The 72,089-nt window shown below is 30.8% G+C and overlaps 3 protein-coding genes and 1 non-coding gene across 4 annotated transcripts; 3 read left to right on the plus strand and 1 right to left on the minus strand.

Annotated features, from left to right (window-relative positions):
• Positions 1-6,485: 6,485 nt before the first annotated feature.
• Positions 6,486-8,395, plus strand: LOC124919314 (xyloglucan galactosyltransferase XLT2-like). Its single transcript, XM_047459539.1, has 2 exons — positions 6,486-6,957; positions 7,024-8,395. The coding sequence occupies exons 1-2, from the start codon at positions 6,566-6,568 to the stop codon at positions 8,063-8,065; spliced, it is 1,434 nt and encodes a 477-aa protein (XP_047315495.1). The 5' UTR covers positions 6,486-6,565; the 3' UTR covers positions 8,066-8,395.
• A 5,683-nt stretch (positions 8,396-14,078) lies between these two features.
• TRNAH-GUG lies at positions 14,079-14,150 on the plus strand. Its single transcript has one exon. It is a non-coding gene; the product is annotated as a tRNA-His (tRNA).
• Positions 14,151-42,794: 28,644 nt separating this feature from the next.
• Positions 42,795-44,571, plus strand: LOC124919315 (xyloglucan galactosyltransferase XLT2-like). Its single transcript, XM_047459540.1, has one exon. It carries the CDS (start codon positions 42,828-42,830, stop codon positions 44,265-44,267), a length of 1,440 nt encoding a protein of 479 aa, XP_047315496.1. The 5' UTR covers positions 42,795-42,827; the 3' UTR covers positions 44,268-44,571.
• Positions 44,572-47,770: 3,199 nt separating this feature from the next.
• LOC124936356 (protein FAR-RED IMPAIRED RESPONSE 1-like) lies at positions 47,771-48,870 on the minus strand. Its single transcript, XM_047476855.1, has 2 exons — positions 48,388-48,870; positions 47,771-47,842 (listed from the first exon to the last, which is right to left on the minus strand). The coding sequence occupies exons 1-2, from the start codon at positions 48,868-48,870 to the stop codon at positions 47,771-47,773; spliced, it is 555 nt and encodes a 184-aa protein (XP_047332811.1).
• Positions 48,871-72,089: the final 23,219 nt, after the last annotated feature.

The following is a 72,089-nucleotide window of genomic DNA, read 5'->3' on the forward strand; positions in this document are numbered from 1 at the left end:
GAAATCTCACTATCTTCTTCAATCATCGAGTAGTCGGACGACTCTTCAGTAACTCAAGATGAATGAGCTCTTCGATGTTTTTTTTGTTTTCTACCCTGATGACCCGTATACGATGTCAATGAGAGCATTATCTCATCTCCTTCTAATCCATTTGATCTCTTTCCTATATTCTAAAAAGAATAAGTGTCTTTCTTAACTCTTGAATTTCCATAAGATGTTGTTGATAAAATATATAATCTAAACACACGATAAAAAAATATATAAAGATAAAGTGGTAAAGAATAATAAAGAATACTAGATATAACGAGGTTTGGCCAACAATGCCTACATCCTCGTAGAGTCGTCCATTTTATTGATTTTCCATGGAATAATGGTCCAAGTAACCATATGTAACAATGTCTCTATTTATAGGAATACATCAAAAGCCAAAAGACTAAGTTACTACTTCTAAGCCCAATAAAAGCTTAAAGCCCAATTATAATATATAAACTCTAATTAAATATGAGCCAAAAACCCAACAATCTCCACCTTGGGCTAATATTGCGCTTATTGAGATGTGAAGAATAAATTACAAATTCAACAATCTCCACCCTGACGAATTTCACGTCCCTTAGAAAATACACGAGCTGTACCCATCAATCTCCACCTTGACCAATGTCAAGTCATCAAGAAATAAGTGGGTTAAACACTTCAATCTTCACATTTGCTCGAGCCATTAATGAGATAACTTTTTGTATCTCCACTTCCACTCAAGAGCTTTAGAAGAAAAACAATCTCCAACATCACGTATATCGCGCCATCAAAAAGTTATGAGCCACACATCAATCTTCACTACTCGAGCCTTTCACGAGTTGAATCATTATACCTCCACTTCCGCTCAAAAGCCCTTAGAAGATAAAATCATAGAGTTTATAACACCAAATAAATTTGGGTAACCATGTTATTTCAACGACGATAGACATTCAACAACTCTTCCCAATCTTTGTTCATACCCGTTGACATATGCGGAAACTAGAATTAACAATTCTTTATTATGTCAAAATAATTTTTACATTTGTTTGCCACAAACTGTCTTATTTTTCAAGTCCAACAATCGACTGAAACTAAATTACCAAATAGACCCAAGACGAACTTTCATCGTCTACTTTTTCAAAATCAGATATCTATCAAAAACTAAGGACACCGAAAACAAACTTACATCGTCTACTTCCTCAAAATAAGATATCGATCGAAAAAAATGAGAAGACCCAAGACAAACCATTATCGTCTACTTCATAATAAATAAATTAGGCTATCACGACATCTCTTTTCTCTAGCCAAGATCTTACGAAGTATTTGTCACCCATCTTGCCTTGAACGTTGCATATTCAACCAACTTGAACATTATACTTCTCCTTGAACAAATTAGTTTGCAATCTGTTAGTTTTTTTAATTCCAAAAATGCCTAGCAATCCAATAATATTATTTTAAGATTCACTATCTCTCTTCAATTGTCTTCACTAATGCTTTAAATGATCATTTATAGTTTCTCCAAAAGAAATTGTGAATATCCTTCCATTTGAATTGATCAGACCTCTCATCTAGCCCCATTTAATGACTATGAATCACATTCAATGTCTCAATCATCTCCTTCATAAGATGACAAATCAATCATATCATTCATCTAAACCATGATCCACAATGTATAAACAATTAAGATAGAACAAAAGAAGTAACAAAATCATCACCTTCGAATTAAACGAGTCTCCCATCTAGCTTCTTTTTCATGACTAGGAATCTCACTCAAGGATTTATTTAACTTCTCACTTTAGAAGATAATGCAATGATTTCTTCTTGGTTCGTCTAAAAGTTGCTCTCAAAATGTCTCCACCTCAACTTATAAGTGTCTTTCACCAATCTTCATCTTCCTCGTCTTTCATTCATATTGTGTGTTAAACTGGAATTGTATCAATCCTTAATCACTCGCCAACTCAACGCAATCTTGAAATTTGGCCTAAAGGATTGCCCTGTCAACCTGTCGTCAATGTTATCATCGGTAAACATCATTTTGATAACAACTTTCTATGCTCGATCATGTTTTTGTCAAGTGTAAATCACATAATCTCAACACCGTCTTCATCTTGATTAGCTCTTCCAATAAGATAAAAGGTCATAACTAAAAAAGATACAAACATTTTGGCCCCAAACAAGTCAAATAAAACTAAAATTAGGCAAACACTTTAAGCCCCGGAAAAACAAACTTTGAGACATCCATACCTTGATCCAACCGTTGAAAATGTAGAGGAATGAGTTACCAACCCTTTCGATAAAATCTCAGCGCAATCGAACTCCGTTTGAATCTTCGATCGTTAGTTTGATGAACCCCGTGGCTGTAGGCGAAAATCTGCTGCTAGATTTTCTCTCTACCTCTCTTTTAATTTGACTTCTTCCATAACCATTTTCCAAAGAAAAATCTCTCCAAACTTATTTTAGTTGAGAATTTATTCAAGTCAATGCCCCCAACATAGTGAAATAATGTCACTCATGTATGTCAAGAAAACAATCAGTTATAATAAAACCTTCAACTAATTTTCAACAAATCTCCATATTGATGAATATCAAACCTCTTAGTAGATAAATCACAAATCTCCATCTTTGAGAAGTTCAAGTCAAACAAGTCTCAATACAAATCAAGATCAAAGAATACAAAGTTTTGAGAATTTGATTAAAATCAAACAAGGCTTTACTAGTGAAAATTGGAATTAGATAGGTCTTAAACCTATTTTATGAAATCAAACGAGACTTAAATAAAAAGTCTTAGTTGTTGACCGCTTCAAAGATTCTTGGCTCCTCTCTATATATATTATATTATATCATAATATAATATCTATTTATATGGAATATATATATATATAGAGAGAGAGAGATATATATTTTTTTCTTTTTATATTTTAATAGACCATATGTCCCAAATTAAAATAAGTCAAAATAATATACATCATTTTCTTCATTGGTGTCGCTACCTACACGACCAATTTTCGTCACCTGCACCCATTGGCGCCTTCGAGAATAACAAAAGACTCATTGTCTTCTTCTCACTTCTTATCAAGAGAGCGTCACCTAAAACTAAGAAATATTTTAACGACCGTTGACATCTCCTTAGCAATTGAAAATTTCGACTCAAATCTTCACAGCGGCTAAATCTTCTGCAAACCAATGTCGTTTTCTCAAATAACCAACAATCTTCAACAAAAGCACAAATCAACTTCTTTAATGGTGTTTAGGGTTTTCGTTATATCTTCACAAATAGATTATGTTAAACATTCTCAAAATATGCTCTGATACCACTTTTGAGAAAATTCACACGATAAAAGAAGATATAAAAATAAAGTGGTAAAGAATAATAAAGAACACAAGATATAATGAGGTTCGGCAAACAATGCCTATATCCTCGGGAAGTCGTCCATTCTATTGATTTTCCATGGAATAATGGTCCAAGTAACCCTAGGTTACAATGTCTCTATTTATAAGAGTACATCAAAAGCTAAAAAACTAAACTATTACTCATAAACCCAATAAAAGTTTAAAGCTCAATTATAATATATAAACTCTAATTAAATATGAGCCCAAAACTTAACTGATGCCTTATTTTGGAGAGTTGTTTTCATCACAATTATTTCGAAAAGACATGTACAAAAACAATAATTTAAGTAAATGTCTTTAAAAAATTTCATTGCTTTTGTTTGGTGCAGTGGTAGTCTTGAAATGTGTGGATACATTTTAATATGCCCTACCGAAATCGTTTTAAACTTGACAGAAACTTGACTTTCACTCTTGGACAAACGGAAATATACTCCATACTTAGCAACTTTTAAGAAGGGCGTAATGGAGACTGGTCGCCACCAAATCTTCGACGAAATTCTTGTATTTAAATATTTGTCAATAATTTGCCACCACTTATGATTAAATATAATCAAAAAAACAAGCTTCATTTTCTTGTTAAGAAATATTTTATTTTTATAAAATTTTAATACAATTCCACAATACATTATACATGCAAAGACTCAACCACTATATTCTTATTTTGTATGGAGAAGAAGAAATATGGTCAATGCACATCCATTGCCGAGAAGTGTTGAACAAATTAAAAATGAATTGGGCCTTATCATATGGGTTCTTCGAAAGAATAATGGGCTTTGAAAATGTGGACCGTGAGAACTAGGAAGACGACAACACAAGTTTCTAAACTAAGATTTATGTGGTCAATATCTAAACAAATTTTTAATTAAAATAAATTTTATATAAATAATTTAAAATATATATTAATATTTAATTTTTATATCTAAAATAGAATAAAAACACTCATTTATTTATATATATATATATATATATATATATATATATATATAAACATTATAAATAAAAGTTAGAGAAAAAAATAAGTCACGGAATTAGCATATAAAAGTTATAGAGAATGTTAGAGAGATAAAATCATTTTGTAATTTATTTTTAATGTAGAAGCCCTGTTACAAATATTCTCAAATAATAAATTTTATGGATTTTTCGTTATTTTGATTATATTATTAGTTTTCATTTAATATAAAATTTTATGACATTGCTTATTGTTCACTCAATCAGTTCGTCTTTGAAGTCACCTTGACATAATTATAGGATGGTTTCTATTATATTTTTAATTTTTTATCATCTAATTTATTTTATTATTAATAAATTTATGTTTTATTTATAACTTTTTATTTAATTGAACGAGAATTATTTTTTTATAAAAAATACTAAAATTATTAGATAGTTTTTTGTAATTTATTACAACAAACAATAAATTTAATTACATTTTTTTCTTAATGATAAAAAAAAATTACACTGAATAAATGTATTAGAATATTGAGACTAATGATTTTATTTTATGACTCAATTATTTGAGATTTGAAATTGGCATTATTTGAGCATTATTTGGGACACAAACAATAATCTTTCTAGCTCTTTGTGATTTTTTTTCCCTAACATAAGTTCGTCCAAAGAGTCTAACGTGGTATTATTTTGTGTGAAATAATGATTATATTTGATTAATTTTGCCTTTTGTTTTCCTTCTTTGGGACAGTAGAAAAACTGCGGCTAAAAATATGAAATTCGATATATCAGATCATTTGATTCAAAATTTGGCTGTGTTAAAAAAATGGTCAAAGTTGACTTATTTACTCGTTTCTTATTTCATCTTTTTATAAAAAAAAAAAAAAAGAAATACCGCCCCAAAATAATTAGATTTAACTGGATCTTCGAAACTTTGTCTACGATAAGATGAAATTAAAATTCATTTGTTGATAGAAATGCAAATAAGACTAATTATGAGTGCAGCTTCTCTCTTTTATTATTTTAAGAAAAGTTTAATATTTTTTATTAGTGAATAAAATAAAATAATCACTAAGTATCTAACTCCTTCATCAGTCAATTTTTTATTTAAAGTTGTTTGTTAGTTTATGCATGCTGAGTAATTTGTTACATAAGAAAGATTACACGTGTAACCGTAATATGTTATATAAGTTACACTCTCAACACAAATACATGCAAAAGAAAAAAAAATTTGTTCATGAAAATTCACATCTAATAAAAAAAAAATACAAGTTTCATGCTAATTTTGCTTAATTAAAAATAAACAAGATACAACTAATTAAAAGAAAAAAAATTAAGCGACCTAACGTCATTTCATCTCATTACAAAATTTCAACCTTAAAAAATTCTATAGAGCAAAACAAACATTTGCTTTTAAAAGGAAACCAACATACCAGATAAAATAATAAAACCCAGTAACAAACTCGTAAACAAACAAATCGATCGCGCCTTAAACATTGAAATTTTGGTGACTTCTTCAAAGTTAATGAACCAATTTTGACATAATTTTCAATTTTTAAATTCGTAGGTATTCTCCTCCACGTGTGGGCATTGTCATCAATGACGATTTTCAGCCACAATTGTTTTCATTTCTTCTTGTTTCTTAAAACACTCTTGTATTTTTTTTTCTGTCCACACTTAATACACAATTCCACCGAAGTAATTTTTCATAAGATTAGCATGGAACCAGTGATGTAACTAAACTTTTACAATAGTTTAAACAACTAAACTTATTTGATTTTTTTTTTTAACACTGATTCACACCATCATTATTCACTCATACTCATGACATTTAATTTTTTAGAATTATTATTTATCTTAAAACTATTATTGTCATTTAAGTTCTCTTAGTAAATTTATTTATATTTTAATTTTTTATATTAGTTATATTATAAGATTATTGGAAAGTATCCCATCAATGTTTGTAGTGAAGAGTTGGCTTTGTGTAATGTATGCAAAGATGGAGAAGGGTCCGGTCGGACCGGTGACCGGTCCCATTTTGCTCTGGCTAGAAAACATATGTCATGAGGATTTCCAAATTATAATAATAATAATTTTGACAGCTAGAAAGATATTAATTGCACACTGTGAAATAAACACAGAGCACTCTTTCTCTCTTCTTTCAATCTATTTGCTTTCTCCGACACACACATTCTGTTCTTTCTCTCTCTAGTTCTTGATCATGGCTGAAATCTTTTTCAATTCCACACCTGAATCTGAACTCAAATCACCTTTTCAAAAAATCCTAGCTTACCTCAAACTAAGAATTCGACGATTTCTATTAGCTATCATTCTCTTAGAACTCCTAATCGCAGCTTTAATAACCCGTCCACCCATAGCCTCCACCCGCCCACCCAACATCTCCCCCCAGCAGCCCAAACCCATCTCCGGCGACTGCCATTCCGGCCTAATTTACGTCTATGATCTCCCTCCCCTCTTTAATTCCGATTTGTTCAATGACTGTCATCTTCTCGATCCATGGCGTTCTGTTTGCGATTCTTTCTTGAACAATGGTCTCGGCCGGAAAGCTCACGAACTCGCCGGAGTCGTGCCTCAGAATCTAGCTCCGATGTGGTAAGGTTATCAAATTATATATATAGGGTTTTGATAAATTATTCATATTTGTATGTTTTCGATTAGGTATTGGACTGATCATTACATGGGTGAGGTTGTTTATCATCATCGGATGTTGAATTATAAATGTAGAACTCTTGATCCTGAAAAGGCGACAGCTTTTTATATACCGTTTTACGTTGGATTAGCAGTTGGGAAATATTTATGGGGTAATCATACAGCTAAGGAACGAGATTGGCATTGTGAAATGATGTTTAAATGGGTTCAGAATCATCCATGGTGGAAAAGATCAAATGGGTCCGATCATTTCTTAATGGTTGGCCGATTAACATGGGATTTCCGGCGATTGACAGATTCCGACGAAGAATGGGGTTCCAGTTTCCTAGTCATGCCGGAGATGAAAAACGTGATTAGACTCTCCGTTGAGAGAAATTTATGGGACAGTTTAGAACTCGCCGTACCTTATCCAACAATTTTCCATCCACGATCGAAATCAGATGTGTCTGAATGGCAAAGTTTCGTCCGAGGAAGAAACAGAACAAATCTGTTCACTTTGGTCGCAGCGACGAGAAAGAAAATAACAAACGATTTCAGAGGATTATTACTAAACCAATGTCTAAACGCAACATCTGATAAATGTCTGTTTATTGATTGTGCGAAAAGTCACTGCGTTGAAGGAACGTCGGTGATTCTTGAAGCGTTCATGGGATCTGAGTTCTGTTTACAACCTAAAGGAGACGGATTTACTCGTCGGTCAGTTTTCGATTGTATGATCGCCGGTTCAATACCGGTGTTTTTCTGGAAGCAAACTGCGTATGAACAGTATGAATGGTTTATGCCAGACGATCCTGGGAGTTATTCAGTTTATATAGATAGGAATGAAGTGAGGAAAGGGAAATCGATTAAGGAGGTTTTGGAAAGTTACAGTAGAGAGAGAGTAGAAAAGATGAGAGAGAAAGTGATTGAATGGATTCCGAGATTTCTTTATGGAGAAGGAGATGGAGGAATTGATGGGTTGAGCGATGCGTTTGAGATTGCGATTAATGGGATGTTAAAAAAGTATAAGAATCATATTAGACGACGTGAAAATGAAAATGGGTCTGATTGATTGAACATATGAACATACGGCCGCCATTGTTGCTCTGCAAATTTCAAGATTTTGTATATCATGGCGTTTTGTTTACCAAGATTTTAAATTTAAATTTAATTTTTTATTTATTTTGTAGGAAATTTTAAATAATTATATTTTGGAAATTTTTGTTTTTAAAATTATTTATTGAAAAAGTATGAGCTGTGTCGGTCCCGATTCTGTCCGGAAGGTGCATGAAGGAGACGTGTGCGGACTCAACTGTTAACACTTGCTGTGCTTATCCTTTTCTAGTTAAGAGCTTGTTTGATTTAAAGTATTTAAATTTAATGTTTATAATTTTATTTTCATTATTAATTAAAATATTTATAAATATATTTAGTAGGAGGTAATATAAATTATTATTATTATTTTTGAAATAATTTTTTGTCTAGTGTATAAATATAAAAAGATAATTTTATTCTTTTATTTTAAGTGATAATATGAGTTTTTTTTTTTTTACAATATTATTAATTTTTAAACTTCTTTATTATTATTATTATAAATTTTATAATCCTCAATAGACTTACTTGCGATTTTTAGAAAGCGTTTATGAATACGACAATTCCAATGATACCTCAAATATGCCTTTCAAATTTTTCAATAACTATCTAAAGACTCGAGCATTACTTAATAAATCTCAATAATATTCTAAAAAAAATTCAAATACTAGTCATCAGTCATCACTCGATAATGAAAAAAAAATGAGTTGTCGATTTAACCTCTTTTTGACACATACGACTAGCCATAATACAATATTTTTTCATTCACAAATCATTCGTTATAATTCTACCATTAATAATGTTTCATTCAAAAAACGAGATCTTGGATGAAATCTGACTCCCAAAGTTTTTTTCAACAAAAATTATATGGAATCATCTTAGTGAACAACTTGTAGCAATGCCCCAAATAGAAACTATCCATATATTGTCAACATATAACGTTTGTTCAGACAGTGACATTTGTTTGTCCTACCAAAAGTAAACTCTATTATGGGACAAATTCTCCTTCTATATCTAATTTGGCTAGCGAAACCACTAAACCGATGGTCAAACATGTCTTTAACTGTGACATTTCTACATATAACAATGAAAGCAAATTCAAGATACGTCGTAGCTAGACTTTTGACACTACACTAAATATCTTCTCAAAATTTAATCGAAAAATCATTCCTACAATGAATTTAGACTATTCACAAAATTGTTTTCACATAAAGTAAATTCATCTCTAAATGCTACACCGCACTGGATAATTAGACATTTGGGTGAATTAGAACCAATCAAGACCATAAGTTAAGTAAGATATGTTTAAAAATTAAATCATATAAAAGTCTTATATTAAAGATTTAGTTAAAATTTAATATTATGAGGTATAAGATATAAATATATTCCAAATTCTATATAAAATTTGTTTGTCCTAATTGATCTAGAATAACTAGAGAGGTTTTCTTTAATCACACAAAATTCGATTCAGATTTTTTCTTAAATGATCAATGGTATAATATAAAAGGATAAGATTGGTTCAAAAATAATGATATAAACATATATCATATATGACATGCAAACCATATCAAATAAATATTAAAAAAATCAAATATAAAAATATAGCCGGATTAATTATAAGTTCTAGATCATATAGAGAGGCAATTAACCCATAAGCATTTGGATAAGTTGGTATTTTTACCCAAAAAAAAATTCAAACGGATGATGTCTATTTTTCAAATATTCATTTATAGGCGCGGTTGAATGTAGGTTCGATTTAATCTATTATAAGATCAGTTGGATCACTTGATCATTATTTTCGTGAAATATATAAAAAAGAAATATATATATATATATATATATATATATATATATATATATATATATATATATATATATATATATATGTATATAAATATATATATATATTGTCATATATTTATATATATAATACACTAAACTAAAGATGAAAAATAATTGATAAATCTTTTTCTAAATAAAATTCAATAAATTAGGTAAGTTTATTTTAAATTACTAAAATATAAAATAATATTTTTTTTTAAAAATGATAAAATATAAAATGAGTTTTAAAAAAAAAACTTTTAAAAAATAATAAATATTTGTATATTTGAATTAACCTTTAAATTTTTTAAATCTTTTCCCAAAAAAAGAGAGACAATTATTTACAAAAATAATAAAATACAATCAGTTTATATTATCTAAACAGTAGGTTCAGATTTTTGATACATGAAATTATGAATCAGCTAAAACTGGATAGATCAGTTTATAATGTTTTCTATAGGTTTTCATTTGTTCATTTCTTTCAGTTTTGCTTAGAGGCTTGTCCCTTTATTAATATGTTACTTATAATGTAATTATGGCTTCCACTATTATACCACATCAAACAATGAACAGGCTATCCACCATCCCTTCTAATGAAACAAAACAAAAGCTATTATTGTATCTAAAGTGACCATGCTTTTTTTATTTTTATAAATATAATAATTTGGCCAAATGTTGATAACAAGTATTTTTTTCTTATTTTAAATATGATCTTCAGATTTTGTAAAAAAAAATAAGTTTTTTTTATTATCTATAAACAGCTTTTAGCTATTTTAATCATGTATATATCCTAACAAATATAAATAAAATTACTTTTACAATTATTGAAAGTGATCAAATATAAATAAGATCCCTCACTTACCAATAATACAAATGATAAGGTAAATAATAGTAACAGAAAAACTTTAAAAATTAATTATAACATAAAACTAAAAGGTCACGGATTCAATTTCATCTGAAAGTGTTTTGAATTGAAGTGGAGACATATATGTGGAGTGTCATTCTAGCTCTCCTTAAATAATAAAAATAAAAAGTTATTCTACTTAGTGTAGATATTTATTGTTATTCATACATTAATCTATATATACACTTATATTTGTTTATTTAAACTAGTCTATGATAGACTACATAGTATGATCAAGACTGTCAAAATCGAGAGTTTACGTAAAATCGTTGCCCAGTTGTAAACTCGTAAAATCTATAGTTTACATGAAATCGTAAGAGTTTAATTTGAAAAAATAATAATTATATATTAATATTATTATTTATTTATAATAAAATATTTTATACTTAACTAATTTAAAAAAATTATATAGTTAAATATAAAATTAATTAAAATAATAATAATAAATAAATAACACTATTAAAAAATTATACTTACAAAATTAATTATATTAATTTATTTGAATAAATAATAACTTTATTTTTAATTTTCAAAAATAAATTTGTTTTTAAACGTAAGATCGTATAGAATCGTAAAATCAAAATTATTTATAAACTCGTAAAATCGCAAAATATTATTATCGTAAATTTAAAATCGTAAGAGTTTACCTATTTAAGAGTTTACTTAAAATCAGACTCGTTAACTTATTTAAGAATTTACTTAAAATCGTAAGATTTTAAAAGTTAACTCGAGATTTTAACAGCCTTGAGTATGACTATAGACTTTTTGCATAGATGGTCACTTCTTTGAGAACTAATTACAAATTATAATCTTCTGACTCAGATACGGTCCAAGATTTGAAGGTGTGCGGTTTTAAAAAAAAAATTAGGATAAACTTAAATAAATAATGATAAAATTTTAGATAAAACAAGTGAAAAATGTAAATTTTATTATTTTTTTTAATAATTAAATAAACAAAACAATGAATTATACTGATTTTTTTTAAAATATGGGTAATTTAGCATTTTTACCGTAAAATAAATAATAATAATAATTTTTTTGGGGTGTGTCAAACCAATACATAAATTCGTCCATGTTCTAACTCAATTTATAATTTTCTAATACATTGGAATGTGTTCATTACCTTTTATTCTATTAATCTCATCTTAGGGAGACTGATTAATGTACAATTTTTATAATATTAATCTCATCCTACCAAGAACTAATTCATGTACAATGTTTTTAATATTAGTTTCATCTTACCAAGAACTAATTAATGTACAATTTTTTAAAATATTATTCTGTTATCAAGAAAATTACTCTCATACTATTAATTATAGTTTTTCACTGCAACAAATACAGAGAAGTTATGCAGAATAATGATCGATCTACTTACTAATGTAAAAATGTACTTATTTAATTAGGTGGTAAAGTGTAATAACTTATGATTAAGGTTATAAAATGGAGTGTTCATAACCGAATTATTTTCAATTTTTTTTTATCAATCCAGGCTCGTTGACTCGGTCAACAAAAGAATGAGTTTGAAAATGGAAACCTACCGTGATTTTATGTGTGGCGGTGAAGGAGGGGTAGGGTGGGTGGAGAGTCCAATTAGTCTTCTCACATTATTGCACATTCTTGTCACAATAACTATCCAATTGCAAAAGTATAAAGATACTAACCTAAAAGAAAAGATAGGACTTGTTTGATTTGGGATTATGTGGGTTACATGGGGTGTCCTAGTTCGAAGTAAAATGAGGATATTGCACTTAGGGAATCTCATTGAGAAGCATCAATCAATGCATCACGGATTCCAATTCTATTTTTAAGCTCCATTTTTGTATTGTTGATTTTATCAATGTTACTTGGATTTAGTTTATTGTTTTTTATTGCTTTGTTATTTTGTTTACATTATCCCTCTTTGAATGATCAAATCAAATTTTTGTTCAAATATAAAAAGTGGGTTATTTATATGGAATGATTACATATTTTTGTATTATTTACTGTTTAAAATATTTTGATAAAAAAAAAATTAGTATAAAAGTATATATATTAATAAGGTAAACTCGGAAATGTATAGCTCAAGTATGGCGGCAAATTAGTCAAGTTGCTCGTAAGTCGTTCGCGAGCCGTTCAGTCAATGCTCCACCTAAGTTTGACTTTCACCAAGTTTGAGTCGAATTCACTCTCAAAATTATAAACTCGTCCGAACTTGAGTCGATTTAATAAATACTTAATTAAGTCTAGTTCGAACTATAAGTTGGTTTGAGCTTGACTTGATTCAATTGCATCTCTATGCTTAAACTAAAAAGAAACGTTTATATTTAAAAATATTAGGTTAGTCATATGAAAATATATAAATGCAGGTAACATAAAAAAAAAAATATTAATAATATAATATCAAATAAATTAAACAACATCATAATAATAAAGCACATTGAAAAAGGCACTATCATTGCTTAAAAGTCTCAACTTTTGATCCTGATTTATATGTTTTGCCTATCTAATCTCATGTTTTTCAGTCAAAATCTCATCATAATCTTATTAATTTAAACTAACTTTTTTTAGTTAAGCTATTATTGCAAGTATACATTTTAATCAAGAAAGAAGATTAAATAATTCCATAAAGTTATAACCAACAAATTGATTTTTTATTCCACTTTCAAAAGCATTATCTTAATACATTATTAAATTAACTCCTTTAATCATTTTAAGTTTCTTTCCTTCTATAGTCCATTTGATTGTATTTATTTGAAACTTGCAGTTAAAAGTGCAAAAGAAATTGCCATAATTGAAAATACAAAAAATTAATTTTGTAACTTTTTTTTGTGACATCTGAAACAAAATAGTCTCACTTTAAATAATATATATATATATATATATATATACTCATCAAAATAAATTTGAATTTTGAGTTTTACTTTAAAAGGATAACAATAACATGAATATAAATATATTATAGAAAACAAGTAGTTGGATTTTATGTTAACGATTAATTTCAACCAATATTATTTTCATAATTTCAGTAATCCCTGATTCACTAATTATGGAACACTTCTTTGTTAACTAATATTAATAATAGATGTCGGCTGCTTGCAATTTTTGTACAATTAATTTTAAGCCTGTTTGTTACAATAATATTATTCCTTATTTAGAACACTAAGGGTTCGTTTGTTTGACTCTTTAAGATAAGGTGTTTGCTTTGCTTTTTTAATCTAAGATTACTTAATTAAAATAGTTTAACAAAATAACATGTCTTTTATAAAATATAAATATTATTGAAACAAAAGTGGCTGTAGTTTAGTGGTAAGAATTCCACGTTGTGGCCGTGGAGACCTGGGCTCGAATCCCAGCAGCCACATTATGTTTTTGTAATTTTCTTTCCTTTCAATTTTATATATTCTGTAATGGAATAAGTATATGAAAATTCAATAACACATTTATGATATTATATATAAAACAAAACTTTATATTATGACAAAGACAAGTAGATAATATAATTTATCATTTAGGTTGGCTGAAATTGATAATCATATATAAATTGAGTGGATGTAGGCCTAAAAGGGAAGGTAAAGTTGAATGTATATCTTGGAAATTTAATAAAAGAGATCATCTTTGTCGGTTTGTCCCATTTCAGTATTTAAAATTTAAATATTCATTTTGAATAGTCACCAAATTATTATGAAGTTTAGTTTTATATATTTCTAAAAATTATTAATAACCAACTTTCTTTCTCAATTGGATATGATCTTTAAACAAACAGTATTATCTCTTTTGTATGATATTGCTTAGTCACAATTATTAAAGCTCATAAGCTTCTGAATTAAGTTAATACTCTAAAACACAAGTGATTAGTAATGATTGATTAATTTGACAACTTTTGAATGAATTCCATTTCCTGAAAAAAAAATGATCTCCCATAAAATAGGTGTCATGTGGGAAATTCAGAATCATTACAAAAACATGTCGTGTGAAAAATTGTTGCAAATTCTTATGAATAAAACTAGATAGAGTAATTACACAATGTTAAAACTCTAATAGAAAGAACAAACAAGTACTAGGTTCTAAAATCATTCTGTTTTGTACTTTGATTGTCTTACAAGTTACACCCACTTTTTCTATTCACTTCTCTTATTATTATTTTCAATTACTTTCTTAATTCTATAGATGATGTCTCATTTGTATAATATAATTTCAAAATGTATTAATTTGATCACTCATCAAGAAAATATGTCATTCCCTAGTCATACAATCTTTCCACTATTTTCTTGGTACTCTTTGAAGCAAGAGCAGGAGGCCCAGCAGGGCCCACGATGTCGTCGCAATTCACACTTGCTCAAGTGTTGATAATTCTCCGGCCTCTTTCGATTCTAGTGGAGACTCAAGAATTGTATCTCCTTAACCAGGAATCATCTCATGTGGGGGCAATTATATAGGACCATGTTCATTTGTTTTCTCAAGCCAACAATCCCTTTCATTAGACATTTTAGACCACGGCCATTGATCAGGAACATGAAAGTTTCCCGAATCTATCGATGGTAAGAATGTCAATTTTATTATTTACAAAGTTGGAGCGATATTTAATTTATGTATAATGTCGCAAAATTCTATTTTTATGTATAAAGTTGTCAAAAAAAATGTTAAAAATATTTAAGATAACAGAAGCATTTAACGAGGTTAGATTTGTATCCACGTGGCTATACCATGTCATATCTACGTAATTATTTATTCATATATATATATATATATATATTTTAATAGAATTATATGATTTCAAACCGGACCTTCTTTTTTTCCATCAAAAAAAAAAAAGTTAAAAAACGATTTCCATTCAACATACCTATCCACATTCATTCCTAATCCTAACCCTTTTCCGATCTTCACTAACGTCGCCCGATCTCATTCTTTATCGCGAACAGTTAGATCTTCATCGCAATCTTCACCCTTCACTACAATCATGAATTAGGATTCGCTGCCGCAAATCGTCCAATCTTCGCAGTTACCGTTCTTATCATCACTGCGGCAAATCATATGATCTTTGTCACTACCGTTCCATCTTCACCGCGATCCTAATATGAACAGACATGAACAAATGTTAGTTTACTTACAATTGTTCTAACTATTTTGTAGTTTATTTACAAATTTTGTAACTATTTTTTAATTTCTTAACTATACATGGTTTTAACTGCTTAGTTTAAACTGATACATTGAAGTTTAAACTGATACATTGAAGTTTACCTGATACTGTTATAAATAATTTTAACTAATAAATGTTTTCTTCTTTACCATATTTACCATTATTGCTACTCGATGAGTAAATTTCTCTTGTTTCTTCTGCTTCACTACTGCAATATACTTTTAATAAGTTAATTGTTATTATGGTAATGGGATAATATTGAGTTTAGAGGTTAATAAGATGATATTTGAATTTATAGTTATTGAGTTTAAGGGTCTATCTTTTGAGACATCTTCAAGCAAAACAAATGAATAACATTTTGCGAAAGTGATGAATCTTTTTTCAGGTTAGTTTTAACGAGTTTACTATTAGCTGTGAATGATATTATATATTTTGTAATTTTCAACATTATTTTCAAATTTTATTTTGATCTCGGTAGCTAGATTCGTGATTGGAACATATTGATTTGTCTTAACGCCATAACCAGCTCATAATTTGTTAATGTCTTGCTCTTTATTTAAAGACGTTTTTTTTGTCATATCTAATTCACTGCTGCATTTTTCTTAATAAGTTAATTGTTATTATTGTAATGGGATGATATTGTGTTTAGAGGTTAATGAGATAATATTTGAAGTTACATCTATTGAGTTTAAGTGTCTTTCTTTTGGGACATCTTCAAGCATAACGAATAAAAAATGTTTTGCGGAAGTGAGAAATTCATTTTCAAGTTAGTTTTAACGAGTTTACTATTAGATGTGAAGGATATATTATTTTGTAATTTTCAACATTAATTTCAATTTTATTTTGATCTATATAGTTAGATTCGTGATTGGAACATACTGATTTGTCTTCAACACCACACCCTCATAATTTGTTTATGTCTTCCTCTTCATCTAAAGAGGTTTTTTTTGTAACTGTGGACTAAAGAGTCCTATATGCACGATGTATAGAAAAGAACATAATTTGAGAAATAAATTCTACGGGAGTCCTATATGCAAAGTAGAAGAATTAGTTAGCAAAACAGGGTGAAAATATGTTGAATTTACAAGGAAGTAGAGGGAAAAAGACACGCAGAAAAGTAGAAGAGAGGAGATAAGTCAGACTAGAGCGGGAGTTATTACACTATGTTTCCAACATAATATTTGAACCGAAATTAAATTTGTTATATCTGAACCTAAAATTAAATATGTTATATCTGAACAAGCTTCAAATGAAGAATTATCTCAGGTTCCTATTCCACAAGAGATATCTGTTATACCGGATTATGATTCATTCAAAGAGATATCACTGATTGCATAAGAAATTGTTAGATTATGGTGACTAAAATGAGTTTTGATCGGAGTCTAGGACTAGGCTCACGATATAATAAAGTAATATAAAATAAAATCCTAACTGTTTGATATTGGGCCTACTAGACCCAATTATGTGACTATAAATATATGGTCTTAGTTAGAATTTTATTCACTCATCACAATTTGACACATATAATATTTGTCATTATTCTTCTCTCTCTCTATAATTTATAATCTTCTACTTTTACCATAGTGAATTTTTCCTCCTCTACTAGTGGTTTTCCCGTCTTAGGTTTCCACGTAAATCTTGTGTTATTTATCGTATTTTCTTGGTTGATATTCCATCTCTTCTTTATCTTATTAGTCTTAGATCATATGTTTTTCAATAATTGGTATTAGAGCATTAAGCTTTTTTTATTCTGAGACTATATATATTTTCGGATATTTCAACTATGAAGTACGATATTTCGTTATTGGATCACAACACCAGATTTTCTTTATGGAAGATAAGATACGAGGTTTGCTCATCCAAATAGATTTGGACGAAACTCTAATAGGGTTTGATAAAATGCTCATTTCGTGGACAATAGAAGAGAAAAAGAGGAAAGATCGTAAGCCATTATCTCATATACATCTACACATCAAACAATATTCTATAAGATGCTTCGAAGGAGACGAAAATTCTTTATTAGTGGGGTAGAATTATCACACCCTAAAATTCATATATGACCGAATATCTTCGGTCCTTTCCAAGACCAAGGACCGGGGAGATTGGAACCTAAGACTGAGGAAATCCGAGACTTAGGACCGAGGAAATTATTGTAGGAGTGAGGGATCCGACCGATATTCTTAAGTTAGGACCGAGAGATCCGACCAAGAGGTCCAACCGATACTTCTACCCATGATTCACTCACCTCATGCTTAACCCAACACATGCTTCAACCACTTCATACTTCACACACCTCATGCTTCACCCACCTTTTGCTAGGACCACCTCATACCTTGCTATCTTAAGTAGTAAGTTTACCCACTTTGTGCTATGGACACCTCATGCTATGACTTACCCATGTTATGTTCAACAAACTTATGTAGTAAGTTTATCCACCTCATACTATGACTTACACATGTTATGACCAGCTAGCATAAGTAGTAAGTTTACCCACCTCATGATATGAATTGCCCATGTTATGACTAGCAATCTTAATTAGCAAGTTTACCCACCTCATGCTATGACTAACTATCTTAAGTAGTAAGATACCCACATCATGCTATCTCAACCAACCTTGAATTCAACTATATATACTCTTCACCCTAGATTCATTCCATTAAGATAATATAATTCCCCCTTCACTAAGAAACATAAGCCAACCTTTAGAAGTCATTAAAGAACAACCATCATTAGCAGTTTTGAAATATAAGGCAAACGATCTTTTCTAAAAACACTCTTTAAAAACCCACACAATGCTATATATTTCATGTATTTTATATAAATGATGCATACTATCTTTAAAGCATGGTTTTATTACATACTCATGTTTTTAATGATGAATAAAGATGAAACCATGTTTTTCAAAGTATGATCTGTTTCCAAAGAAATATATGCTTTCCAAAGTATGAAATGTTTTATGGAATCATAGTGAATACTGCTGAAGGAATTGACGGATATGGAAGGAGGGCTACCCAAGATGAGCATAGGTAGTCTGATTCCAAAATATAGTCTGAGTTCTACAGGACTTGACTTCTGAGGATGAGCTCCCAAAATATCTACCCAAAATACTAGTCTAAACAGGTTGTGGGCTTTAAAGATAGACTCTGAAAATATTTTCATCGTATGTATGAAGGTATGGCTCTACAAAAGCATTTATAAGCATTTAAAGAAACTATTACTAATCTAAAGGCCTTGGAAGTCAAGTATAACGATGAAGATTTAACTTTAATTCTACTATGTTCATTGCCCCAATCATATATCACGTTTCATGATACTATGTTATTTAGTCGTGATAATATCACGACTAATGATGTTTATAATGTATTATTCTCTAAGGAGAAAAACACCTTGTTGATTATTCTAATGGTCCGGTAGAGAGTTTTTTTGCTCAAGAGAGAACCCAAAAAAATGGTTCAAAATGTTATCAAACAAATGGATTAAATTCAAAAAAACTTTAGAAGACTTGCAATTACTACAAGAAAGGAGACAACATAAAATCTGAGTGTTAGAAGATACAAGATAAAGTTAAGAAAGATGATGATATTCTGACTGAAAAGTAGACAGAAAATTGCGGCGAAAATAGTTTTGCTGACGCCGAAGATAGTGAACTCCTCATGGCTTATGTTTGCGATGCAAGGTCATAAGATGATTGGATACTCGATTCTGGTTGTACGTATCATATGTGTACTAATCGGGACTGGTTTTCAACATATGATACAGTTTCTAAAGGTATTGTGTTAATGGAAGACAATTCATCATGCAAGGTTGTGGGTATATGAACATTAATAATCAAGATGCTTCATGGAGTTGTTCGAACACTTGATGATGTGAGACATGTTCCTGATTTAAAGAAAAATCTTATTTCTCTTAATATCCTCGATTTAAAAGGTTACAAGTACACTATTGAAGGTGGAGTTATGAAGTTAGTAGTTGTGTTCTTGTTGTGACGAAAGTTGAATGAAAACTTGACATTTTATATGTTCTTATAAACTCCACAATTGTTGGCGATGTTGATGTTGCTACCTCATCGTTATTTGATGATGATGTCACAAAATTGTGGCATATGTGACTTGGTCATATAAGTGAGAATGACATGACCGAATTGAGCAAGCGATGACTTCTTGATGGGCAAAGTATTAATAAATTGAAGTTTTGTGAGCATTGTTTCATCGACAAGTAAAAAAGAGTCAAATTCTCTAAAGACATCCACAATACTGAAGGAATACTTTATTATATCCACTCTAATCTTTGGGAACCGTCTATGGTGCCTTTTATGGGAGGTACTTATTATATGCTTACGATTATCGACGATTTCTTCAGAAAAGTTTGGGATTTCTTCTTGAAGCAAAAGAGTGATGTGTTCTCAAATCTTAAGGAGTGAAAAATTATGATTGAGAAACAAACATTGAAACCAATAAAACGTTTGTATATTGATAATGGTTTGGAGTTCTATTTTGAATAATTTAATTCTTTATATAGACTAAAGGAATCGTAAGGCACCACACAGTGCCTAAGAATCCACAATAGAATGGTGTGGCTAAGAGAATGAATAGAAGTTTGATGGAGAAGGTGCGTTGTATTCTCCTTAATGTTAATTTATCAAAGTCTTTTTGGGCTGAAGCTGCAACTTTAGCATGCTTCCTCGTCCACCGTTCTCCGTCAACTACAATTAATAAACATACTCTACAAGAATTATGGTATGGTATTCCTTCTAGTTATTATTATTTGAGAATTTTTGGTTGTTCGATGTATGCTCATGTTGATCAAAGAAAATTGAAAGCTCGATCTGTGTGAAGGAATTGTGTCCTTTAATTTAATGTGCAATGACTAAACTTGGATAGGACAAATTAACAGATATAATTTAATCCGATTATTTTAGGAGTCTTAGTGCTTTACTAGAAGTCAACTACGATTAATGGGGTTAAACCTATAACTATTATAATCGGGTCCTATGAGGTCACACACTTAGAGTTGACCGACTAGATAAACGAGAAAGATGGTTAATTATTAATACATATTAGATATTATTAATAATAAGAAATATTATTTATTTGTGAAATAAAATAATATATAATTAATACATATTAGATATTATTAATAATAAGAAATATTATTTATTTATGAAATAAAATAATATATAATTAATGGTTAATTATGGAGTTAAGATTGTGAAATAAAATAATATATAATTAATGGTTAATTATGGAGTTAAGATTGTGAAATAAAATAATATATAATTAATACATATTAGATATTATTAATAATAAGAAATATTATTTATTTGTGAAATAAAATAATATATAATTAATGGTTAATTATGGAATTTTATTTAATACAAAAGGATTCACTTATTTACAAGAAAATGGAAGTGAATAGAGAGAGAATTGTTCCTATTTTAAAAACGGCTTTTGCTATATTACGGTGAGAACTCTAAAAGGAAGAAATCATCTTTTAATATAGCAATTGGATTGCTCCCTCTTTGTCTTTTTCGTCCTAGTAGTCGAAAGTAAAGAGATCTAGTCGGGCTCGTGTGGACCAAGTAGAGGAGCAACACGTGGGGCTCTCGACTATTCATTACTACCAGATCTGATCTGGTTCACGCATCAAAGGTATATTTCTATAAACTATATATCATGATTCTATCAATTATGCATGATCATATGATTAGATGTTTAGATTAGATTTATAAATTATTCCGCTGCGAACATCTAATTAACCTTCACTGTGAAGTGTATTTTCATCGGTTATAAATCTGGTGTAAAAGGGTACAAGCTATGGTGTCTAGAAACTAGAAAGGTAATAATTAGTCGATATGTTACTTTCAATGAAATACCTATCTTACATGCTACATCCTCCATATATTTTCGAGATAAAACTCAACAAAAATTTAGCAAGTAGGTGGAGTTTGAGAGTAGATCAGAATTTGAACTTGTAACACTACCGTTAACTACACCATAATTGTCAGATACTTTACCGCTTCCATCACAATATCATATTGTTGCAGATAAGCACATATATGAAATTAGACCTCCTCAAAGACTCAATGAGGAAGGTTATAGTCAAATTCCGAAGATTTATTTTACTGACGTGTTTTCTTTGGTTGTGAAACATATTTTGATTCGAGTATTACTTGGCATCGTGGCGATACATATATTGGAGCTTGAGAAGCGAGATGTGAAGACCGTATTTCTATTTGGAGTTTTAGATGAAGACATCTATATGCATCAACCTAAAGGATTTATAGTCTTAAGAGAAGATGGTTGTATTTATTATTTGAAGAAATTCATTTATAGTTTAAAATAATCGCAAGGTTGTGGTATAAAAGATTTAATTCTTTTGTGATCACTCAAACTTCAAAAGAAGTGATTTTGATAGTTGTGTCTATTTAAAATTGATAACGATGGATCGTTTATTTATCACCTCCTATACGTTGATGATATGCTGATAGCGGCTAATGATCAGAAGGAAATAAAAAGGTAAAAGTGCAACTTGGTAGAGAGTTTGATATGAAGGATTTATGAGCTGTAAATAAAATATCCGGAATAGAGATTTCTAGAGATAGAGTAGCTAGAAAATTATATATAAGTTAGAAATGATATATTGAGAAAGTCCTTCGTCGGTTCAATATGAATAATGCTAGTCCCGTGAGTTCTCTATTAACAACTCAATTTAAACTCTCTTCTACTATATCTCCCTAGTTTAATGAGGATATCTAGTATTTGTTACGAGCTACATATTTTATTGCAATTGGTTCACTTATGTATGCAATGGTTTGTACTCGATTGACATATTCAGTAAGTGCAGTTAGTAGATATCTGACAAATCCAGGTAAAGAGCATTGGAGAACAGTTCAGTGGATCTTACGTTATTTGAAAGGTTCAACGTATGTTCATCTACAGTTTGGTAGAACTAGATATGGAGTTGTCGGTTATGCCGTCTCAAATCATGATAGAGATCTTGATAGAAGAAGATCACATACATGTTTTGTTTTTTGTATTGGTGGTTGTGCGATTAGTTGGAAAGCTAATCTACAAAGTACAGTCGTGTTGTCTACTACAAAGACAAAATACATTGTCATTACAGAAGCTTGTAAAGAATCTATTTAGCTGAGAAGACTATTAATGGAAATCGAGAATTATTTACAGATGACAGTAGTCTTTTGATAGTCAAAGTGTTGTTTTCTAACAAAAGATCATATGTTTCATGAAAGAACTAAGTACATTGATGCACAATATCATTTTGTACGTGATGTTATTGCTCGTGGTGATATTGATGTGAGCAAAATTAATATTGTTGATAATTATGCTGATATGATGACAAAACGCTCCCCATTGCTAAGTTTAAGCATTGCTCTAACTTAGTTGGTCTTGGTTGTTGAAGCCCATAGAGCTTTTGGAAGAAGTTGTGACTGTTATGGTTATTGTCTATATTTTGAAGATCAATTTATTTTTTGATATACTAGATCTGTGTCAAATTTGGAGATTTTTAGATTATGGTGACCCAGATGGGTTTTGATCGGGGCTTGTATCTAGGCTCGCGATATAATAATATAATATAACAAAAATAAAATCATAACTATTTGATATTGGGCCCATTAGGCCCAATTATGCGACTATAAATATATGGTCTTATTAGAATTTTATTCACTCATCATAATTTGACACACATAATATTTGTAATTATTCTTCTCTCTCTCTCTCTCTAAGTTGTAATCTTCTACTTTAACCATAGTAAATTTTTTCTCCTTTGCCCGTGATTTTCCTGTCTTGGGTTTCCACATAAATCTTATGTTATTTACGTGCTTTCTTATTTGATATTTCATATTTTCTTTAACTTATTAGTCTTAGATTCATATCTTGTTTTTCAACAGAAATTAATTTGTCTTTCAATAAATTGCATATTTTCTAGGAGAAACAATTCATCTTATATAAATTAAAGTTGAACAAATTTATGTAGTATCCAATAATATCAGACTTAACTCAGATGGTCAAAATGGAAATACTTTTCAAAAAAAGCACAAAAATAGTATAACCAAAAAATACTTTACAAATAAAACCAACAAAATAGTATAATCAAGAAATACTACGCAAACAAAACCACCAAAATAGTATTAACCAAAAATACTTTGCAAACAAAACCACCAAAATAGGCTTTCACCGAAGTTGAGTGCACAACAAGAGATTTTTCAACCAAGATAGGACCAACAGTAGCAGATAAAACAGAACTTCAGTATCACCAAAATAAATACATAATGCTTACAAAAGAACATAATATAACAGTAATTTATGGTAATTTTTCCCTAAAAAATCTTCTTTTTTCTCTAACTACATTTTGAAGTTGATTACTTTAAATTGCAGGTACACCTCTCCACATTAAATCGGGTGGAATAATTCCATGATATACCTCAGTTACAACAATAATAATAACTAGTGTAGTTGAACCAACACTTGTACCTGCACCTTAATTAACAAACAAATTCATTATTTATAAAAAGATTTTGCTATATATAATATGTTACAAAAAATTATGCTATATAAACAAATAATACCTATAATATTATGAGATATAATTCCATTATGTATTTTAGTTGTACCAACAATAACTAGTTTAGTTGAACCAACACTCTTACTTGCACCTTAACCAACAAACAAAAAAATTATTTATATAAGATTGTGTTATATGTAATATGTAATAAAAAAATTGATATTTAAACAAATAATACTAATATTTTGAAGTAGAATAGAGAATTCTCCTTGAATATTTGCTTGAGAAGATGGACCTTGCGAGAATTGTCCTTGAGATGATTGACCTTGGGAGGATTGTCCTTGTGATGATTGTCTCTTATATGTTCCTGCATAATTAAAAGAGTGAATTCAACACATTCATGACATCAAACATTCTTATTTAAATAATATAATGTACTTGCATTGTCTCTCGAAAGAGCATTGTCTATGCCACCACAATCATGTGTGCATCCTTTCTTATTATGATCCTCTTGTCCACATTTACTACAATGCATTATGGATCCCCCTTTTGACCTTTTATCATGAGATTTTGGCTCATTTAGAGTTCTTCATCTGCACCTCCTAGGTTTACCAACTAATTTCAAAATTTCTTTTGACGGTAAAACATTAATGTCACTATACCAAGCATCTAGTCCCCACATAGGTTTTATGTCAAACATATATGCCTTTAAATATATATCATTCTGTTACGACTTGTTTCGTAAGATGTGTTTATGGGTTCAAGAATCAAGTTCTTGATCTTAGGACCGATGGAAATTCTATAATCAAAGGGCAGCGGAAGGTTTTGATAGAGAATTGGGGGGGAAGGATAGAAGAACTAAGGGTGCGAAGAGAAAATATTGTTGGTCTATACCAAACAGTCCATAGTAAATAATAATAGACGAACGGGGTAGAAGTTCATATCTTCATTATTCCATTCATGGGTCCTTGAGGAAGAAAGACCAGCCTTATATAGGTGATGTCTTGCCCCAGAATATTCGGTTACAACAAATACTAGAAAATAATAGAATTCGGTTTGTAAAATAGAAAAGGAAAGCAAAACAAAATAATAAAACAACAAAACAGAAATATGGCCCATGTGTACCATAGGACCGAGACCGGGTGCCGAGAAAGGTTGCTGAAATTTATTCTAGGGCCGAGGCCTTGATTTTAGACCGTAACACATTCTTATACCAATGAGGAATAGAGTATTCTAAACTCCCATTGTTTGACCTATTGTACATAAACATACGGGACGCCACTAATATTCCACGATACGCATTAGCCTCTTTCAGATCCTAAATCAACCGTGTGTCTATGATGAGCATATATTACTTCAAATCCACTACCACCACAAAAGTTCAAATGGAATTTGTGATATTGAGATTTATTTTCTTCAAGTTGACTTTTGGCCTTTAGTGATATGTTGTAAGGCCATTTTCGCACTAACATCCAATATCTTTTTATAGTGGTTCAAAAATCAATGCCACGATTATATGCTTTATGATTCAACAACAGCCCATGTAAGAGGGTATAATTGGTCATTTCCATCTCGACCAACTATAGATAAAATTTAACCCTTGTAAATAGTTTTAAGAAACATTAGTCTACTCCGAGTATTGGTCTACACCCTAACAACCAACCATTCTTCACTACATCAAAGCATACATAAATTCGTTGATAATATAGTTCATTTGTTTCTTCATCACGCGTAAGTTTCAACTCAGTTGTTGATTCATGATTTGTGTGTTTTGTTAAATAAAAGTATTAACTATAAGTGTACAAATAAAGAACTGAATTGTGTTAAATCAATTCTGTGCAGATTGAAGAAAACCGAAAAAGAAAAGTTGTCTGGTAGTTGATCAAATCTGGAATTTGATCAAACTTCGGTTTTATAAAAGAGGCGTTTCTGGTTCTATCTATAATTCAGTATTTTATACTTCGGTATTTTATACTTCGGTATTATATTGGAAACGCATTCAGTATTCTATAATTCGGTATTTTATGGAACGCTTCTGATAGTTTGTGACTTCGGTATTTTACAAACGCATATCCGTTAGTTTGTGACTTCAGTATTTTACAAACACGCTTCCAGTAGTTTGTGACTTCGGTATTTTACAAAGGCGCGTCTAATATTTTATATTCGGTTTTATATTGAGACGTATCCGGTATTATATGAAATCGGTATTTTATATTGGAGCGCGTCCGATATTTTACAATTTGGTATTTTATCGAACGCATCCGGTAGTTTGCAAGCTTCTAGTATTTGATCAAAAGCGTATCATGTAATTTATCCTAAACGTCTCATGTACTTTATGATTCTGGTTTTATATCAAGTCGGTACTTTATCAAGAGGTGCACCAGGTAGTTTATCTAAATCGGTTTTTGCATAAACGTCCCCGGTATTTTGCCACATCGGTTCTACACAAGGCGCCTCCGGTATTTCTCAAGTTCAAAATTTTGGATAAGCGTTTTCCTGTACCTGATCAACCTTAGTTCCTAAATAAGCATTCAAATTTTCTAGAGTGTTAAAATTGTATTACATAATGTTTATTCTGTGTGAGTCCTCAGTATTGTAAGTTGACAGAATCCGTTTTAGTTCAACAGAGTGTTATATGCTAGGAGTTCGGAAATAGGCAGTGTTTAAGTCCTGGTTGTCCGACTAGGTTTGTACAAATGTTGTATTCAAACAAAATCTTCTAGTGAATATCATTCTCAAGGTTGAGAAGAAGGGGTGACGTAGGAGATTCTACTCCAAACATCTATAAAATCTCTTGTCTCTTGTGTTCCTTCCTTTCAATCTCATTCACCTACTGCTTCAAGTCTAAGCAAACATTTCCACACTTAAATTCGGTTCAAGAGTTTATGATGACTTGCGAAGAATAGAAATGAATATTAACTTCTAATAAAGTTAATATCAAACGAAATGTATAAGCGTTCAACATAGTCAGACCTCCGTCTCTATCGTTGCACCTGATCCTAACACGTTTTATTTCAACAACATAACCAAATATTTTCCGGTACTCTATCAAAGCATTACCTTTCAAATCTCCAATAATCATTCGTTTAGTTCTTGCAAGCATTGACTTTATCACTTCAGCATTTAATTATGTCTTACATAATTCACCAAGAACGAATAATGTAACTGAAGGATGTATCCTTAAATTGTTCTAGAATTTGGAGGCAATGAATTTGGCTGTTACTAAACCAAACTTGTTAACTGTATAACAAGTTTGCTCAAATTGAATTCTCTTGATTATCCAAGTATTTGTTGTGTTATCTTTGTTAATGAACATTGTCCAAGAACACTTCCCCTTCCTGTATATTGCTTTGATGCTCATTTTATTAACAACACTTAACCTTAAAGAAAACTTATTAGCATAACTATATTTAGTTATGGCCAATTTAACGTCTTCTTTTGTATTGAATGCCTTACTTGTTACAAATTTTGTAGTACCGTGATCATTTGGATTAAATGCATAACTTCTATTTGTTTTTTCTCACTAGTTCATTCTCCAAGTTCTCAATATTAAAAACTATTGAGGTTCACATCTATTCCATCTCCATTTGTGAAGCTCCCCACATCCGAATCATTATATGTTTTTTTGCTTAAATCAACACTTTCTTCTTCATCTATTTCTTCTTCATTAACTAGTTGAATATATGTCAAATATGCTTCACTATCAATTTCTTTTGCGTCAACTTCAATCGGTTCTTCTTCTTCAACTCGTTCTTATTCCTCTTCAGTTTCAACTCGTTCCCTCTCTTCAGCTTCAACTTCAATCGATTATTCTTCTTCAACCTGTTCTTCTTCCTCTTCAGTTTCAACTCACTCCCTTTATTCAGCTTCAACTTGTTCTCCTTCTAAATATAAGTTCAGATCTTTCTCAATAGACAATGATTGTTCGAGTTCATTCACCAAGTAAAAAGAAACAAGTTTATGCTTGGCTAGATATGAAGATATTTTCAAGATTTCTTTGTCTCCACTATGGAGGTAAAACCAATAGTTAATACAAGACTAGGTATACAAGAATATAATTTATTATTGTCGGCATTTGTATACCACAAATTCCTAATCATCTCAAGAATATCCAAATATGAAAATATGTCCAAATCACCTATAATTATTGAGTGTTCCGATCCATTGACATATTGTGTCACTTCATCAAGACACATGTAAAATTTTCCTCTGTGTTTTATACAAAATATATATTCTTGCAAACTAAAAAAGAAAAACAAGAGAAAGGTAGTAAACATATAAAAATGACAAACAAATTTAATTGACTGCAAATAACAATTTTCAAAAGACATAAACATATTGAATAACTACAAATCTAGATATCTCATAACTAAGATTTAGGTAACATTAGTATCCTCAATATAAAAAAGCAATTAAGACACCATCTTATTGTATTATGAATTGTATATGCATCCATATGGAACGATGAAACCTTCTTGATTGATGTAATGCCCAAACAGGTTATTCTAAAATAGAAGAAGAAAACACAAATGCAACTAATGGATACTCAAGATGATAAGTTAAAGAATCAAGTAATCATCAAACTACTACAACGACTATAATAGATGATCAAACGCAAGAAAAACGTGAAGATGCCAAATAAAAGGTATATATATATATATATGATGTGCCTATAAAACGTGATGTGTTTGTAACTAGTTTTCAAAGCATGGAAAGTGTCTATAACTAGTTTTTTAAGCTTTTCTCTTACTTGAAACTAGGAGCAGGTAAATCATATTCTCATGTTTTTGTTGTTGTAAAAAAATAATGAGTAAATCACTCATACATAATCCCTTCAAGTAGACCGTGTAGTTAAAACATGTATCAGTTAAACTTCAATGATAAATTATAAAAATTAGTATAAGTTAAAATCCTATAAACTTCAAAATATCAGTTACAGTTAAAACCCTAAAAACATAAATAATATGTCGGATTAAACTTCAGACCACAATAATTCCTTTAAACATAATTATTGATATTTAAAATGAGTTTATACATTTAGATTTAGATATAGCCAACAATTGGAACGAATAAAATATTCATCAAGTGAAACTAGGTATGATAAAATAACATATCTTCATGTACGTCCATATTAGGGTTGCGTCGAAGGTTGTGATGGAACAACTATTGTCGCGGTCAAGGAATTGTTACGACGACAACTGTTGGTGAAGACGTCGGTGACAATGGCTGTTGGTGAAGAGGTCGACGACGGCGGCTCTTGAAGAAGTGAGGAAATTAGAGGATGGAGGTTAGGTGTCACACCCTAAAATTCATTTCTGATCGAATATCTTCGGTCCTAACCTAGAATTAGGACCGAGGATATCTGAAACCTAGGACCGAGGAAATATGAGACCTAGGACCGAGAAAATTTGATTAGGATCGAGGAAATTTTAGTAGGACCGGGGGATCCAACCAATATTATGAGTTAGGACTAAGAGATCCGACCGATAGGTTCGACCGAGACTTCTTCCTATTCTTGGTTTTGCCACCACATGCTTAGACATCACATGCTTAGCCACCACAGGCTTAGAACACCTTATGTTTCATACATCTCATGCTTAACACACCTAATTCTTCACACACCTCGTGCTATGACCACCTCGTGCTAGGATCTACCCATGCCTTATTATCTTAAGTATTGAGTTTACCCACCTCATGCTATGACTTACTCATGCTATGACTAGCTAGCTTAGTTAGCAAGTTTACCCACCTCATGCTATGAATTGCCCATGCTATGACCATCAACCTTAGTTAGCAAGTTATCCACCCCATGTTATGATCATCACTCTTAATTAACAAGTTATCTACCCCATGCTATGACCATCAACCTTAGTTAGCAAGTTATCCACCCCATGTTATGATCATCACTCTTAATTAACAAGTTATCTACCCCATGCTATGACTAGATATCTTAAGTATTAAGATACCACATCATGCTATCTTAACCGACCTTGAATGCACTATATATATATATATATATATTCTTCATCATAGACTAATTCCATTAAGTTGATACAATTCCCTCTTCATCAAGAAACAACAGCCAACCTTTAGAAGTCATTGAAGAACATCAATCCTTATAACAAAGACCAATCTAGAGCAAGATCAACCTTTAGCAGATTCGGAATTAAGACGAGCAATCTTTTCTAAAATATTCTTTAGAAATCCACACCGGTCTATATAATTCATGTATATTCTATAAATGATGCATACTGATTTTAAAGCATGATTTTATTGCATACCCATGTTTTTAATGATGAACAAGATGAAACCATGTTTTCCAAAGTAGGATCTGTTTTCTAAAGTACGATTTGTTTTCCAAAGTATAATCTGTTTTTCAAAGAAGGATATGCTTTCCAAAGTATGAAATGTTTTTATGGAATCATAGTGAATATTGATGAAGGAATTGACGGATATGGGAGGAAGGCTAACCAAGATGAGCTTTGATAATCTAATTCCAAAATACAGATTGGGTTCTACGTGACTTGACTTCTGAGGATGAGCTCCCAAAATACTGGTTTAAACATGTTGTGGGCTTTAGGGATAGACTCCGAAAAGTGTTCTTCCAAATACTTGTCTAACTAGGTTGTGGACTTTAGGGATTGACTCCGAAAAGTGCCCTTTCAAATACTGGCTCACAAGGATTCCTCACTTTCAGGATCAGCTCTGAAAGTCTAGGGTCAAAATATTGGCTCAAGATGCTATTGTACCGTCACTATGATAAACTATTTTACAAACCAACGTATGGATCAAAGAAGCTTTTAAATGTCTTTTATATGAACTTTGTATGCATGTACTTTATAACAGTAGGTTTTTGAAATCTTAAATGCTTGTTGAGTCATTAGACTCACTATGCTTGTGTGAGGTAGGTACACCGCAATATTTTTTAATTGCCAGGTGAAGGGAGACTTGGAGTGGGGCAAGGTGCAAGGGATGTGTGTGAAAGGAGGGACCACTACTGAAGATCAAGTACTTTGTAGGGTCTAATACTGAAAGACCGTATTTTTGTAGTAAAGGACCGTATCTTGTTTTTAAAAGATCGAATTTTGTAGCACCACTTCTTTATAAATAATAAAACGCTTCCGCATATGTTACTATTTTCCGTTTATGTATGTTCATGTTTCACACATCCCTAACACAGTCTAGAAAATAGGATTTTGGGATGTTTCATTAGGTCATGATGGTAAAAAAGACAAGGTCATTTTATTTATTTATTTACTTTTATGTATTAAATGGAAAGAGTCTAGGTTTGTTTGAAATGAAAAAAAATAGCTTAAAAATATATAAAATAGATACGTGGATGACACGTAAATATAAATCTAACCCGTTAGATTCTTTCGTTATTTTTGACACTTTTTGACAATTTTAAAAATAGAATTTTGCGACTTTATAAATAAATTTAAGACGTCGATCTAATTTTGTTTATAAATTTGACATTTTCTCCTCAGGGCTTTAAAATCTCTATGGATCCTCAAGCCCCTGTACTCAATATTGGTCTTCCTTAGAATCATTATTAAAATGTCTAACAAATAATTTTGATTATTCTATATTATACATTTAGGTTATAGTAGAAAAAAATTATAAAATTATGAAAGAGAAAATAGAGAGATGGGGAATAGCCTTTTATTATATTTGTAGATATATATTTATTAGGAAATGGAGTCATTTTCTTTTCTATTGTTTTATGGTAAGGGGAATTGAGACATTGGACTTTTCATCTAACAAGAAAAATGAATTAATATAACTTTCAACTATGTTAGCTGAGGTAAAACAAGAGTGGACTCAATGACTGAGATGAAATCTATCACTTTTGGCTAAAATATAATATAAGTGACATTGCTCTGAAATAAGCTAATTTATTTTATTGTTTGTGAATTTTTAAGATATACATTTTTCTTTTTCATTTATCGATCTCTAATAAAAAAATATAAATTCATGTTAGACATACCTAACTACATTAAAGGATTATGTCTTGTGAGTCCTTTTTAATGCTGTCTTATTTTATGATTTAGTTAAATTTTCAAATCAACATCTTATCAAATATATACATATCAATAATTCATATATTTTAATACATAATTTTATGGAAATACATAATTATTTCTCACTTACAACTAACATTTTTTTAGAATAAAAAAAAAAATATATATATATATATATAACATTACATATGAAGACAAGAACCTATTTATGCACATCATTTCGACCCACCCACCTTCATTTTAAATTTGTTAATTCAAAGTTATAGTCAATTAAATAATTCTGATGGGAAATTAATAACCCCACTTATGTAAATAAAATTGAATAAATGGAAACATTTAAAATTTAATATTTTAACTAAATTTAATACGAGTTAGTGGAGTTTGTGGAGTTTAAATGGGGGAGTTATGTAGTGGGCATTAGCCTAAGGTAAAATTTTTAAAACACTTTATAATAAAAATATATATGTTTAACAAATATGATTATGCTTAGTTGACTTTGGAGTTAATCGGTTTTGGGGAGATCGGGTATTGGGGAGATCGGGTATTGGGGAGATCGGTGTATTAACTCGATAATTTGTTTTTGTCATATTTTATAATTTTGTTATTATTTTCATTTTTATTTTCTTTTTCCAATATTCTAACATAATTAGGTTTCACTAATTAGATTTTCATATTTTCTTAATTTATATAGTTAGTTATTTCTTATTTAAAATTTAATTAATTTAATTTTTCACATTTGTAAACCTAATTTTTCTTTCACTATATAATTTTAAATTTATAAATTTATTTTTTAAATTGAGTATTCTTATCTTTGATTATATTTCGTGTATTTATTTTATTTTAATAAAGATATTTGTAAAACTGTTTGATTAATATTTTTATTTATTACCAGTATTAGTGTAATATATATAATCTTTTTAACCTATGAAAAAAGTTTCGATTAGTCTTTGAAAGTATACATATGCATTCAAATACAAACCAATGAGAAACAAAATGGAAGAATGTGTTGGAAAGATACATGGAATGAAATTGCAAAATTTTAGTAATTCAGGACCAAGCATTGGTCCCTTATATATTGTGTTTGATATAAAAATCGGGATTAACTGAGTTTAAATGAAAAAATGTTATTAAATTTGTTAATATATATAATTAAAATATTATTTAATATATATTAATATTCTAATATATATATGAATCCAATTATTACTTTAGAACTAAGTGTTTGGAATTGAAAGAATAAATGCATATATATTGATATCAAAAATGGTTTTTGTTTGTTTGTGATCAAGCAAAACTTAATTATCATTAAGATTCTTAATTATATATTAAAATTCTTAATTGACAAGAATACTACTTATAAGATCATATGTAAGATTTGATTCCATTATAAACATTCTAATTTAAAGGGATGGTGTTAGTCATTCCAAGAATAAATGAGTAAAAATAACATAGACTAATTTAAAAGAATGATTACACCTAAGTATAATTATAATAAGTAATTATGACCAATGACATTTGAATGATTGGTTTATTCATATATAAAAACATACAACCTCCAATTGAGAAAACAGTTTTGAATTGGTCGTAGCTTAGGTTGTTAAAGCCCATAAGGTTATAAGATCACATTCTTTTAAGATTTGTTAAAGCCCATAAAGTTATAGCAATGATATTCTTTTATAGAATATAAATGTTAGATAAAGAGATTGTTTATTGGTTTATTTAAATAATTTAAATTAATAAATTTTATTTTATTTTATTTTTCATTTATGATATCACACCATTCACTAAATTAAATATTAAAAAAAAATATTTTATATTATTATTTATTAAAATATTTTAATTTTTAACTAAAAAAAATCATTATATATTCAAAATTATTCTCAATAATTACTTTTTAAATAAGACATCATATAATCTAAACTTAAATAGAATAAATGATAGTTGTAAGTCAACATGTTCTTTCACCTGGTTGCCTTTATTAACTAGTTTGATATGATTTTGTTGGGATTTATCAAAATAAGATTTTTCTTTTTTTAAACAAAATCCAAAAAGAAGCTAAAAGAAACAAGATCAAACAAAGTTGGAAAAATATTAATCAACAGCTAAAATAAACCAATATTCGTTATGAAAATAAAATATAAAAAAAAAATTAGGCCAGATTTGGAAGGCAAATAAGTCAAGCTCAACTTGAGCTCGTACTCGAACTAGTTTATAAATTTGAGCTCAAACTTGACTCCAATATTTACCTATAAGCTTGACTCGACTTGAAAAAATTGAATAAAAATAAATTTTGAAATATATGTATAGAAAAAATATTTGTTTAAAATTTTAGGTTTAATATTAAAATAAATAAATATATTATTTATTATCGAGCTCGTAAAAGCAAGACAAGACTTCGAGTAAGTATTTATATGAGCTCAACTCGAATATTAAACGAGTCAGTTCGAGTTCAACTCAAATTTGGTCAAAGTTAAATAAAGTCGAACTTTGACCGAGTAGCTTACAAATAAACTTGTCTCATTGTTAATTTTTGTTTGTTTACTTCTTAACTAACTCTTATATATATAACCTAAACTGTAAGTGTCTCCATAGTATAATTTTAACCTAACTTTTAAAATTTTTTTTTTTTCTAAAAGTGTTAGGTAGTCAAAATTGTATGTTTTTTTTTTTTTTTAAATGTATGCATTTCAATCTCATTGATAATAACAATTGCAAAATTGCAATATTTTGTATGCATATCGACATGACAGATAGAATGCATATGTTTAGATATCTAGTAACGTTAAAGTTGAAGAGTATGAAATATGGCAGTGGGGTTGTTTGTTCCCGTTCTCCTTCCAGGCAAAATAATAAAAGAAGAAATATATATTTCAAAAATTGACTTTTTCACTTTCCATGTGAGAGAACATAGAGCAAAGATCCTCACTCAGAATATAAATGAAATCAGGGATGATCTAAGTTTATTTTTATTTGTTAATATTTTTAAAACGGCAAGAAAGTGACAGCACCTCGTAATTTCTTAATTTAATTCTAAAAAAAAATTAAACACACTATCATTCATTTTCTAAAAAAATTTAAGCACATGACCGAAACTGTAATTCTCAAATCTTTTCCAGTATGAAATCAAATTGATCTCTATCATGAAGAATAGACTATCTAACCATATAATTCTCAAAATATGAATTTCGGGAAATTAAAAAAATCTTGGGGTGAAAAGGTTTAGAAAGAAATATGCTCCCACACAAATTATCACTGTTGACATTATAAGTTTGTGTGGTTAACAGGGAGAGCATATGAAAAATGAAAATTATCTTTGACAAGCTACTCACAAAAGAAAATACTCTTAATATATATATTAAAAAAAAAGAAAAGAAAAATTATCATCTTCTAATAATTATCATCCAAACTAGCATAATTCTCGTACATTTAGACAGAAAAGAATATATTTAAAATATTATTTATTTATAAATATTTTAGATAAAATTAATATTATTCAAGTTTAATTAATTTTAAATTGATTTTAGTTTGTAAAATTAAGTTTAATCTTAAACTTAATTTTAACATATATTTTATCCTTCGGCACCCACTTAATCTCTCAATTAATCATCATCTTGTGACTCACACTTTTCATATAATTTTTTTATCCCCTCAGACAACTATCCATCAATCTTAATCGAACTCAATTGATGACACGTCTCTTATCTCACGTCAAACTCAACCACCAATCTTAATTTCGACCTCACACTCGACAAACCACCCACCTGACCTTCATCTCGTGACCTCACACTTTCAAATGCAAGCCAAACCAACCACCAATTCCGACCTCACACTCGACAAACCACACACCATCCCACCTCCATATTGTAACTCACACTTTTAAATTCTCGCCAAACAACCATTAATTCTGACCTCACATTCGACAAACCACCCACCACCCACTTTTATCTCATTAACACACACTTTCAAATGTTCGTCAAACTAACAACTAATTGCGACCTCACACTCGACAAACCAACCACCACCCAACCTCTATCTCGTGACCTTATACTTTCAAATGCTCGTCAAACCAACCACTAATTCTAACTTCACACTCGATAAACCATCCACCACCCGACTTTCATCTCGTGATCACACACTTTCAAATGATCGCCTAACCAACAACTAATTCTGACCTCACACTCGACAAACCACCCACCACTCGACCTCCATTTTATGACTTCACACTTTGAAATGCTCAACAAACCACCCACCACTCGACCTACATCTCGTGACCTCACACTTTTAAATGATCGTCAAACCAACTATAATTCTGACCTCACACTCGCCAAACCAACCACCACCCGACCTCCATCTCGTGTCCTCACACTTTCAAATGCTCACTAGACAACAACTAATTCCGACCTCACACTCGACAAACCACCACCACCCGACCTTCATCTCGTGACCTCACACTTTCAAATGCTCGTTAAACCAATAATTAATTCTAACCTCACACACGATAAACCACCTACCACCCGACTTCCATCTCGTGACCTCACACTTTTAAATGCTCGCCAAACACCCCCACTAATTCCGACCTCACACTCGACAAGCCACCCACCACCCGACTTCCATCTTGTGACCACATATTTTCAAATTTTCGCTCAACCAACAACTAATTTTGAACTCACATTCGATAAACCACCACCACCCGACCTCCAGTTCGTGACCTCACACTTTCAAATGTTTGACAAACCACCCATCACCTAACCTCCATCTCGTGACTTCACACTTTTAAATGTAAATGCTCGTCAAACCAACCATTAATTCCGACCTCACACTTTTAGATGTCTCGTATCATTTGTTTAAAAGTTGTGTTACCATATATTATAATCAATAATGCATTCTTAAAAATCTAAATTTGCATATTTTGGAATTCGAACTCTGGTCTTAAGCATAAAATGTGAACACTATAACCGCTAGACCACTTGAGATTGTTCAAATACTTTAGTTATTTTATATTTAATATTTATTACTAATTAATTAATTTTTATATTAATGAAAACATTATTTATATTAATAAAGAAATTACTAATATATATATATATATATATATATATATATATATATATATATATATATATATATATATATATATATATATATAAAATGAGAGAAGAAAATGTATAATAAAAGATAATATATATATATATATATATATAAAATTTGAAAAAAAATATATATTTTATGATTAGTGAGAATATATATATATATATATATATATATATATATATATATATATATATATATATATATATATATATATATATATATAAAATGAGGGAAAAATAATTAGTAAAGAAAAATATATATGTTAAAATATATATTTATAAACTTTAAAATCTAAAATTTAATTAAGAAAGAAAGTAGGAGAGAAGAAATAAAATATTTAATAACGTAAATTATAACGTGGATTAATGTAATATTTTTTCTTATTTTTAGCATCATTTATATTATATATATATAACATAAAACCTAATTCCAATTGGCTAAGGGCTTGTTTGAGGAAATGGTTTTTTGTTTTATTTTTATTTTTTTTTAAAATTATGTTTAGTAAAAATTATGAAAAAATTGGTTTTTAAAATTTAAAAATTAATTAATTTTTGACTTTAGAGGATATAGTGTAGGTGAAAGAATGATTGTTTAAAGAGAGACGATAAAATTAGAGGATAGTTTTAGTATTTAAATGATAAAATTATTTGATTTGATAATTGATAAGATGTTTAAATTTTGAGATAAAAATTGGGTTTTATTCAAAAAACTCTTTCATGAAACAAACGATCTCCAAGTCTTTTAGAATCAACGAATCTCAGTATTATTTCTCGAGACGAAGTCATAATTTGTGGTGTGAGTTTATATTAAAATTGAGATGTATAGAGTGAAAAGTAAGGATAGTTTTCTAAATTTAAAAAATAATAGATAAAATATGTCAGAAGACAGGACTGACACAAAACTCGGAAAAATAAATAAAATGACTAGCCCCATAAAATCACTGTTGTCCCTGAGAGATGTAGGATATAAATAGAAAATTGTTACACAATTTTTGTTGGATTCATTTGTACCCTACCTATTTTTCTCATTTATTTTCATAACCACTCGTATCTTTAGGATATTTACTCTCTCAAATTATTATTATTTTTTTCTAAACAATTTAATAAAAATTAATTTAAATATTATATATTAAAATAAAATATATTGTATAAACATTAAAATAAAATATATTAAATATAATATATTATAATATAAATAAAATGTAATGTAAAACTTATTAAATTTATAAACAGTTTAATTTTATAAATAAAATATATATAATTACAATTAAATCTATTAAATTAAATCATTATAATAAATTAACTTAAATATTATACATTAAAACAAAATATATTATATTAAACACTAAATTAAAATACATTAAATACAAATTAAAATAAGATGCATTATCATATAGATATTTATAAAAACAAAATACACATTATATCAAAATAATACATTACATAAATATTAAAAAATATATAATAAATAAAAAAAATTATTACAAGATAAATTAAACTTAACCAAACTTATTAAAATAAAATATATATTTTACCTTTTTAATTTTAATTGATATTATAAGATAAATTAAATTTAACCAAATTTATGAAAATAAAATATATATTTGATTTTTTTAATTTTTATTTAATTTTAACTGTTTAGAAAAAAAAAATGAATAGGTTGAGAGAGCGATTGACAACGTGATAGTTTGAAAAAATGAATAGGAAGTGTGGGTTGAATTGATCCCAATTTTTTTGTGAAAAGTAATTTATTAAAACTAATTAGTTTTAATAATAATTAAGTTTAATAAAAATGATTAGTTAGTTTTCTTAAAATTAATAAAATTCTTATATAAATGAGCATTGTAATTGTTTAGATCAAAAAAATAATAAATACAATTTCAATTAGTGCTATTCATATTTAACTTGTTTGAAGTTAGGTTATTTAAGATTTTATTGTTTTTTATTTTAATTTTTTTTAATAAAAATGTAATAAATTAATTGAATATTTAATTTGTTGAATTATAATAATATGTTTTTTTATTTAAAATTTATAAAAGTAAAAAATATATTTTTTTTGTGGATGAATTAAATTTTGAATAATTAAAAAGAAGATTTGATAGTTATTTTTTATATATGCCTGAAAAGCCAACATAATCATATATATATACTCTCAGCCAAGATGAGATCGTTGTGAATTTTTATTTATTTATTATCTTCTTAATTTAGGAAGTTAGGAGAATTATTATAATTATAAATTCGTTTCGATTTAAGATCTGAATCTAAACTTATGATCTTTATTTTATTAAACACGATTTTTATATTTATAATGCAATGATTTATTTATTTATTTCTGATCAGATACAAAAGTGAAAAGAAATATGCTTAGAAGTTTAAAGATTACGCTGTCATATGATCAGATTACGCTACCAGATTATTTCACATGATCTATCTCATCCTCATACATCAACAAATATAAAAATAATAATTTAATACTGAACTATAAAAAAATAAAACTCATTTTAAAATAAACTAATGATCTGTTTAGGGTTTTTGGTTGGGATGAATGAAAATAACGAGTGTTTTTTTTTTTTTTTTTTTTTTTTTGGTAAAAGTTGATTTAAATAGTATTAATATATAAATAAAAAAATAATAATTTATTATAGAAAGTATTTTAATATTTTCGGCAATAAATTAAGTGACGTAACAAAAGAGAGGGAAATAATAGGTTTTGAGTTATGATTATTTGAATAAGCATATATAAATAAAGCTATGAGTTATGAGTGTTATAATTTTAATTTTATTACTAGATATTGCAATTATATATTATTGTTATTTTTATTTAGAATTTAATTTATTAAAGAGAGAAAAATGTTATAATTTTGATTTTATGACTAGATATTGCAATTATATATTATTGTTATTTTTATTTAGAGTTTAATTTATTAAAGAGACTAAAATAGTCACCATCTCTAATTTTAAAAAGATTTTTTTTTTAAATACCCTCAATTTCCATTTCAACTAAATCTTCATATTATGTTACTCCAAATTTTACTTACTTGTACAAATACATATTTCATTAATTTATTCTCTCTAAATAATAATTAAATTTTAAAAAATCATAACTTTTCAATGTCTAGTAAATAAAAACATTACACCATAATTATATCGTTTTCTAGTAAAATTATTCAAACAAAATTAAACAATAAAGACTAAACTTTAATTTGAAGAATAATTTACACAAAAATAAATTCATATACCAAACCAAATAGAGTTATACAAGAAAAAATTAAAATAAATTGTAATCATACACTAATTTGAAGATTTGAACTATTAAGTTATCCTGAAATAAATAATTTAGAATTTATTTTATAAAACAGAATTAATGGAACATTGAAAAATAAAAATGTAAAAGTAGAGATGAAAGGAAAATAAAAAAGAGAAATGATTTCTGAAACAAAGTAATAATAAAAATAATGTCACTATCGCCGGTTATACGAAGAGGAGAGATAAAAAAAATTAATTTATTTTTAGAAAACGATCATGTTCGGGAGTAAGGATGACAATTTGTATCCGCCCCGCAGTAACGGAATGAATTACCTGTTTGGGCGGTTTTTTTTCAAAATTGAACAGGGATAGAGCGGAGATGATATTTGTATTTTCGCCCGAATCTCACCATTATCTTATTACCACGAACACTAGAAATACAATTAAATATAAAATTATCAATATATTTATTTATTCACTATATTTTATAAGAGTCGTAAATTTATTTCCTTATAAAACTATAATACATTACTACATATATTATATTAAAAAATTCGTTTATATAATTTTATTTTATAATTTTTATATATTTTTTTAAATATTTTATAAATGAAGTCCTGCGGGGTTCGGTTTGTCGAAACCGAACGGGACGGAGATGATACTATTAAAAAAACTAGGAAAATTTCCGAACGATGCACACGGATAAAGATAAAAACAAAATAAATTAAAAAAATTATTATTTATTCAATATTTAAAATTATTAAAATAAAAAATATAACGCTCTCATTCCACATTTTATTCACTTCGATAAAACAACTTATTTTCTCACATGTTTCATCACATATTTTTTCCGAATTAATCTCTCATCTCGTGACTCTACACTTTCACTTTGTCAATCAAATATTTAATTCATATTTTTTAATAATTAACATCGTGACCTCACACTTTGGTCAATCAAATATTTGATTCATATTTTTTTAACCACTTTCAAATTATACTAGTCTATTATCCCTCTACAAACTATATCTCAATTACACTTGGTTAAAAGTTGTACTTGTTTGGTTAGGTTGCAAGTTCAAAACCTACAAATATCATTTTTAAAATTATTTTTAACCGTTTTAAGTTTATGGGCGGGTCAACCTATAATCCGACCCAATTATTCATTTACTCTCACATAAATACCCAAATTAACCACAGCTCTCGACCCGGTAATCCGGACACTTTAAAAATTAAGCATCATTATATATATATAGATTAGTTAGTTAAAAATTTAAACTTTTATTGTTAAAATGTCTCACGTTCATCAAATTTGGTGTTGAATCTTAAATATAAAGTGTTGTTGCCTTAGTTGGTTAAAGGGTTGTATTTTTTTTTGTTATGTTGCAAGTTCGAAACCTACAAATAACATTTTTAAATTTATTTTTAACCATTTTAAGTTTATGGGCGGGTCAACCCACAATCCGACCCAAGTATCCACTTACTCTCACATAAATATCCATATTAACCACAGCTTTCGACCCGACAATCCGAACACTTTAAAAATTAAGCATCATTATATATATAGATTTCTAAAATAAAAACGAGACGAGAATGATAAATACATCTCCCGCCCCGAATTACCTCATTGCCATCTCTATTCTAGAGAGGAGAAAGATTTTGCTTCATCAATATAATAGTAACGTTAGAAAGATTTTTTTTTTTTATATCTCCCTATTGCCAAGTGACAAATCAAGTCATGTCTCATACAAAACTTCGGTTCATAATTTCACTATTTTGATAATAAAAAAACAAAAAATTAGTCCTAACATTGGGCAATAGAGTTTAAACATATAAAATAGTCCCAATTAGTATCTAATTATTGGGTGTCGGTCGTTTGCAAATTAGCACGACAAATTCCACAAATAATGAACCGTCCACTTCAAAAAAGTAAAAAATGGTTCCCCATCCCCATTTGTTTTTTTCCATATTTATAGGTTTAGAATAAAGATTATTGAGATTCAGTCAATCCCAGGCTCCCATCAATGGCACCTCCTCTCTTCGGCCGATCCCCGCCGGATTACCATTCTCTCGGCAAGAACCATCCCAAGAACACCACCATCGACACCAATCTCAATTCAGTTCTCACTCATCTCACTCTCCATCCACGAATATGGCTCTCTCTTTCCACTCTCTTTATCATCATCGTCGTTCTCTCCTATCCTCCCCCCATCCCTTCCTTACTTTCAATGGATATCGACAGATCCTCGGTCCCATCTCACTGTCCTTCCGGAACGATCTACGTCTACGACCTCCCCTCTGTTTTCAACCAAGATTTGGTCGATAGCTGCAACGAATCAGATCCATGGCATTGGCGATGCAAGGCTGTTTCTAACGAGGGATTTGGTCCAATTTCAACAGAGCTTAAAGGGATCGTGCCTGATGATGTTCTTCCGGCTTGGTATTGGACGAATCAATTCTCGGCAGAGATTTTATTCCACCACCGGCTGTTGAATTACAGATGCAGAACGATGGAGCCGGAATCTGCAACAGCGTTCTACATGCCGTTTTATGCAGGACTGTCGGTGGGTAGGTATTTATGGGAGAATCGAACGATGAGAGATCATGACAGTGAAACAATGCTTAAATGGGTACAAGATCGACCTTACTGGAAAAGATCAAACGGATCGGATCATTTCTTAGTCATAGGTCGTATAACATGGGATTTCAGACGAATGGATTCGCCGGACGCCGATTGGGGATCTAGTTTCTTCAACATGCCGGCGATGCGTAATGTGACCCGACTCATAGTCGAACGTGCTCCGAATGAAGAATACGAGATCGGACTTCCATACCCGACCGGTTTCCATCCAAGATCCGAATCCGATATAACCATATGGCAACAATTCGTCCGCACGCGCCGCCGCGAGAAACTCTTCTCCTTCGTCGGAGCATCCCGTGCCGATCAGAAAGCCGATTTCCGAACGATTCTCATGAGTCAATGCCGTAACGAGTCCGACTCGTGCCGACTCATCGACTGTAACAAAGCCGAGTGCGCCTACGGTAAAACGAAGAATCTCGAGACGTTTATGGAATCGGAGTTCTGTTTACAACCGAAAGGCGATAGTGATACGAGGAGATCGGTTTTCGATTGTATGTTATCTGGTTCGATTCCTGTTTTCTTTTGGGATCGAACGGCGTATCGTCAGTATCAGTGGTTCTTACCGAGTAATCGTTCGAGTTACTCTGTTTATATTGAAGAAGACGATGTACGGAATGGATTATCTGTTAAAAGGGTTTTGGAGAAATACAGTAAGATTGAGGTGGAGAAGATGAGAGAAAAGGTGATTGAATATATACCTAATTTCTTGTACGCGAAGCCACGGCTAGGTTTGAATCGGACGAGTGATGCTTTTGATATTGCTGTGAATGGAATACTGAACAGAATCAGGGAGAAGAGAGAACAATCGGAATCAAATGTGTAGAAGAGGATTGATTATAGGTGTAAATACGACCACGTTGGAGTGGAGAAAAGAGCTGGAGCTTGATGATTACTAATGGCGGAGAGCGAGTTCGACTGAGTTGGATTCCGAGTTTGAAGATGGTGGTTTTGACGGTTCGGATCGGGAGAGTTGTGGGTGGAAAATGAAACTATGATAATTTAGGGAGGAAATCACGGAAACTGGAATTATAATTTTATAATTTTTATTTTTATTTTGATTTGAGTGTGAGTATTGTTTTTTTCAATATATTATATATAAAATATATACTAACATGCTTTGAGATGTCTTTCATTTTTTTTTAAGTTAATATCACACAAAGCTGATTAATTTTAATTTTACACGTCATTTCCTCTCTCATTCTATCTCTCAAATTCCCTCTCTTATTACTCTTTTATATTTCAGGTAAAAAAAATTAAAGAATATTAATATATAATAAAAAAATTAAAAAAATATTTTAATATTTTGTTATCAATTTAAGATATTACTAAATGATATTACATAAAATTTAATTTAAAAAATAAGAACAATAATTATAAAAAAAAATGCAAATGAATCGATTTATATAGTAAAAATAAATTCTTTTAATAGTTAAAATTTAGTTCATTTTGATAATTAAGTCTCCCTCATGTTATAACTCCTTTGTTTATATGAGTAGTATTAAATGCAAAATTGAAAGTTTATCTAACAAAAGTAAAAGATAATATTATTAAGAGATTAATTATTTATCCATTATTGGAAGTAAGAAAGTTAAGCATTTTGTTTGAAATGTTTAGTTATCATAACTAAACCGATCTATCAAATTGTTGAATGATTTAAAAAATGCGTATCATTCAATTTGATCAAGAATTAATTTTTGATTCAATTTAAAATCAATCAATTTTTTCTTGTACATATTTGTTATGATTAGGACATAACATTTATGGTTGTTATTTTGAAAAGAAGAAGTAAACACAGGATATTAGAGTTCTGGATATAAATTATTTATTTAGGTTTAAATCATGATTATAAATTAATAAAGTACTTAGTTTAACTTGCAGTTTATTTGGTAATATAGAAATAAATATGAAATTGAAAATTTTGTTTTTATCAAAAACATTTATAAAAAGTTTAAATTATTAATTATTATACATGTCAACCAAACGGCATCTAATTCAAGGTGTCAAGAATATTGGTATCTTAGCATAAATAAATAAAAAGTATTGACAGGTGTAGGAGTTTGACAATAACTTTAATTCAAATTTAGACTTTTCCTATTACTTTTCTTCAACAAGTAAATTTATGAGGTAGAGAGTAACCTAGCTAGGCTTATTCAAGAATATAATTTTTGTTTCAATATACCCAGTTCTTTCTTACTTTATGAAAATATTCATCAATCAATTAATTAACCCATTAATTAAACATTTATTTTTTTTAATTTATTAATTATTTTATAAATAAAATAAATATATAATTAAAATAAATACTAAATATTTAAAATAAAAATTTTCTCTCCTCATACTTTAAAAAATAATTTGATTAAAAAAAAAGTAATATGTTATATATATATAGAATAATGATTTGGGGGCTGAGAGTGGGGCTCAGATCATAAAGCGAATTTATGTGGCATTGCCACGCTGGATTTTTTGAATTAAAAAAAATTAAATAGCTTTAATCTGTGACTCTTCGCCTGCCCTTCTCTCTCATTACTCTCTCTTCTCGCTCCCTCCTGTGTAAACCATAGTCGAGTCGTCAGTCTAACCATTGATTCTCTCTCATTACTATCTCTTCTCGCTCCCTCCTGTGTAAACCCTAGTCGAGTCGTGATGTATTTTCTGTCTCGCCGTGGAAGCGCTCAACCATTTCCATCAATCTCTTCTTGCCGCCACTTGTTATCCGTCTCGCTGTGGAAGCCCCTCGCCTCCTCTTATATTCTTGCCGTACGTATTCTCCAATATCCAATCGCTTCTTACTATCTATTCTCTAAGATCAATGGATTCTGCTACCGATATCAACATCTCATCTACCGTCCCCCCTAATTCCGACATTGTAACGACTCCGAATGCACGAAAGAGGAAGACCATCCCGAAGACACGAAAGAGGAAGACCAACGATGTTGACAACCAAGATTTTAGAAGGTAAGTTATCTTTTGCGTGTTATATTTCGTAATAACTAGTTATATTGAGCGTAAAATATAGTTATATGAAGCGTACTAAGTAGTTATATGAAGCGTAATTAGTAGTTATATGAAGCGTTATAAGTGGTTGTATGGAGTATAATATGTAGTTATATGGAGCATAATAGGTAGATATATGGATCGCAATAAATAGTTATATGGAGCGTTCACCTTTGTCATTTTTTCAGTTCGAAATTGTCAAAAAAAAGAAGATTGCCGAAAACAACGATTCCAAACATCCGCACTTCTCCTCAGGGCCTATGTAAACCCGTGAATGGACTGTCGGACCTCCAGAAGCAAGCTGTCAAGGACATCGGCTTCGGCTCTCTCCTTTCCTTACGTGTCTCCAAATTGTCATCCTCAATTGCAATGTATTTGTTTGAACACTTCGATAAACTAACGTGTTCCCTAAGTCTGAGCAACCATCAAAATATGGTTATTGACGAGGATGATGTACAATGCATACTAAACATCCCTAGAGGAGAGATCGACGTAACTGAGTCCATTGGTAAAAATAGTGACGGACCTGAGTACCTCGCCATACTTAGGGCTTGGAGGATGAGATGGGTAAGGAGTGAAACCAGCGGTGCTCCCATCATTTCCTCTATGCCAGAGGTAATTCTAGAAAACACAACTTCCGATGACGACTTCAAACGTGACTTCGTTGTGTACGTCGTCTCCAGCTTCTTGTGGGCCACTGAAAGTCCAACTTCCAGGTAAAAATCTCCAGGTTCTTGTATTTTGTAGTTATATTTAGCGTTATATGGATATTATTGTATAGTTATATGGTTCGTATTGTATAGTTATATGATGCATATTGTAGAGTTATATGGAGCGTTATAGGTAGTTATATGGAGTGTTATATGGAGCGTAATATGGTTTTATCATATTAGTCTAATTGAATCCTGTTTTCAATATGCAGGTCTAAAATCTTGAAATCACTAGTTCATGTTGACAGTATTAAGGACCTAAATTGGTGTCGATTCACATTAAATGGACTTGTTGAGAGTATGATCAAATGGAAGAAGAAACGAGACTCATTTTTCCACGGACCAGCAACCTTCCTTATGGTAAGAGCGATTCATTAATTAATTTCATAAACATTGCTAATTAGTATACAACTAACATTCCTTCTTTTTTCAGTTATGTTACATGGACAGGGTAGCAGATTTCACCCAAAGAAGGAACGTGAGGATTTTCCCGATCATATCCTGTTAGGATGACAAGATGATTTTTGAAAGGTTACGTACCGAGGAGAGACTTGGTGGGTATGGCAAAGGGAGGGTGTTAGATAGGATTTCACTTCCAGCATAGGAGAACGTTGTTGCTCCTTCAGTTTCTGCTCCTACTGTTGTTGCTCCTACTGTTGTTGCTCCTACTGTTGTTGCTCCTACCTTCCAAGTCCTAGTTAAATTGTTTAAAATATTTATGCTTAGTAAAGCTAAAAAAAACTTAATATAATGCTAAATTATGCTTATAGTTTATTGTTTGTGGTATCATAGTCAAATCATTTATTTGAGATCTATATAATGAGGCAATCAGCTCAATATAACGAAGCAACAAGTACAATATAACGAGTCAATGATCTCAATATAACGAAGCAATAAGTACAATATAACGAGTCAATAATCTCAATATAACGAAGCAACAAGTACACTATAATGAGTCAATGATCTCAATATAACGCTGAAATAAGCTCAATATAACTACAATAATGTGGTAAAAGAGAATTGAGTGGAGACTATTGTTTGTGGTATAGTAGCTGGGTCATTGAATTGTTGCGCATCTGTGGTTCATCCCGCATTTTTTCTATAACAAAATTTAACAAGGAAATTAGTTAAATATATTACATCAATATAACTAGGCAATGAGCTCTATATAACGAGTAAATGAGCTCAATATAACAAAGCAACTAACACAATATAACGAGTCAAAGAGGTAAAACTAACCTTTGTTGAATGTTTGGACCTGTTAATTACTTTTTCTACGGCAGATAATTTTCGTTTCGTTGGTGGCCTACCTCGAGCCCTCACTCTAACCAGAGAGTGAATCACTTTCTCGGTTGGAGGAGTAGTTGCTGGTGTGGAACTTGTATATGCATTATCAAAATCCAACATCAACTTTTGAATCATGTCTTCCAAAAGTCTAGACGCAACTGAGGTCTTATCTTCAGATTGTGATGCAAGTTGTTGGAACAAATGCATCATTGGAGTTAGACTGTTATACCTTTTTCTTTGACTTTCAGACACATCAGAATCATAAATATTGGTGATGCTTTGATAACCTCGTTTCAAATCTTTGCGCCAACGGTCCAAGACATATCTCTCAGGCACTTGATCCACTTTCATTCTTCTATGCACCATAAGAATATGTCTGCACAAAATTCTCCTAAACTCAAACATCTTACATTGATATTGTACAAAATTCCCCATCGCGGTGTAGTGTACTTTCAACCAAATGTTCCTCAACCATTGTATAAAGGTGGAATGAGCTCAATATAAAGGTGTATATATTTGTGTATTGAGCTCAATATAAAGGTGTATTGAGCTCAATATAACAGTGTGTTTAGATCAATATATATGTGTATTGAGCTCAATATAACCGTGTATTTAGCTCAATGTATTCGTGTATTGAGCTCAATATATTCGTGTATTGAGATCAATATAATGATGTATTGAGCTCAATATAACAATGTCAATATAAAGTTGTATTGATCTGAAAATAAATGGAGGATAACGATTAAAGATAACGATGAAAAAACACAATATCAAAACATAGTAGTCATATGGAGTTACCCGAACAATGTCAATATAAAGTTGTATTGATCTGAAGATAAAGTGAGGATAACGATTAAAGATAACGATGAAAAAACACAGTATCAAAACATAGTAGTCATATGGAGTTACCCGACCACCGTCGATATGGTTCTCCAGAGCAGCTACCATCGAAATGTATTTATATCGAGTTATATCCCGGCCGCCGTCGATAAAGTTCTCCGGAAGAACTGAATCTATTCTAGGGTTTACAAGAAAGGTTGTCTTGGAGAGGATAGAGAAAAGAGAGAAAGTAGTTCCGTGCGTTTATATTTCTTTCTCATATCATAAAGCGAATCTATGTGGCTTTTTTTTACACGCTGGCAAAGCACACATGGCATCCACGGAGGATTCGATGTATGGTCGGAGGCCCAGCATCGGCCTCCCTATCACGGCCCATATATATATATCATTAATCTTATTAAATTTTTAAAAAAAATTCACTTTTAAAATAAATTTTATTTTTTAATATATTTTTATTTAAGTCTATAAGAATAAGGGATTATAAATATGTTTTATCAAACATACTTATTTTAAATAAGTCTTTAATATTTTCAATTGAATGATAAGTTAAGTTATCAAACACAAACATTAAAATCTAATTGGCTGAAAAAATAAACTATTTTTTCTTTCTCCTCACATCTTTTTCTTTCTTACAACCAAATAATGACACATTATTCTCTTCCGCTATCACTCTTCTAAAATAAAATACATTATATAAATATTAATATAAAAAATATTACATAAATATTAAAATAACACATAAATTGTATCTTTATTCAATTTTATAAATATAATATATAATTAAAATTAAACATATTAAATTAAATTCAAATAAGATTATAAACTAAAATAAAATATATTAAATAAAAATTAAAATTAAAACCAAACGGAGCTATTTCGACTATTCTGTATTATAAAATTTTATCTAAACCTAGGAGTTTCCAGTATCTTCAAAAAAAAATATCTTGTCAATTTCAATACAAATAATGATATGGACCTTTGAATCTTTCAAAGGGAAATGTGTAGTTTTTGACTAAAGAAAAACCTCATTTTTATAGATCAAAACTAAACCTTAGTTATTTTTCTTAAATTAAAGAATTTTTCTATTTTTTATTTGATTTGAGACGCATTCAAATTTGTTACATTTTTATTACCGCGAGATATATTGGCAGCCACAAATTATTTGATTGGAATGAAATTTGGAATGGGTACACTCAGACGATATGAATCATTTGAAAAATAAACGTATTTATTCTGTAGCGACTCTAACCAGGGTTCGCGGTGGTGGAGGAACTGAATCGAAAAAATGAGGAATTTTAGTTGTAAGATATCTAATAAAGCCGTCGCTGGAATTGAGATCTGATTCAAAGAGAATTTTTTTTTATTAGAAAAAAGGGTGACCCCTCCAATATTTTTTAGTTGAATTTTGAGGACTTATATTGAAGTGTGATATGTCTCCCAACCGAAGGGAACTCTTTCAATTTTAATTTTAATTTTTATTAAATGTATTTAATTTTAGTTTATAATATTATTTGAATTTAATTTAATATGGTAGACATATAAATTTGACATAAACAAAGTTATTATAAATATTATTATTTTTAATAATATAAAAATAATATTTGATTTTTTATATTCAAAATATTCTAAAATATTCTAAAGAGGGATTAATGGTCATATTAGAGTTAATTATTAGGATAATTAGACTTTGATTAGAAAATTATTTGAAAATCCAAAAATAATTTGAGGTTAAAATATTGTATTTATTTTACCCAAATTAAACTCAATAAGGGGTTAAAATTATTTAATTAAGATTTAAACATGAATTATGTGTAATTTATGTCTTAAAAAAAATAAATACCCTAAAATTCCCGAAAAAAAATACCTAAAAAATAAAATATGAACATAATTTTTATTATGATTATAAAAATATTTTTTGTGAAATTTTTGGTAAAAAAAATGTAAAAAAGGGATTAAAATTTGATTTTAAATAACCCATTTATAAAGAATAAATATGATAATCCAGTGCAGCAAAAATTATGTTTAATCTTTGCAGTAGAATTCTTAGCCATCAGATGAGCGCACATGCATCATTCAACGCCCATGAACGCGTCACACAACCCATTGTAGCGAAGCCAGCACGCGCCTGCCATACCGGATCAACTAACGGGATAAGCTAACCCCGTTAGTCTAATCGCTAACGGACCAAGCATAACGCTAATGGCGCCACAAAACAACGTCGTTTTAGGTCGACTTCTTCGCCAGGCCGGACGCTCAACAAAATCGCGATCATCGTCGCCACGTTTCTTCTAGAAGCCCTAGCTTCGCCATTTCTCCACCTCATCCTCTAATTTCTTCATCAACGTGTTCGTCTTATCCTTATCTACAATAACCCCATACTTAGGTTAGTCACCTTGACCTAGAACTAGACTTGCACGAGTAGATAAAAATTAGGGATAAGATTGAAATTGACGAATTCAATTTGAATTAGCCTTTCCCCGGCCGACCTAAGCAATTGTAAATAGTCTATAAGGATTTCTCTACAAGATCATCGAACAACATCAAGCAATTACAACATATTACAGCAAGAATCAAAAGTTTGAATTTCCGGCCAAGAACAGTTTTTTTGAAAACTTTCTCCGACGATCCCAGCTTCGATCCATGCTTCCGGATAGCTTCCAACACATCTAAGGAGCGTTCTCCAACTGTTGGTATGAACCCATAGCTTTTGTATGTCAATATGTAATTGAAAGTTTGAAATTTTCAAATTTTTTTATAGTTTGATCGGTTTGATCTGTTCTAGGGCTTGTTCATGTGATTTCTTTGTTTAGAATCATTCCCTGTATCATGTATGAACTTTCTGTTGAAAGAAATTTGATCAAATGAACCTGAATCAAAATTTTTGAAAAATTAAGTTTGAAAATAGTTTTTTAAAAATCTTGTGTTCTTAAATTTAATCTAGTTTTTTTTATTCCATTAGTTGTGAAACATGTTTGTATACATGTTGTAATGAATTTAATGGTTATAACATCATTTTGACCACGTTTGATCAAAGTGTGTTTTTGAAAAATTAAGCTTAAAAACTGAATTTTGTAAAATTTTGTGTTCTTGAGTTTAATATGGATGTTTTTATTCAAATAATTGTTAAACATGTTTGTAAACATGTTGGGATGAATTCTCAATGAGTGTAACATCGTTTTGATCATGTTTGATCAAATTGTGTTTTTGATTTTTTTTTTGTATTTTGATTCAATCTTCAAAAACTTTTTTAATGTTTGAATGATGTTCTTGCTTTGGTTGTTTTAAACTATATTCATAATTTCAAAGATAATGGAACAAAAATTAGACTTTAAAATGACCTGATTTAAAAGATCCCAAAATTTGACCTAAAAATGGTTTTTAGAAATTGATCTTTGTAAAGATCCAATAATCTTGATTTATGTTAGGGCTTTTATTCTTCATGATCATATGAACTAACTTCAACTTACAAATCTTGATTCCATGATCTAGATCAAAATTATAGCACCTCAAGTTTAACCAAAATAAGAACACCTCGATCCTCTTGATCTTAGACAAATGATCGAAGTTTTTAGCCTAGGACCGAGAGCAAGAACTGAGGATCTTATTTCGGGATCGAGTATCTTGACCGAGAAAGTCGAGTCCGGGTCCGAGACTAAGGACCGATGTTATTGAGTCTAGGAACAATGTTCTTGAGTAGGGACCGAAGATTATGACCAAGAAATTTTAGCTTAGGACCGAGGAACCCGACCGAGTTTTCTAACTTAGGACCGAGTCCTCCCCTTAGCCTATGTCTGATTTTTTGAACCTATGACCGATGAACTCGATCGAGTTTTCTAACTTAGAACCGAGTCCTCCCTGTAGTTTATGACCGATTTTTCGAACCTAGGACCAATGATTCCGACCGAGTTTTTTAACTTAGGATCGAACCCTCCTCTTAGCCTAAGACCGATGTTTCTAACCTTAGGACCAAACCCCAACTTGAACTAGGATCGGTAAACCTAACCCTAACCCTAGACCTAGGACAGAGCCCTAACTTGACTTAGGACCGATAAACTTAACCCTAGACCTATGACCGATCCTTCTCTTCACCCAAGAACTAGGACCCTAACCTAAGACCTAGAACCCTAACCAAGTAGCTCGAGTCCGGGACCGAGCTTCCTAAGTCCAGATTGATCTAAACGGACCCAAACCCTAGGATTATGATCCTAAGGCCTGTTTGGTTCCATTTTTTAAAACTCAAAATTATTTTTATAATTTTAAGAACTCCGCTCCATTTTTAAATGGTTTCTCGAGGTTAGAAAATAAAATATTTTTAGGATGTCTCCTCAAAAAAAATATTTTCAGATAAGACCCCATTTGAATTTATTTTTAAATTATAATACCTTCCTCTAACGTTTTCAGGTTTTGTTAACTTGATACCAACGCAACAAGTACACACCCTTTTTAATAAATTTGTACAATTATTTACCCCATCTAAACCTATCATTGTTTAGGACCTCTGAACTACTAAAATGAAATACAATATTATAGATAAATCTTTAAAATAACTAAAATTCTTGAAAGTCTTTTCCCGAGCGTAACTAAAATCCAAACCCCTAGTAGAAATTTTGGTATAAAAACTCTTTTATACACGAATATTTAATTGATTTTTCTAAAATCAATTGGCGACTCTTATTTTTAAATAAATAATCTTTTAAATTAGTTATGTTTAATTAATTTAAACAGGTTTTCGTTAAATTGTTATTTAGCCCAGATTATTAAAATTGGAATAAAAGTTAATTATGTTTATATAATTAATCTTTAAAGCTCCAGATATTATCAATTTTTTAAAACTAAATGTTTCATTTTAAAATATGTTTGGTTTGCGACCAATGCTAAAATGCATTGAACCTTGAGTTACCCTGCGATGTATTCCCCTGTATTTCCACGCGTCACTCGACATGTACTAAGCTACGGAGGGAGCCTATTCCCGGGGTTTACAAATATGTTTAATTTTAATTAAAAATATTATATTTATAAAATAAATAAATTTAAAATATATTAATATTTATGTAATATTTTATATTTTATATTTATATAATGTATTTTAATTTAATATATAATTTTTAAAACTTACTTTAATAATTTAAATAAGTATTATTAATTTAATTATATATTTTTTATATTTATAAAATTAAGTAATTATTGAGATTAGAGAAAAATGTGCAATTAGTGGATTTAAAGTAGATTAGATATTTTGGAAAAATTAATGAAATGTGGGGTATATTATGAAAAAGTGAATAGAAGGTGTATAACATAAAATGATTTATTGATCACTTTAAAAAGTAATGATTGAAAATAATTTGAAGGAGATGTTTTTTTTTTTGTTTTTTTTTGTTGGATAAAATGACTTATAATAATAATTTAAAATAATGAGAAATGTATAAATTGAGGTGTTTAGTTAATGATTTGATTGAACCATAAATTGATACTAAAGAATCATTTATTTATTTATTTTTTTAGTTTTCTCTAAATTAAAAGGAATGAATCTTATTCAATTGATTCATTCTTTCACTCCCGATCTATATTTTTTCTCTCATAATCATAATTATAATTACATTATATATATATATATATATATTATTTTATAATTATATTACTCATTTTTTTATAACTATAATAATTATAAAAAATTTAGCTTATTTATTTAAAAAAATATTTTAATTATTTAAATAATATCAAGTAATTTTTTAAAATAAAATATAATTAATAAAATAATTCTTTTAATAATAATATAGTCATTTTTAAATAGTTAATTTTAAATATTATATATTAATAATAAAATTATAATAAATTAATTAAAATAAAATTATAGAAACTTAAAAATAAAAGTAAAAAAGAAAAACAATCTACAAAAATTTAATTTATAAATTAAAAAAAATTAAATATAAAATATTTTAATAAAAATTATTATTAAAAAAATTATACTATGTTATAATATATATATATATATATATATATATATATATATATATATATATTATTAAGTAAAATATTATATTTAATCTTTGATTCATTATTACTATATAATATATTAAAGAATTTTGTCTTATATTATTTATGTTTAATTGATAATTTTTTATTTGTAAAAAAATTAATCATTCACACTCTTTTTTTTTTTAAATATTATTTTTTGAAAAAATATAATTAATAGGACGAAATAATAAGTGTTTATATATTGTTAAATTATGACATACTTAAATATATTTTTTTATTTTTGTATATTAAAAAAAAAAGTATGATGTAAAATATAATAATATTTTGTATTTTTAATTAAATAAAATATAGTAAAAAAATAATATTAATATAATAATAGAAATAAATTCTCTTTAATAAATTCAAACCTTATGAAGGTAAATGATTATATAGTCTTAACTAAATAATATACTTATATGAATTATACTTATTCTCATTCCTCATATTTATCGATTCTATTTCAATTATTATTCTCTTATTTGAACTAAATGATCTTGCACTTTAGTTAGTGTATTGAGTAATATAATGAAAGTGAAAAAAATAAAATAATGTTTATTTGAATAATTTCAACCAAACAAGTCCTAACAATGTTTTGTATAACATTGTGTTTTGATTTTTTTTTATTAATATAATCAAATATGATTGAATTGTCATCAATTACATTAATTAAAATTCATTCTATAAATAATTGAATTTAAACACTTTTCAGAAAATTCGGTCATATTTTAGGCTTCAACTTGAACCTCTTGTACTTGAAATTTAAACTATTTTTGTCAAACTTTTTTTTACAAGAGAAGTTCGTAGACAATTAAATTCCTAAAGAGGGAGATGTAAACTAAAAATTGTATTATTAAAATTGTTATTTAAACAATTAAAATTCTTCGTTTCACAACTAACTAACTATATTTAATATATTTACTAACAAGTATTAAAACAATTAGTAGTTTTAATCTAATTAATTAACCGTTTATTATACTATTATTATTATTTTTACATTCTCTCTTAAGGAAAAACATATTAGAAACAAAGTTTCACCTTAACCAAACAAATTGATTAAACATCAAGCTACGATCATACAACCATTGTCTTCAACAAACCCAATTCAGTAAAGTCCATTTTTTTGAACACCCCCAATATAGACAGCTCAATCTTGGTTAGTTCATCCACATCAATCATCATAAATGATTTTTTTCATTAACTGCCAGGTTAATTTCAACCTTTGTAGCTTTAGTTATTATTTTTAGAGAAAGTCAATTTAGCATTCTTTTTGGTATTGACGAATCATGCCGACAAACCCCTTTCGGCAATGGCAAGAGAATCTTACTCTACTAATTGAAAATTATGAAAATCTCATTTTGTTTGACAAACCCTCCTCGCAACTGCAATAATTTTTCAAAGAACCAATTTTAGCATTCTTTCATTTTTATAGATGTTAGTAAAGCTGACATCTCAGATGGCTCAACCGAAGAACACGTCTCCATCAACTATTTTTGAACTTCATTTCTCCTTAACCCAGTTATCATCTGCAACATCAAAATATGCAAAATAAACTGATTAATGACAACAATGATGGTGATAAAATAAAGAAAAAAGCTATGGTTTCTTATTAGCAAGGACAACAATGATGGTGATAAAATAAAGAAAAAAGCTATGGTTTCTTATTAGCAAGCATAAAATAAATTGAATGTAATTAAAAAGTTTTTATAGTTAGTAATTACAATAGACTGAAATACCCTTAAGTGCTAATAGACTAAAATACCCTTAATTGCTAATAAATATAATAAAACTAATATATCTAACATCCCCTCTCAAACTCACGATGCAACAACAATATGCATTGAGAGTTTGTCAATCAGAAAACAAAAGCGCGAAGTCGAGTGCGCTTTTATAAATATATCAACAATCTATAAGGAGGAAGGAATGAATGACAAAGTGATGGTGTGAGTCTGTAGATGATGACGAGTGACATGACAATCAATCTCGATATGTTTGGTTCTCTCATGAAAGACAGAATTCCGTGCAATCTCGATAGCACTTTGATTATCGCAATGTAGCGGAGTAGGGAAAAAGAAATACCCATATCAGTAAGTAGTCTACGTAACCAAACAATTTCACAAGTAGTCGAGACCATGGCACGATACTCAGCTTTTGTAGAAGATCGAGAGATGACATCTTGTTTCTTGCTCTTCCATGAAATAAGCGAATCACCGAGGAAAATAAAATATCTAGTGGTTGACTTGCAGTCTGTAGGATCACTAGCCCAATCCGCATCAGAGTAGGCATGCAACTCTAATGAAGACGAGGAAGGAAACATGAAAGTATGAAATTGAGTGCCCCGAATATACTTGAGAATACGAAGAACAACATCCCAATAAATTGTAGTAGTGGTAGTGACAAACTGACTAACCACATGAACTACATGCTTAATGTCTAGGCGAGTTACAGTAAGATAAACCAAGATGCCAATAATGGTACGATAAATACCAAAATCCTCCAAAGGAGTGCCATCGGACGAAGAGTATCTAGCATTGGTCTCAAGGGGTATATCAACAATTCAGTTGTCGGAGATAAGAGATAACCTTTTGGAGAATAAGCTACCTCAATTCCCAAAAAATAACGTAGCATGCCCAAACCTTTCATAGCGAATGAGTGTGCTAACTGAGACTTCAATGATTCAATACCATCGAGATCATCACCTATAATAATCATATCATTAACATACAAGGATAGAAGAATGTGTCATGCTGTTGTACGCTTGACAAATAAAGCCGAATCATGGTGATTAGGAAGAAAACTAAGCAAAGTGATCACCATAGAGAATTTTTCAAATTAGGCATGTGGTGCTTGTTTGAGACCATAAAGAGCTTTGTGAAGCTTGCAAACTTCACCAAGTTGATGAGGAACACCCGGGGGAGGCATCATATAAACCTCTTCATGAAGGTCACCATTCAAGAAAGCATTATTCACATCCATTTAATCGATTTTCCATTAGCAAACCTAAGAATCAACAATCAAAGTATGAACAATTGTCATTTTCGCAACAGGAGCAAATGTTTCCTCATAATCCATGCCATATTTTTTAGAATAACCTTTAGCAACAAGTTGAGCCTTGTATCGCTCAATGGAACCATATGATTTTGTTTTAATCTTGTAGACCCAGCAAGAGACAATGGCATGTTTTCCAGACGGTAGTAAAACCAAATCTCATGTATGAGTCTGATGTAAAGAAGTAAGTTCATCAACTATAGTAGTTTGCCAAAGGAGATCACGAACTGCCTCCTTATAGGATAAAGACTCTAAAAAACGATGAACAGAAGTGACACAGGAAGCAAATGAAGAAGAATATGAGGAATACTTAAAATTGGGAAGTTTAGTAGACTTATGAATACGAGTGGAGTGACGAGGAGTATGATCCGTAATCTCATCCGGTAATTGGGTGGTCGTAGGAGTAGGGACATGGGAGGTGGATGTATCGTGAACCAAAGTATCAGATAGACTAGGAAGAGGATCCGTAGTCTCATCCAGAATTTGGTTGGTCGTAGGAGCAGGGACATGGGAGGTGAATGTATCATGAGCTAAAGTATCGTGAACTAAAGTATCAGATATATCTTCATCGGGCTCAATGTTAAAATGATCAATACGAACTAGATCTGTTTGAGTCATATGATGTGAACTAACAAGAACAAAGAAGAATGAAATGTGCTATAAAAACACAACATGACGCGAAACATATAATTTTTGACTAACTGGATCAAAACAACGATATCCCTTTTGACCAACACCATAACCCAGAAAGACACATAAGGCAGACCGGGGAGACAACTTATTACGCTCAACATGTGGTCGAAGGATAAAACAAATACAACTGAAAACACGTAATGAAGAATAATTAGGTGAATGACCATATAATTTTTCAAAAGGGGACAAACCTGAATTATGAGATATTGGGATTCTATTGATCACATGAGCAACGGTAAAAACTATTTCCCCCCAAAACACACTAGGAACCTCGTCTGATAGCATGAAAGAACGAGTTGTTTCAACAATATGACGATGTTTCTTTCAGCCACACCATTTTGTTGAGTAGTGTCAGTACATGAGGTTTGGTGAATGGTACCATCAGAGACAAGTAACTAAGAGAAATCATTAAAAGTGTATTCATCTCCTAAATCACACATAAAACATTTAATGACTGAAGAATGTTGGGTTCTCACAAGAGCTCAAAAATTGGAGACTATAGTAAGAAATTCAAACATGCATTTCATAAGATAAAGCAAAGTATAACGAGTGAAGTCATCAACAAACAAAACATAATATCGAGAACCTCCTTTAGAATAAATAGGAGAAGGTCCACACACATCAGAATGCACGAGATAAATGGAGCAATGGAAAAAGAAACACTTTTATAAAAAAGGCAATGCTGAAAATTTAGCCAATTTGCAACCACTACAATGAGAAATGTCATGACTTTCTAAACTACCTAAAGCTCCAGTAGAGACTAAAAACGTTAAACGAGATCCAAAAACATGAACCAAACGAGAAAGCCAATGGTAAAATTCCGAAGATGAGTTATTCAAACGAAATGATGACAAGTCAATGTTGGAGGAAAAAATATCTGATACTTTGAGTTCATCCAAAACACAAAGTCCTCATTTCCTACGACCTGTCCCAATCACCTTTTGTGACTGTGGGTCCTTAACACAATAATTGGAAGAAGTAAACAAAATTGTGAGACCAAAATTACACAATTGACTAACAAATACAAGGTTTAAAGAAAGACAGGGAATATGGTAGAGATGTGGGTGGGAAAAAAGATGTTTGTATAGAACCAATTCCTGCCAATGACATTAGAGTACCATCGACAGTCATGACGGAAGATGGTGGAACAAAATTGACTGACACAAATGAGTTAATATTAGGAGACATATGATGAGATGTGCCTGAATCTAATATCCTTAAGGGAGACAATTTTCCTGAATTATCAGACAATGACAAACCTTTATGAAAGGAGACAAACATGACATGTGGCTATGAGGCGATGAACTGCTTAAACTGCTCAAACTTCTCAAACATATATGGATCCAAGATTGGAGCAGCAATTATATTACCAATATGTGGTGGAAGATAAGTCCATTGTGCACTCGGTGTCGAATCATCTTTACGATCAGCCATGATAAAAATAATGTTAGATAAATTCAGACCGGTTCAAAGATACCTAACTTAAATAAACTCTCCATGCAGGAACAAGGAACCGAACCGGAACCGGCTAAAGAAACCTAACCGGTCAAGCTACCAAACCGATCAAAAGCATTCGGAGCGTGACCGCACAAAGAGAATCGGCCAAAGCTCAAAACCGGAATCATCAAACAGCCGATCATCCACAAGACAAGAATAACCGGAAGAAGTCCGGTTACATCACTACCAAAAGACATTCGGCCAAGTCAAGCGGCCGACCAGTACAAGAAGACAATTTGGGTATCTGTTGAGAACGATACCAAAGGAGCAGACTGAATACTTCCATATCCATGCAAGTCTGAGGAAAGACTGTAGGCTGCAGAAAACAGTACTACCGGATCCTTCTACTTCGGGATAAGCCAGAAAGGAAATCTTCAAAGTACAAACAACTGTCCAAACAGACAGTGCCTATATCAAGTAAAAGACAAACCCGGCAGGCTTGTCCTACACACCGAAAGAATAGACCGGCAGGTCTGAGACATAATGCCAAGTCTGAGATTGACCATCAGGTCTGAGGAGACGACCGCAGGTCTGAAACACTGAATCACTGCACCTCTGCTCAGCCAATCAGATTCAAGGAAGTGAAATATGACCGTTGGCATATTTCACCTATAAAAGGAGGCAGTTGAAGAAGAGTAAATGCAGCAAAAAACAGTGGGACAACGAGAGACTTAAGACATTAAGAGACAACTGTGATATTAAGAGCATTTACTACAAGTGATAAAGTGTGCTGTGCTAGAAAGCCTAAGTGTTGAAAGTTAAAGTGTATCTTACAATTTCGGTGTGAATTGTAAGAGTATTATCGAGCAGGAAATAAGTCTCGATCGGATTGTACTTGTATTCCTTAGTGAATATCCTTCTCGCGGCTTCGAGAGGAAGGGGTGACGTATGAGTTTTATCTCCGAACATCCATAAAATCTGTCTTGTTATTTACTTTCTGCCGGCTTCATCATCTAACCGACTAACTTAACTACACCGCTCCAAACCGACTTAATACTAACCATACCGAACTTCCAGATTACCGAAACCGACTCACCATTCTTCAAATCTCCATCATCCGAAACCGATTCCGCCTATCACACAAGTGTGCCGCTTCAACCTGAAAGCAAACCTCTTCCGCGCTTGAACCTAGTTCAAGGGTTTGTGACAGGTTGTGTAGTATTGAAACCCCGGTGTTAATCTCTAACCGGATTAACCACCACTCTACGAGTGAGAACCGCTAACCGGTCCAACCCCCGGTCCACCAGCGGCGACCTAGATCCTAACAATTGGTATCAGAGCAGTTAGTTTCAATACTCAAGCAAACATGTATCAGGATAGACCTCCAATGCTAGAAGGTGATGACTTTGCCAACTGGAAGGCACGCATGCACCTGCACTTAGTCACCTTGGATGATGAAATAGAATCCATTCTAACCGAAGGACCGATATTCATTGATAAAGATAGAAAAGAATGGACGGCTGAAGATAGGAGAAGGAACAATCTGGACAACCATGCAAGAAACCGGATCTCCAACAGCGTAGACAGAAACACATACTGCAAGATCAGAGATTGCAAAACTGCGAAGGAGACATGGAACACGGTTATCCAAATCTTTGAAGGAAATGAAAGAACAAGGGAGAACAAAATAATGATGGCCACACAGAAGTTCGAAAGCATCAAAATGAAACCAGGAGAATCTATGAAGGAATACAGTGACCGGTTCACTGGTGTGTTAGATGAACTAGCAACTCTGGGCAAGAAGTATGAGAACAAAGAAGTAGTTATGAAGGCTTTGAGATCTCTTCCGAGTGCCTGGGATATAAAGACAATGGTAATGAGGGAGTCAAAGAGCCTACGTAAGATGAAACTATACGATGTATTCGAAGATCTCAAGGAATATGAGTTCGAAATGAAATCTAGAACCGAAGAGGAAGTCTCGGCCTCAACATCAACCAGAGCACTAATCACATCTACAGAACCGACTGTACCTGCTCCTGTACCCGCACCGACACCGACACCGGCTCCTGCACCCGTACCTATCAGAACAGCTGAACAGTTTACTGAGGACGCCATGGCTATGCTCGCACAGAAATTTGGGAGGTTCATGAAAAGAAGCCAACCAACGAACAATTACTATGGTGACAAATCCAATGTAAGATGCTACAACTGTAACTGTTTGGGACACTTTAAGTGGGAATGCATGAAACCAAGAAGAGACACCCAGAAACCGGACTATCAAAATGACAGAAACAATTACCAACAAACCGGTGAAGGAAGTGAGGTACCGAAAGCATTAATAGCCGACGATGGTGGAAGTTTGTGGGCTCGCAGTGACAACGATGATGAGCTCATGTGCCTCATGGCAAATGAGTAATAGATATTTGATTCTCCCTATGATGAATTTACTAAAGACGAGTTATATGAAGCATTGAATGACATGGTAGAAGAATATAAGAACCTACTGACCATGCTACCTAAGCACCTCAACATTAGAACCAATCCCATAATACCCACTCCGATAGAACTAGAGGTACCTATCATAACCGAACCGGAAGCCATACAACCTGATGATACCCCTACTCTAGAAACCGAGCTAGATCCTAAGAACGAACAATCTAGTGAACCTACTAGAGAACTAACCGAGGAAGAGAATGCCCGATTTCAATATACGATGGCCGCCTATAAGAGATCTAGCGATATAGTAAAGAATATGAATAAACACTATAGGCATCCTCGTTGTAAGCGTGGCCTTGGATACACAGTGAATAGCTCTAAAGACCGAAAACCCATAGAGAAAGCAAGGCTCACAAAAGGAAACCTTCCTTTTATAAAATTTCTTAAGAGCACCTGGACAGCTGAAGAAGAGGAAACCGCATATTATAGGGAAGAGAAGCTAAAATACGATTATGTTGGCCCAACCGATTCATGGCTTGACCTTGAGAAAAGAAAAGCCGAAATCCTCAGATATAAGAAAAACTTCCCTGCACCGCGTAGGTCAAACCATAGATCACCGAACCAAAGACCACCACCATTTAGGACATTTGAAGGAAAACCGAAATACACGAGACCGAGTGCCAAAAGGACAGTTAAAACCTTAGCAAAGAAGACCGTCCGGTTCATCAAAGTTTGGATACCTAAGGGACTAATCGCATGTGGACCCAAGTAAATGTGGGTACCAAACAGTTGTAAATATGTACATTTTGCAGGATCCAAAGAAACGGCTAGGAAACTCCGAATGGTTCTTGGACAGCGGTTGCTCCAGGCACATGACCGGAAACAGTAATTTGCTAACCGACATCAGATCAGTAACCGGTGCTCTAATTACCTTCGGTGACAACTCAAAAGGTAAAACTGTGGGCAAGGGTAAGATTGTCCATGGTAATCTAACTATTGATAATGTACTCTTAGTTGAAAACCTAAGTTTTAACCTACTTAGCATTAGTCAGATGTGTGATGCTGGATACACGGTAGAATTCCTTAAACATGCATGCTTAGTTAAGAATTCTCAAGGCATCGTACTACTAACCGGAAATAGAATAGGTAACATTTACAAGGTAGATTGGAAAACTAGAGTAGAATATCCTATATGCATGATAGCTAAGACTGATCAAACCTGACTGTGGCATAAGAGACTAAATCATCTAAACATGAAAACCTTAAACTACATTCGCGGTAAAAAGCTAGTTGAAGGTATTCCTGATATAGTATTTAACCAGGATAAGGTCTGTTCAGCATGCCAAATGGGTAAACAAACTAGGCCATCTTTTAAGAGTAAAGGAAATATTCAATCTAGCCGATGCCTAGATCTTCTTCACATGGATTTATTTGGACCGATTCAGGTCATTAGCCTAGGAGGCATGCTTTACACCATGGTAGTTATTGATGATTATTCTAGATATACATGGGTAATATTTCTACCATCTAAACGTGAAACTGTATCAAACCTGATCACACTCCTTAAGCGTTTGCAAAATGAAAAATCAACTCGTATTAATAGCATTCGAAGTGATCGAGGTACCGAATTTACCAATAGTACATTAACTGCATATCTTGATGAATCCGGTATTAGACACGAGTTGTCTAGTGCTAGGACTCCTCAACAAAATGGCCTGGCCGAGAGAAGAAACCGGACTCTCAAGGAAGCCGCACGGTCTATGATAGCCGATTCCGGCATTGCTCAGAAATTTTGGGCTGAGGCTATCAACACTGCATGCCATACACAAAACCGGTCTTTGATAAACAGATTTCACAACAAAACACCGTATGAGGTTTATTTTAACAGAGTTCCTAAACTCAAGTACCTCAGGATTTTCGGTTGTAAATGTTATATTCATATAAATGGTAAAACCCAACTTACCGCTTTTGATGCAAAAACCGATACCGGCATCATGTTAGGGTACTCGGCAGTAAGTAAAGCATATAGAGTATATAATAATAGAACTGCAACCATGGAGGAAACAATCCACGTTGTTTTCGATGAATCGGTTGAAAGCAATGCAAAGGAAAACGAGAAGAAGAAGAAGGCGGCCGCCTCCGCCTCAGCACCGAAAAAGAGACAGAGGGGGGCCCCTAAGAAAGTTCGGATAGCCGAGGTGCTCAAAGAAATCTCTGAACCAGTTATTCCGAGTACATCGCAGCAAACCGACCAAGTCGAGGACGAAGTCGAAGAACAACTGCGGTCCCGGTCTAAAAGGCGACAATCTTCCGAACCGACCGGGCAACAGCAACCAAAGAAAAAGAAGAGCGCCTATGACTTCACGGACTCTGAATAGGGACTATCCTTCTTATTGGCCTTAGTATTTCTATATATTTTGTCTTTTCCGGTCATCTATATATAAATATATAAAGTTATTTTTGAATCCGGCCTTATTTTGCAAACTTACATGATTTTGATAATTTTAAATAAAATAATCAAAAAGGGAGAAATTGTTAGATAAAAGATAAAGACTCTTCCAAAACTTTTCTCAAAATTTTCTCTCAAACACTTTTCGAAAAATTCTCCCAAGTCAAAAATCCGGCCAAACAAAAACAACCGGCCTACGGTTGCAAACTTACATGATTTTGATAATTTTAAATAAAATAATCAAAAAGGGAGAAATTGTTAGATAAATTCAGACCGGTTCAAAGATACCTAACTTAAATAAACTCTCCATGCAGGAACAAGGAACCGAACCGGAACCGGCTAAAGAAACCTAACCGGTCAAGCTACCAAACCGATCAAAAGCATTCGGAGCGTGACCGCACAAAGAGAATCAGCCAAAGCTCAAAACCGGAATCATCAAACAGCCGATCATCCACAAGACAAGAATAACCGGAAGAAGTCCGGTTACATCACTACCAAAAGACATTCGGCCAAGTCAAGCGGCCGACCAGTACAAGAAGACAATTTGGGTATCTGTTGAGAACGATACCAAAGGAGCAGACTGAATACTTCCATATCCATGCAAGTCTGAGGAAAGACTGTAGGCTGCAGAAAACAGTACTACCGGATCCTTCTACTTCGGGATAAGCCAGAAAGGAAATCTTCAAAGTACAGACAACTGTCCAAACAGACAGTGCCTATATCAAGTAAAAGACAAACCCGGCAGGCTTGTCCTACACACCGAAAGAACAGACCGGCAGGTCTGAGACATAATGCCAAGTCTGAGATTGACCATCAGGTCTGAGGAGACGACCGCAGGTCTGAAACATTGAATCACTGCACCTCTGCTCAGCCAATCAGATTCAAGGAAGTGAAATATGACCGTTGGCATATTTCACCTATAAAAGGAGGCAGTTGAAGAAGAGTAAATGCAGCAAAAAACAGTGGGACAACGAGAGACTTAAGACATTAAGAGACAACTGTGATATTAAGAGCATTTACTACAAGTGATAAAGTGTGCTGTGCTAGAAAGCCTAAGTGTTGAAAGTTAAAGTGTATCTTACAATTTCGGTGTGAATTGTAAGAGTATTATCGAGTAGGAAATAAGTCTCGATCGGATTGTACTTGTATTCCTTAGTGAATATCCTTCTCGCGGCTTCGAGAGGAAGGGGTGACGTATGAGTTTTATCTCCGAACATCCATAAAATCTGTCTTGTTATTTACTTTCTGCCGGCTTCATCATCTAACCGACTAACTTAACTACACCGCTCCAAACCGACTTAATACTAACCATACCGAACTTCCAGATTACCGAAACCGACTCACCATTCTTCAAATCTCCATCATCCGAAACCGATTCCGCCTATCACACAAGTGTGTCGCTTCAACCTGAAAGCAAACCTCTTCCGCGCTTGAACCTAGTTCAAGGGTTTGTGACAGGTTGTGTAGTATTGAAACCCCGGTGTTAATCTCTAACCGGATTAACCACCACTCTACGAGTGAGAACCGCTAACCGGTCCAACCCCCGGTCCACCAGCGGCGACCTAGATCCTAACAAATAACATCAACAAATATGGCACGACACAACACGATGCAACACAAATACAAATCTCCAACGACAACCCAAATACAACAACACAAATATGGCATGATGCGTCACAAATACAAATCTACAATGACAACACAACTACAACAGCACAAATATGGCATGACACGGTACAACACGACACGATGCGACACGACGCAGCACAATTCGAAACGACGCGACACGACGTGACACAGATACAAATACCAACAACGACAACAAAAATATAATATCACGAATATGGCACGATGTGGCACGACGCGACACAAATATAAATTTCTAAACAAAATCAACTAGAGTAAAAGGAAGCGAAAACGAACCATTGACGATTGCACACTCAAACACAAAATCCAAATCGAAAGATGTAGATTGAAAGTTTTAGGTTGAACAAAGAAAATTCATAAATGGAGGCTCTGATACCATGATAAAATAAAGATAAAAGTTAGAGTTTCTTATTAGAAAGCATAAAATAAAATAAATGTAATGAAAAAGTTTTTATAGTTAGTGATTATAATATACTGAAATACCCTTAAATGCTAATAGACTAAAATACCCTTAAATGCTAATAGACTAAAATACCCTTAATTGCTAATAAATATAATAAAACTATTATATCTAAGAGATGGATCCCAAGTTACCCATGAATTCCACATATTTGTTTACATTTGTGTCCTTCTCTCCTATGTACCCCGAACTATGTATTTTTCTTTTGATCCATACTAAAAAATGGAGATTGTCTTGTGCATTTCCTTTGGATCTGAGTTGGCGAAAAATATCATCAAGATCTTCGACTTATCATCTTCGAAAGAATCATACAACACCATGGTAACTTATTGTCTCTAAAAGGGATATGAGAATGTACATTAGCTATGGACTCAACCACTATTTTCAAAGATGTGTTTCCTTGATCGATCCTTATAGTCTCCCACTATTGGAACATCAAGAATGATCCTGCAGTGGCTTCTAGAACTTTTGTCATTAAAAAATGGCATTCACAATCCTCTTTTTTTTAACCTTTAAGATTTCTTTTGAGATATTTCCTGCTTATGTTCAAGAGATATAAGTTGTATTATTTTCTTTCTTTTCATAACTTCAAGTCTCATCTTTGATGAACAACCCTTAGACCACCCAAGATTGAATCCATCACCTCCATGACAATTGATTCTTCCTTTATCAAAATCTTGATATTCACACTAATCTTGATTATCATCGATCGTAACATTACTATCAATATTATTCTTTAATAGTAATAAAATAAAGCCCTCCATCAATGGATGATCCAGACACCAACAGAGGCAGCAAAAAACTCTCCAAGATCTCTCAAACTTGGAGCTCTAATAGCATGTTAAATTCTTAAAGAGAAAGATGTAAACTGGAAATTGTATTATTGAAGTTAGTATTCAAACAATTACAATCCTCCATTATATAGGAGTTTTATAACTAATTAACTATATTTAATAAATTAATTAAAAAGTATTAAAACTAATTAATAGTTTTAATTTAACTAATTAACCGTTTATTAAACTGTTATTATTATTTTTACACTACTCCACTAAGCACCGGTGAAAACGGGTCAAAACCGAGAGTAAAAACTATCGGTAATGACCATATCTCTCTCGGTAATGACCTAATAACGAAGGTTTGAGTAACTCTTACCATTCCTCGGTATTGACTCTTTCGATAAATATAATTGGGTGTTTACCGAGAGATATCGTAGATTTTTCGGTTTACATACCCGAGAGAAATACCGAGAGAATCTAAACTAACCTAAATAAAACATAAAACTAACCAATATCAAACCTAAATCTAACCATATAACCAAACGAAAAATCTAACATAACAAAATAAAACAACATAGCTAAATATATACCTAATCTAACATGAATTATCTAACAAAAATCAACCTAAATATATATAACATATCACATAATCTAAGATTAATTAACCCTAAATATATAAAATCTAACCAACACTTAGAATTTACCTTGAAATAGGCGGAGGCCCGGCGACGAGAGTCTTCCAAGCGGCGACGGTGTTTTGGCGGATGCAGATCTTCGGGCGGCGGCGTGGGCGGAAGGAAGCTGTGAGAGAGAGAAAGGGAAAGAAAGCGGGTGGAAAGAAGAAAATAAAAGTATGTTTTTTTATTTATATAGGTCATTACAGAAGGTTTTCATAAATCTTTCGGGATTACCAATTTGGGGGAAGTTAAAATCGAATGTTTTTCTAATAAATCTTCGCAATTACCCTATCCCAACACTTAGAATTATTTTTGATTTTTTGGGGAAGGGGTAATTGCGAAGGTTTATTAGAAAACCTTCGCAATTACCAATTTAGGGGAAAGTTAAAACCGAAGGTTTTTTAATAAATCTTCACAATTACCCCTTCCCAATACTTAGAATTATTTTAAATTTTTTTGGGAAGGATCAAAACCGAAGGTCTATTAGAAAACCTTTGAGTTTAACTTTCCCCAAATTGTTAATTGCGAAGGTTAATTGGAAAACCTTCGCAATGACCCCATTCCCAACACTTAGAATTATTTTTGATTTTTTGGGAAGGTTAAAACCGAAGATTTATTAGACAATTTTCGGTAAACCCTCATATCACTGAAAGTTTTACACACCTCTCAAAATCTATTTTTATTAACGAAATGTTTCTTCCTCTCGGTACCATTACCGAGAGTTATAGAAAACTCTCGATAAATTTTGTCAGTAAAAATTCTTTTTTTTACTAGTGAAGACAACTCAAATGGAATAAGAGCTAACGTCTTAAGTGTAGAACATATAAAATAAGGTGAAAGTAATGATGGTGAGATGATATACTATTATCTTATAATTAAATTAAAAAAAATATATTTTATTTAACACCTTTTCTGTTTTTGAGGCATAATTATTTAATATCAAATACTTTATTACTTTTGAAATGAAAATATTAATTTTTCCAAATAAAAATATAAGGCCAGAATTTATCAAACCATCTTATAATAATAAATAGGGTCGGCCATATATGGGCTACCGTAGATTATGTTTTTCTGAAGAGGAGGGAAATGATAATATATATTTTTATTTTTATAAAACTTTGTTGGATGAAGTTATTTAAAAATAATAATAATTGGTGATAGATTTTGAAGATTTGAATTTTTTTAGGTTGAAAGATTGAAGTAGAATCATCTGCTAAGAGTCAATATAATATGGTAAATAAATAAAAAAAAGTTTTTATTTATTTACCGTATTGCTCATTCCATATTTTTAAATTTTAGTTATTCAAATCACTCAACTTACATTCAACACTAGGAATTATAGGCTATGTCTGTCTGTCCTAACCATAACTCTCCTAGTCATAACTTATGCATGCAGGTCATTTTTTTTGAATTTTTTTAAATTACCTTACTTTATTCATTTATTCCCTAACTAATTTATCTATGGTTCCAACTCAGTTTTTTTAATTAATATATTTACCTTTAAATTTATTATTATTATTATTATTATTATATATAAATTATTATTTTATAAATTTGGTATATATATTTAAATTATTACTTTTATAAATTAAATAATTTATATTTTGATATATATTTTAAATTATTATTTTTATAAATTTGATTGTTTATATTTTGTTTAACTATCTCACTTTGAATACGTTAGTTTTGACATCGTTTGTTTTTCATCTCTCAATTTTTTTTATTGAGAACACGATTAACATATTTTTCCCAAATTTCTAATCATGTGCTATTGAGAATGTCTAATATGATTCGTTTGATCGTTGGTTGTAAAGAGACAATATAATAAAAAAGTTAACTAGAATACTCATAATAAATTTATTAAGAATAAACAACACAATAAAAAAATTAGACTAGACTACTCATAATAAAAAATTATATTGAGTAAATATTTATGAAAAAATATAATATAATATATTGTTATGACGATAGAGAATGTCTTTTCTAGAAAATTGGTGGAAGTTGTTAGTAACTTATTGATCTTTTTGAGCATCTCTGAAATTGTTAACGCTAAATTTTATGTAAACTTATTCGTTGATAAACATTTTTTACTTATATTTTTATTATTGTTTATCAAATGGTTAATTTCATTATGTTTTGACTTTGTTCGATGAAACTTTGAACGATCATATTTTTGTAATGTCTTTTGTCACTTTGTTTAATCGATTCTCATTTATATAATATCAAATTAAACTTAAAAAAATAAAAAAAATTATATAAATTAATAATTGAAATATAAATATATATATATATATATATTAAAATATAAATAATTAAATTTATAAAAATAATAATTTAAAATATATATCAAAATATAAATAATATAATTTATAAAAATAATAATTTAAATATATATATCAAATTTATAAAAAATATTAATTTAAATATATGTATATATATAATAATTTTTTTTTTAAAAAGTTTTATGTATATTTAAAATGATGAAAATCGTTTGAACATAACGACAAAATCATAACATGAAGAGAAAATAAATAAAAATAAAAAAAACAAAAAACGTTACTAAATAGGTTATCGAGCTCGTAAGTTTTCGAGAAGAATAATTAACTCCTCGACGGGCTCTACCAGTTTTCTGTAATGAATCTTAGAAAACATTATAATAATAACATTATGAATGATATGCATGAGACGACTACGATTAGTGAATGTTCAACGACTTTTCGTTAATAAGATAATCCATCAAAAAATAATTGGGACTATAACCCAATTATGTAGTCCTATCATATTAGCCGCATCAATCCAATTTTTTTAACAACTACCAAAAGACTCGAGTATCACCCAATGAATCTCAATGATACTCCACAAAAGGCTTTAGATACTAGTCACCTCTCGACAATACAAAAGTAAGTGAGTTGCCAATTCAACCTCCTCGTGAAACATACGACTAACCATAATACACCATTTTTTAATACACATATCATTCGTAAGAATTCAACCGTGAATAACGTTCCATCTAAAGAACGAGATCTTGGACGAAATCTTTGACTTTTAAAGTTTCCCCAATAAAAATTATATGAACTCATCTTAGCGAATAACTTGTAGCAATACCTCATATGAAAACTATCCATGTCTTGCAAATACATAACGTCTAGTTCAGATGGGGACACTTATTTGCGTCCTAC

This window comes from Impatiens glandulifera, chromosome 1 (assembly GCF_907164915.1).
Source record: "Impatiens glandulifera chromosome 1, dImpGla2.1, whole genome shotgun sequence".
Classification (NCBI taxonomy): domain Eukaryota; kingdom Viridiplantae; phylum Streptophyta; class Magnoliopsida; order Ericales; family Balsaminaceae; genus Impatiens; species Impatiens glandulifera.

Coding starts and splice junctions, on each gene's coding strand:
- LOC124919314 (XM_047459539.1), top strand. CDS start 6,566: ATGGCTGAAATCTTTTTCAATTCCACACCTGAATCTGAACTCAAATCA. Junction 6,958..7,023: donor CAGAATCTAGCTCCGATGTG/GTAAGGTTATCA, acceptor GTTTTCGATTAG/GTATTGGACTGATCATTACA.
- LOC124919315 (XM_047459540.1), top strand. CDS start 42,828: ATGGCACCTCCTCTCTTCGGCCGATCCCCGCCGGATTACCATTCTCTC.
- LOC124936356 (XM_047476855.1), bottom strand. CDS start 48,870: ATGGGGAATTTTGTACAATATCAATGTAAGATGTTTGAGTTTAGGAGA. Junction 47,843..48,387: donor GGTCCAAACATTCAACAAAG/GTTAGTTTTACC, acceptor CAATTTAACTAG/GACTTGGAAGGTAGGAGCAA.